The sequence below is a fragment of the Aegilops tauschii genome, chromosome 2 (genome assembly GCF_002575655.3).
Source record: "Aegilops tauschii subsp. strangulata cultivar AL8/78 chromosome 2, Aet v6.0, whole genome shotgun sequence".
Classification (NCBI taxonomy): Eukaryota; Viridiplantae; Streptophyta; class Magnoliopsida; order Poales; family Poaceae; genus Aegilops; species Aegilops tauschii.
Window position 1 is genome coordinate 539,346,974 of NC_053036.3, and position 71,087 is coordinate 539,418,060.

At 45.8% G+C, this 71,087-nt stretch overlaps 4 protein-coding genes, 1 long non-coding RNA gene and 1 pseudogene across 37 annotated transcripts; 1 reads left to right on the forward strand and 5 right to left on the reverse strand.

The window, feature by feature from the left end:
* Positions 1–495: 495 nt before the first annotated feature.
* LOC109773479 (uncharacterized) lies at positions 496–7,609 on the reverse strand (annotated as a pseudogene).
* Positions 7,610–10,772: 3,163 nt separating this feature from the next.
* LOC109773507 (uncharacterized) lies at positions 10,773–11,281 on the reverse strand. The gene has a single exon (XM_020332200.3). The coding sequence runs from the start codon at positions 11,136–11,138 to the stop codon at positions 10,929–10,931; it is 210 nt and encodes a 69-aa protein (XP_020187789.1). The 5' UTR covers positions 11,139–11,281; the 3' UTR covers positions 10,773–10,928.
* A 7,416-nt stretch (positions 11,282–18,697) lies between these two features.
* Positions 18,698–19,750, reverse strand: LOC109773496 (uncharacterized). The gene has a single exon (XM_020332193.4). It carries the CDS (start codon positions 19,681–19,683, stop codon positions 19,474–19,476), a length of 210 nt encoding a protein of 69 aa, XP_020187782.1. The 5' UTR covers positions 19,684–19,750; the 3' UTR covers positions 18,698–19,473.
* A 1,426-nt stretch (positions 19,751–21,176) lies between these two features.
* Positions 21,177–25,216, reverse strand: LOC109773460 (oxygen-dependent coproporphyrinogen-III oxidase, chloroplastic). The gene is made up of 8 exons (XM_020332155.4): positions 24,469–25,216; positions 23,696–23,771; positions 23,218–23,312; positions 22,582–22,665; positions 22,194–22,281; positions 21,838–21,962; positions 21,654–21,752; positions 21,177–21,452 (listed from the first exon to the last, which is right to left on the reverse strand). Exons 1-8 carry the CDS (start codon positions 25,009–25,011, stop codon positions 21,384–21,386), a joined length of 1,179 nt encoding a protein of 392 aa, XP_020187744.1. The 5' UTR covers positions 25,012–25,216; the 3' UTR covers positions 21,177–21,383.
* A 21,605-nt stretch (positions 25,217–46,821) lies between these two features.
* Positions 46,822–53,111, reverse strand: LOC109739106 (uncharacterized). 32 transcript variants are annotated; one of them, XR_012203255.1, is made up of 10 exons: positions 52,768–53,110; positions 52,616–52,681; positions 52,168–52,257; positions 52,041–52,070; positions 51,888–51,923; positions 51,618–51,804; positions 51,354–51,510; positions 50,346–51,117; positions 48,945–49,036; positions 46,822–48,358 (listed from the first exon to the last, which is right to left on the reverse strand). It is a non-coding gene; the product is annotated as an uncharacterized lncRNA (long non-coding RNA). The 32 variants fall into 32 exon arrangements; XR_005768993.3 differs by having other exon boundaries at positions 51,354–51,507; positions 52,041–52,091; positions 52,768–53,108; XR_012203253.1 differs by having other exon boundaries at positions 51,354–51,507; positions 52,168–52,681.
* Positions 53,112–56,935: 3,824 nt separating this feature from the next.
* Positions 56,936–63,394, forward strand: LOC109739105 (probable potassium transporter 15). 2 transcript variants are annotated; one of them, XM_020298189.4, is made up of 10 exons: positions 56,936–57,434; positions 59,082–59,310; positions 59,408–59,662; positions 59,796–59,846; positions 59,942–60,202; positions 60,550–60,602; positions 60,804–60,918; positions 61,052–61,306; positions 61,411–61,933; positions 62,623–63,394. In XM_020298189.4, the coding sequence occupies exons 1-10, from the start codon at positions 57,123–57,125 to the stop codon at positions 63,137–63,139; spliced, it is 2,571 nt and encodes an 856-aa protein (XP_020153778.1). In that variant the 5' UTR covers positions 56,936–57,122; the 3' UTR covers positions 63,140–63,394. The 2 variants fall into 2 exon arrangements, with proteins under 2 accessions (XP_020153778.1, XP_045089180.1); XM_045233245.2 differs by having other exon boundaries at positions 56,969–57,434; positions 59,082–59,342; positions 59,442–59,662.
* The last annotated feature ends 7,693 nt before the right edge of the window (positions 63,395–71,087 follow it).

Consider the following 71,087-nt stretch of genomic DNA (forward strand, 5'->3'; position numbering starts at 1 on the left):
GAACCCTGGTGGGCTGGCTGCGAACTCCCGCGCCATGCCAACTGAGCTATGCTCAGTTCTCGTTTGGTTTGATGTGAAGTTCACCAAAAACGCTAGCTATATGTTTAACACGGGGTAAAGGAATTCCAAGGCGTAAGGTGAACGAGCTATTTGTTGAGAGACTTGAGCGCCCCGAGGAAGCTGGCAAGTCCAGCAATGCCAGACAAGGTCAAGATGATGGCTTTGCGGTAGTTGTAATGGAACTTGTGAAACTTGATCCGCCTCGGCCTCTCCTTCCTGTAGTTCTCGATGAGCACCATGGTCCTCAGATAGTGGGTTCCGGAGCGCAGCCGGTTCTCCACCCTGTTGAGCAGTTCCAGCGCGTCCTTGTTGCTGAGGCCTGCACCTCCCAGCAAGATACCCTTCTTCCGCAGCTGCTGCACGTCCTCCTCGCTGTCCGTCACCATGCCCAGGAGGCAGAGGTAGGAGCAGACAGCTGACTTCTCCTCCACCACTTCAGAAAAGTCGGGTCGTGCATAGCTCCAGAACCGCCATGTTGACGAGGAAGCTCCCGTTTGCATCGTCCAGGGACAGTGGCGCCAGGAAAAGCTCACCGGTGAGGAGCGACCTTTTCTTTTTGACGCCCATATCCTTCAGATCTGCCGTAGGCTTGGTGGCCGTGATCTCGATCCCGATCTCCGCGAGCTCGCTGGCACCGACGGAAATCGATATCTTCTCCGCTTTTTTATGAACATCCGGCTCGGCCGGCGTCTCGGTAGTGCTTCCTACGATGTAGCAGGAGCTCGAGAAGATGCGGCGGCGTGTAGCTGTCGTCCCATGCAAGAGGGTTCTTGTCTACGAGCGGTACGGTGGGCTGCATGGTGGCCTTCCATTCCGTGGTGAACCGCACCAGGTCCGGGGGCGTCGGCATGAAGCGCATCAGCTCTTGGACCACCACCCATGGGAGCTGGTTCTCGAGCAGCGCGATGTCGTAGCTGATGCTGGTGCAGTTGGAGCTGAAAGCATCCTTCAGCAGCGGATCCACCGCCTCGTCCACCCAATGCAGCAGGAACTGCAGCAGGAAGCAGCCGTCGTAGAACATCATGGGGTTGAAGTCGTCGTCGCCGAGAGCCCGCCCCTTGTCCTCGTCGTAGTGGCTGCGGGCCTCGTCCGCCACCGCGCACACCGCCCCGTACACCTCCTCGACCAAGCGGCCCGAGTCGTTGATGAAGTGCCAGGCGGCCACGTGCTTGGTGCTCTCCATCTGCCGGAGGGCCGGGGTCCGGCCGTGGTGGTAAGGGCCGATGGCCACCACCTTGGGGAAGGCGTTTTTTTTTGTTTTTTTTTTTTGCGACTGGAAAGAGAGCTTTATTAATTAAAGAATAATTGTACAATCACCTGCTAGATAGCACTTAAGAGCATCACGAGGCCCCGCAACCACAAGTCGGTGCGTTGCTCCACACTTGACAGATTAGCAAGGCTATCTGCAGTTCTATTCTGCAAACGATCAATGTGCCTAGAGACAAACTCCCTTTCTCTCAACAGCTCCTTAGTCTCATTTACCAGATGACTTACTCCCGACCTATCTGTCTCTGGACTGTCCAAAACCTTTACCAGGGATACACAATCAGTCTGAATAACAAGAGGCAGTGTTGACTGCAAGAGCGCCGTAGTAACGCCTTCCCGAGCGGCCACACACTCCGCTTCGTAAGCACTCGAGCAGTGTGGTATAAACCAACACGCCGACATGATGTATTCTCCTCTACTGTTTCTCGCCACCATAGCTGCTCCCGCCGTGTGTGATTCCGCATCAAAGGAGCCGTCTACGGATACTGCTATCCATCCCTCAGGGGGTGGCGGCCATGGGCCTAGCTCCTGAATACTCTTTCCGCGTTGTGGCCGAGCTTCCGACCCCTCCTGTCTTATGACTTCTTTTCCTTTCAGCATTTCATAGCCTTTACTGAGTTTTATCTGATTTAGTGAGACCATATAGCTTTGCAAAAAATCCCCCATGCTTGGAGGGAACAGGTGGATCTTCGTCTCCGTCTTGTCACGTTCCTCCTGAAGTGATTGTGCTGCTTGCTTGAACACTTGAACCGCGTAGTGATGATCAATACTCTCCTCAACCAGCTTCAGCTGCTGCCGTCCGGTAGAGCCATCCACCGGACCACTGTGGCTGGCAGGAGCAGCAACTGTCATCTCCAAAGGGACGCCGGGAACCCATACATTTGGATCGATGGCCGGCCTCCCCTCCCAATAATAATCAGCCACGGCCAGCTGATAGTCGTAAGGTGCTTCCCTGTTTTAGCAAACTAAGAGTAACTACTAGATGGATGCTATTGCTACAACAAAAATTACACTGCTGGTTTCAGAATAGAAACATGTACAAATGTCCTAGAAGAGACTGAAAAGAGAATACATGAGTTGAGAATCAAGATTACATCGGTTATCGTATGCATGCATGAGAAGATGTCGCTCCTCTTTATATAGACCAACCTATACGCCGACGGCCGAGAAACAGGCAGCCGGCCTTCACATGCATGACTCACATCAACCAAGCAACCATAATGTATGCGTATTGCCATAACAGAGGTAGGGAGCTTTTCAACTTTTCTCAACATGCAACACAACCGGGAAGAAACTTCCAATTTTTTGATGATTATCTCATTTTTAATGTACTTCGCCTTCGTAATGCCACTTGTAAAGTTGCTTTCAACTCCGGTCTACTATGTTACAAGAAACCAACACCTCGATCAAAGCGCTTTTAGGGCATCTCCAACAGCTGTAAGATAGGTGTTGGTAAATTTGCCACTTACTCCCTCCGTCCTTTAAAAAGTGTACTTTCAACTTCTTGGAAAGTCAAACTTTTTTATGTTTGACCGTGTTTATATAATAATACATCAAAATTTATGCCATCAAATTAGTAGCATTAGATTCGTGATAAAATATACTTTCATCATATACCTATTTGATTTCACAAACATTGATATATTTTTGCACAAACTCGGTCAAACTTTGAGATAGTTTGACCCTCCAACAAAGTTGAAAGTACATTCTTTAAAGGACGGAGGGAGTAGGACATAGCGATGATGTGGCATGTAATAAATATGGAGCGAGAGCAAAGTTGTATGTAGAATAACCAACAACCTTTGCACAAGCTCCAATGTGAAATAGAGAACAATCACATTTATTTTCTCATTATCTATTGAATAGCTTAGATACAACCTATTGAAGTATTCGTATGATAGCTCGTTGGTTGATGACATGGACATTTTACCAACAAGACTAACATACAATCTATTGGAGATGCCCTTATACCGCAACGGGCAACGTGTTAGAGCATCTCCAGCCGCTCCCCCAACAAGGCCCCCCAGGCGATTTTTCGGCCGCCGGCGCCAAAAATCGGCCCAGTCACACCCCAGGGGCCCTTTTTTCGCCGGCTCGGGCCGAAATTGGCGCCGGCGGACCCAACCCGAACCCGGCGCGCTGGGGGGGCGCTCGGGGGCGCCGGGCGAATCGTTTTTGGCGCGAAAGCGCCGCGGGCCAGCCGCGTCAGCGACACCGCCCGCCTCGTCTTCTCCCGACGCCTCGGTTTCCCGCGGGAAATCAATGGCAAGGCTGCCGCAGGTCAGCTTTGCCATTGATTCCTCACGGGCGGCGCGTTCACGGGGCGGCGCGCCGACGCCTCCCCTCCCTCACCGATGCCGAGCTCTCCCTCCCCCGGTACGCCGCCGACAACCACGCGGCTTGGGCGGCGTACTTCGAGTGCCGCCAGCAGCGGCGGCTGGCGTCCACCAACGGGGCCCCGGTGGTCGGCGGCGTGAAGAACAGCGAGGGGCGCCACCTGTGGTGGGGCGCCCCCGGCCGCACACTTGAGGGCGTGCTGACGCACCTCGAGGGCGGCAACAACCCGCCGTTGGCGTACCCCCCGGCGAGGGCGGCCGCCCCGGCGCACCGCCGACGCGACGGGCAATGGGCGCCAAGGAGGTTCGGCGCGTCCTCCTCCTCTTCCTCCTCCCGCTCCTCCTCCCACTCCTCCGGCACTCCGACGCTGCTCGGCGTCAAGGCCGAGCCTGGCATCGTCATCAACGAGGGCGGCCGGCGCGCCTCCTCGTCGGCTCCTCCTCCGCGCTTCGTCAAGCCAAAGACGGAGCCGGGGCTCGCGCCGGTGAAGACGGAGCCGGGGCTCGCGCCGGTGAAGACGGAGCACGGCGAGGTCGAGCTCGACGACGACGCGGCCCTTGAATGGGCACGCCAGGACTCCATCAAGATGGCGACGGAGCGCCAGCGCGCCGCCCTGCGGCGCTTCGAGCAGCGCCGCCGAGGCCGCGACGAAGGAGGAGTCGTCATCATCGACGACAGCGACGACGACGACGACGCGCCGCCGCCGCCACCAGCCGGGGAGGGGTCCAGCAGGGGCGCCCGAGTCAAGGAGGAGAAGGCCGACGATGGCGGCGACGACGGCGACTTCTCGGCCTTCAGCAAATTTTTTTATTAGTTTTTATATGTAATGGCGACTACTCGACTTAAATCCGCGAATATAAGCCCAAATTTGCCGAAATTTGGCGTGTTTTAGCCAAACTTTACGTAAATTTGCTACACAATTTTTTTTCCCGCGCCTGGGGCCGGCCCTGGGGCGGCGGCTGGGGGCCAACTCGCCCCAGGCCCATTTTTTTCGCCGGGTCACCCCAGGCGGCGATTTTAGGCGCCCCCGGGGGGGCCAACGGCTGGAGATGCTCTTAGGTTCCAGGTCAGTCTCTGCTGGCACAGTTTAGCCAAGAACACAGCTCATTAGTTAGTGTTATTACATTAATTTGAACACGTGTACTAGCAGACCGACGTTCCGCGAACTCGGCACACAATGAGGACGAGCAACGTGATCTTTTATTTTTGCGAGGTAGGAGCAACGTGATCTATAACTTTGTTAATCGCTTCCAAGTTGGTGGGGTGCTTGTTGCGTCTGAGCTATTCGGCATTTGATCGAGCTGCAATGGATGTATGCTTCATAACTTTTTTTTTCTTAACTTTCCAACAAAGATGAGCCAGCAGTAAGGCCTTCGATGTATTCCAAAATAAAAAGCACGATCTTTATGCATGCTGAGTAGTGTGACTTTCCTTTTGCGCGTTCGTAATTGTGCACTCACGCATTTGCGCACTCGACCTCACGTTTGCACATGCATGCCGCTGAGCCAAAGCGGGTGGCCAACTAGTCTCTGTAAGAGATTTTTTTTTTTAGTATAACTCCAACTTATTTTACAGCATAACTTTGCATATGAAACCGTCCTTGCTAAGTATACTGCCGAGGATGTGAAGAGTGCAGTTGCATAGGAGACCTTAAAGCTCCGGGCCTGGATGGGTTACAGACGTTTTTTTATAAAAAATATTGGCATATTTTTAGAGATGAGATCGCACATGAGGTTCTTCATGCAATCTATTCGGTGGTGTGATCTAATAGCATCTCCAACAGTCGCACAAAAATTCCATGCCCTAAAATAGTTTTAGTGCGCCACTGTAGCACTTTTAGTGTGCCAGACCGAACATTGGTTTAGCAGATGCCCAAAAACGCGCGTCCAAAAAACCACGCAGTGTAAACTGTGAAGCGCGCGCAACCGGCACCTCAAATTTGCAGCTTTTGATAGCGTTTTTCAGCGCGCGCCCAGCCCTTTTTGCGCCCGCATTATTTTACAACTTCTGCTGGAGCTGTACAGCGCCCAAAAAACCCAAATTTTAGCGGGCGGAGCAGTGAGCATCTCCAACAGAGGCGCTATATAAGCCGCGCACTGGAAAAGATGCCTATATAGCACACGTGAGACCAAAAACAGCGCTCCAGTAGAAGCTGTAAAATAGAGCACGCACAAAAATAAAGCTGTAAATTTAGCGCACGCGGGCTGTGGGGCTGCAAATTTGGGGTGCCGGCTTGTGCAGGTGGGCTACTACATGTGGGGCCGCCGGGTTGGGCGCCGTGTTTTTGTGCGTCTGGTAAACCTCCCGCGTGCAAAAACACTATTTCAGCGCTGCAAAACTTTTTTTAGCGCACCGCGCTACCGCGCGTCTGTTGGAGATGCTCTAAAGAGTGGGTCGATGCAACTGCGGTGCTGATCCCGAAGATTGATACACACCAGGAACCACCAAGATGCTACAGCGGAGCACCGCCGCGGTAGGGGGCGATGTACCTGACAGAGAGCAGCAAAGAGGCAAGAGGGTCGGAAGAGGCGCCCCACCGCCACCGCGGGTAGGCCGGCTGCCCACCAATAGCAACCACGAGTGGAGCACAGAGGATGGCGATGTAACTTGTAAGTGGTGGTTAAAAACATCAATTGTTGTTATTCGACATACACTGACCTCGTTTACTCCTTGGTGGTGTCCTCCTCCTCGTCTGAATCCTCGAGGTAGTTGAAGCAGTGGTCCCTGGTATCCTCCTCGGGACGACAAGCGAGGAGGGCGAACTTCCGCTCCTCCTCCTCGTCGCTGGAATAGGAATGACATCACAATCCTATGTTTTTCATATTCCTGTGTTTTTAGATTTTTGTGAATCAGAGAGGCCCTAAACCAAAAATTCTACTCCCATTGACAAGCGGTATTAGTGGATATCAGGATATGGCCCCTTGGATCATTTGGACAGATGGCTTGCAATGTTTAGTATGCATCCTAAAAGATCTTACCGAACATTACACAATTTTGCAACAGCCAAAAGACGCAGCTCACTAAAGACAACTAAGAAGCAAGCGGCAGACGCTCAACCTCCAGTCCTCACCTGCCGGATGACGATCGTAGGTTAGACAACATAATTGAGCTATTACTTGCCCACTGAAATAGAATGGTAGAATAACTCTAGTAAAAAAGACATAAGTACACACAGAAGTAACATTAGAAAGAGAACAGTTGCAAGTACAAATAAAATGGTTGTTTTTTAGACGGAGGGCTCAAAAGGAGCCCGGCTTTGAATTAGCAAAGTCATCAACCAGACAGGAACTACAACGACCAATAACCAACAAGTAGAGAAATAAAATAGCAGATACATGGTGCTTACAGACATCTCATAGGCCACGACCTAACAAGAAAACTAAAGAAAGAGTGAAACACCGCTTGCGTCGTTGACCACACAAGGCTAGGGCGAGACTCAACCGCCCTTGGGACGCGATCAAGGCTACCCTAGAAAGAACACCTAGGCTATAATCAATCTATTTTTGCCGCCCAGAAGGATCTCTGCCTCTCTTCCTGGCTCGAAGGATGCCGCACTGTCTGCAATGACATAAGTTCACCCTAGAACACGGATGAGCGAGCAGGGCGCCCGGGGGGAGCCAACTGGACCGCCACTGCACAAATTGAGCTCCACACTAGACCAAGCTATTGCCCAAGGCATCGCCACAAAGTAGAAGCAAGCTGCCAAGCGAAGACAGCTAATCAAAGAAGACACGACAAAGGAAGAACAACAAACACGTTGCGGAATAAACCTGATATGATCCACTGTAGCCATAGAGGGGAACCACATCCCCTCTCGCCTAGGCTCGACGGCGATGACCTTCTGGCCAATAGGGAAGTAGCAGATATAGAGATGTTTGGCGTGTCGGCTCTGCGGCAGCACATAGTCAATCCAAACAACCAAAGATGTACTACCAACAACCACCATGACCACCTCAACTCGACACCTCTAAAGGTTTACGAGGTGCGCCTCTAGGTAGGGAACGGCGCTGGAGCGTCGCCGTCACCCCAAATAAAACCAAGGTTTTCACCCAATCAGCAAGGGTGGTGGGTGAGGAAGGGGACCTCAACAACACTTCCATGAAGTAGTGCGGGCCCGCGGCATTGTTATCATTGTGGCTGCCATCAACAGCCAAGGGTTTCCCCCGGACTCGAGTTCCCTAGCACCTCCCTCCGACCATCAACCGGTATCTGCGATCCTAGGCACCAGGGTGACCAAATCTGATGAGAAGATGAGAAAAGAAGGTTAGAAGCTGGACTCCTCAGAAAGACGCATGTCTGACGGGGCACCTGGACTTCCCTGACTCCAACCACCGGCTCCTCCCCACCCACGCGGGCCGAAGAGAACTGGTGGAGCACCCGCATCAGCCTCCTGCCGCAGGGACAGCGCTGCCATCTCCCTCTGGATTTCCGCCCCAGCCTCCATATTCCCCCACAGCACCACCAAGATGACAGGAAGACTGTCGATTTAGTCACTCAGCCAGCCACACCACCTTGAACATCACCCCCGAAGGTAAGGTGGATCTGCATCTGCAACGTGAAATGGGATCCGGGGGCACCAGCCAACTCTCAACGAGAACGGCCGCACCTCGTGACGTCCCCCGGGTAGAGCAGCAACCCCTCCCGAGTCAGATCCAAAAGGAACCACCGCCAGGGGTTTTGCTAGAGCACCCCAGGGTTGAGGACCTAGGAAGTGTTGCGCACCAACCGAAGAGTAGCACGCGAAGAACTTTCGGTCACCGTCGTCCTCGTCGCGCGTGAGCTTGCCAGTGCTCACTCTCATGTCGGCGGGTATCTGAGATGGGGACAGGGATCCAGTGACTGGCCTCTGCCAAGTCACGCCGTAACTGACAGGAAGCCGGTCCTTGGATGAAGGTTGGACAGGCCAGATTGAACACTGTAGATAAAATATTGTAGATGACACTGTTGCACGAATCGCTGTAGCGACATACTGTGGACGAGTTTCTGTAGACCGAGTATTGTAGCTTAGTCACTGTTCACAATCTCTGTCCACAGATTCTTGATCGAATGGTGTGAAGAGGAGGGCAAGTCATCGTACTGTTCATTGGTGACTGGTGACTAGCAAATCACTGGATCTCAGTCCCTGAGATGGGGAAGGAGGGCCTGGCAGCGCTAGGTCTCATCTCCTCCCGTGTCACGCCAAGAGGAGTAGCGTTGCGGAAGCGAAGTGTATTTCAAGGCATCCAAGTAGGATGGTTAAGTAGCCTGAATTTGGGAAGGACATGAAGAATTTGGAAAGAGTGTTAGGGCATCTTCAACGCCGGTGCCCAGAACGGACACACTTTTTGACTAGTCCACGGATAGTGATGTGGGAGCCAACCATCCAACCATGTCCGCATATAGTTGAAAGCAAATTTGAACAAAATGAACAGATTTCATGCAATACTGATGATTTTCATTTAAACCAGACCAAATTCATTACATTTTTTACATATTTCAACTAAACCAAAGTGTCTGGCATATTTTAACCTAGTCTAAATCTTCGACAGCGTCCGCGAGCCCCGGAAAGCTTCCGGCCTCCACTGCCTTGTTGTTCCCTTCCTTTGTGTCTATGTGCGGTGACCGTGAGCCCCGGGAAGTGAAGGTGAGGTCACCGAAGAGGAACAATAGGACATGGGACACGAACTGGACCACATGGGACACGAGTCTCGTGGCGCCAATGTGGGCCAGACCGTGTCCCATGAGGCCAATGACACTCAGCTGATGGTGGACACGTCTAAGGCTGCTGTGCAAGCATTGCATGCGGCCGCATGGAGCACCTACTACTCCTCGGCGAAGTTTGGGTTCTCCATCTTCATGGCCACCTCGCTTGCGAACTTGTCGTGTATCTGGCCCTCCGCAAGCCGATGCTCATCGAGAAGACGGGGGTTGTAGTGCTGCTCCACCTCCACTTGCCTGAACGCCCACACCAACTATGGTGCTAGCTGCACCTCCGACGTGATGGTGTTGAAATGTGTCTGCGTCTGCTCCATGGTGAAGCCGGAATGGACCGGCGCGGGCAGTGGCTCTGGCTCATTGTCGGAGGCATCCTCCATCATCAGGTAGTCGTCAGAGACCTCTAGCGAGCTCATCAGTATGTCATCCTCTATCCGTCGTGCCCGGCGGCCCTGCCAGTCGGCCGAAAGGACGGCTATTTCTATCTTTTTCTCCATCATGAGGCTAGCCCATAATGCGCTAGAGCTCGTGGTCATGGCGAAGGTGGTGCAGTGAGGAGGAGCGGGAGCAGTGGTGGTGTGGTGTGGATCGTGTCGGCATGGTCAGGTATAAATAGTGGGCTTCGTCCAGGCCAAGCGATAGTTATTTGAATGAGGGCATCGGAGTGGCTTTCTCGACCGGCACGCCTTTTTAATGACGCGATAGTTATTTGAATGAGGGCGTCGGAGTGGCTTTCTTGACCGACATGCCTTTTTAATGACAGTAGATGAACGGGCAGCCCGTTTGAATGCATAGCTAGTCGTCATGTCCCGTCCAGTCTCGTCGCTATGGCATTGAACAGGCGCGGAGACCGAGATGCGGGCGCCGCGCATGTTCAATGTGGGAGCCATTGAGAGGTCGTGTCTGCTCTGCTCGAGCATGAATGTGGCGTTGGCGCTTTCTGGCAGTGTTGACCGGCATGAATGCGCGGCTACCGCTTCGTGTGGGAGAGGGCTCGGACACGGGAGAGGTTTGTGGGTGGGTTCGGGGTGTCCGTCGTGTACGTGGCAGCGGTCCGGACGCCCGCAAAGCCCCCTTGTTTGCTCTGATTTGCAAGGAAACAGACATCCGGACTGATCCGTGGACGAATGTTGTACTACGTTGGGTGGCAAATAGCGTCTGAACCACCTGTTTCAGACCGATGTGGGTGGCTTAGTGGTCAGCGTTGGAGATGCCCTTAGTACGAGCACTCATCAATGATTGCAGCTGGGAAGTGTACCTACCATATGCTTTCTAAGATGAGATTCCTAAACAAACTTCAGTTTGCTATTGATCGCAAAAAAAAGTTCAGTTTGTGATCAGGAGTGACTATGCTAATGAATGCTCAATTGCTAGTAAACCTCTTACTAAGAGACATCAAAGATCACACACCGTGGACCATCAGAAGCAGTGTACATGAAAACTCAAACTATACATTCTTTAGAAAATAGCAAATCATCAACTAAATGGCCCACTGAACATCAAACTGGGCGCCAGTGCCCCTCTACAAGCAAAATCAGGAGGCTTGAAAGTGATAAGGAAGCAGTTGCTGGTCAACCAAGGAAGACTTGAACGCGGACGGCGAGGAGCAAGATGGTGATGAGGGCGAAGTAGATGACGGCGTGGATGAGCATGGAGATGCCGCTGGTCTGGAAGCCGCCGAAGTCCATGATCCTGCCCTTGCCGGGGATCTGGAACAGCAGCCCCGGCGAGAGGAGGATGAATAGGGCCAGCCCGACGAACACCGGGGCCCAGTCCGCCATGTTCTGGCTATCTACCACCTCTCTGATTGATACTCCTGATCTGTGACTGTGATAGTTGGACCAGTGGGGAGTGGAAGGAGTGTGAGGCCACGAGGTGGTGAGGCCGTGTATATGTCGCCTTTAGGTGATGGACATGACTGGGACACGAAGCAATTGGGGAGGTGGGTGGGTGGGAAGCACATGCTGATCTCATGTGATGGTGCTGATGATGATCATGGTGCGGGGGGTTTTCTCTCTGAAAATAGGCTTTCGCCCCATTTTATAAATAAAGCACAAACAAAAATACACGTCCGAACAATACAATGTAGCGTAGAGGCCCTCTTACAAAGCAGATCCTGGAATAACTGGTGAAACTATGCCACTACACACCCTAGAACACCTATAAGATCCACGACAATGCCCTCGGGAGGAGGAACAGCGCTAAGCGTCGCTGTTGTCGAGTCCGAGATGAACAAGGGCTTTCACCCGGAACCCTGGCATGGAGAAGAGAACTGCAACGACATCCTCGAGAAGAAAGCGACACCACGGGTGCCACCGCCGTCGGCGCCAAAGTGTGGAGCTTTCGCTCAGCGGCTCACCCGTTCCGCCATGAGGTACCTAGGACAACGGCAATGAGTACAGGCCTCCAAATTCGGATCTGGGTGTCGCTACTGCCAATGACAGAGAGCGAGTTCAAGCCGCCCGCCATTATACCCCTCGCCGCCCAGGTGCCGGCGGCCAAGAGGCCTAACCACCACCGCCGACATGATGACCGCTAAAGAGCAAACCATGCAGACCGCCATACCCAAGGCCGTGGAGGGTTTTCTCTAGTGTGCTGCCATTGATATCACACAAATGTTTGTGTGGTTTGTTACTTTATTCCAAGTTTAGCTGCTCGTTATGTGGTTCATATACAAAGTTGGTCGTGTGACTAATCTGTACTCGGATATATTGAGACATGTTGTGCAGCAATGGATACTTCCCAGCTTTTGGTCTCAACTTCCCAACAAAACAGTGCCGATATGGCCTTTGATATACTCCATGTCAAGAAAAATAAGAAGCTCTATGCATGTTGGGGTGTGCTGTGTGCATCCATGCATGCCTTCTCGAATGAAAAAGGTTTCTTCTATGCTTCATTTGTAGTTGGTTACTTTAGCAGCTAGCTAACTAATATCCTTGCATGTTTCACCGACAAAAAAAACATTTCAAGATAAGTGTAAAACAAGTAGCAATAGTTGTATTGATCAACCGGTAATTCAATAACTTTCCTTTGCATTTAAATAATGCTTTAGAATCTATCAACGAAATTGCGTTAATAATGTTCTAATTTAGGGCTCTTTGATTCAAAGGAATTTCATTGGATTTTCATAGGAATTTTTTCTATGTTAGTCATTTGATTCATAGGATTGAATCTCATAGGAATTGTTCCTAAGGATTCATGTGTAGTACATTTCATAGGAAATTTAGCATCCACTCCTACCTCTTTTTACATTATTCCTTTGTTTTTTTCTGTGGCATCAAACACTCTCTACTAATCTTGCAGGATTCAAGTGGTCATGCCATTCCAATCCTGTATTTTTCCTATTCCTACGTTTTGAGAATACTACAAATCGAAGAGGGCCTTAATCTTAATGAAATGATCAGGCCTCGGTTGTATTCCTGTTATGGCAAGTATTCCTTATAGATTTTCCAAGAATTTATGTATGTATTCTATGCAAAAAGTTGGTGTTTTCCCTTCTTTTGCAAGTCTTATAGAAAACTTTGACATGTGATGTCCAATGGAAGATTTGAAAACAATGAGTGAAATGCAGCTCAAATTCAGCAAAATTAATCTTTCAGCAGCAAAAGAACTCACTAAGGATAATCTTCTGAGGCGAAGATGGGTCGGCAGCCCTCGATGTTGTTTTTGTGTCCGGGATGAAACAATACAACATCTCTTCATTTACTGCCCCCTAGCCAAGATCCTATAGCGCATGATTCATATAGCCTTTAACATTAGACCTCCAACTAGCATTGCCATGTTGTTTGGGACATGGCTAACTGGTGTGGACCCAATTACTGTGGGACGTATTCGGATAGGAATATGCGCATTACTATGGGCTATATGGAACTGCAGAAATGATATGATCTTTAATAGAAAAAACTTCATTAATTTTTTGCAGGTTATCTTCTGAGCTACTGCTTGGATCCGTACATGGTCGTTACTCACTCATACGGACTGCAGGGAGCTTTTGGTTACTGGGTGCAACCGGTGGGAGATGGTAGCACGGGATATCTTCAACCGGTTTGGATGGCGGTCCACTAATAGGATAGGTGTTCAGTCATTGAGTCCTATGAATTGTCAGTTGTGGCTTGCTGTTATTTTCAGTTTTTTCAGGTTGATTTTCGCTCCTTTTGCGAGCTGTACTGGATTGCAGACTTGGTTTTACTTTGTTTCGTATTTATAAAATGGCTGCATGCATCATTCTGATGCAGAGGCCGGGGATGTCCTCCTTTTCCAAAAAAAAAAAGAATAAATGGCACTCTGTGAAGCACCACTTCCCATCTCCTTCGGTTTGTCATTGTTTCTGTTATCCCTGATATTTAATACGTAGATGAGCAATAAAGATCTAGAGTGGGGCAATGGTCTGCGTCTTGCAATTTTCATGACATGTAGATACTATGTTTTGTTTCTTTCTCATTCCCTTAGTAGAGTATATGCTCTTCCTAGGAGCATGTGAAGGCACGTAGTTTTTACATGAGGTAACTCCTTTATGTGTCTCTGGGTCACTGATAATGACACCAAAATTCATTGGACATGCAAACAAGAACATAACCAATAATCTAGAGACCTCCTCCAGAATTTTTGGTGCTTCATTTGAAAGTGTAGCGGGAGGGAGAGTCAACTGTTAAGAGCAACTCCAAGAGCTCCCCTATCTCTAAAATAACCGTTGTTTCCGGGAAGTTACGGCAAAAAATATTAGCCACCGCTACTTCATCTACAACCAATCAGTATGTGTGCCGTGATCTGATCCAATCTTTTATTATGGCTGTTGTTGCATGTGCAATATTGTTGCTCTTGTTGTTCGACTCATCTGGTATGCTAGAGTTATGCATGCTAAAAATTGTTTTAATCATGATTTATGTTGTAGAATTAATCATGAAATTGCCAAATTTTCCAACACATTGTGCATTGTACTATCATGTCTTGTTGTTTGCCTTCCGCGCCAATCTATCATCTATAACTGATGTTGTGTTTGTGTCGAATATTTTGTACTAGTTGGGTTACGCTTGGACTTGATGTTGTAGTGTGGGTAGGATACTTGTAGTGTCGGAGTCGGACACGTTGTATCCTTGGCCTCTTATATATGAGGAGGCACCCCACGTTGTAACCCATGACGACTAGATAGCGACAGGCTCGCAAGGGGGTGCTGGCGGCTTGTGCCGGCGCCCGGGTGGCCGGTGTTGCGGTATCTCGGGGAGGAGCGTCCGTAGTCATTGCCCCGGGGAGTAGGCGAGTTCGCCGAACCTCGTTAACAAATCTCGGTGTCGTCATTGTGCTGTGATTGCTTGTTCCTCGGTGGATCAACCGCATACCTCGGATTTATTCTAACAAATGGTATCAGAGCTAGGTTACGAGGTGGTTCGTTCGGTTGATGCAGAGGAGATTGATCTTGCGGCTGGATGCCGTCGACGATGCAATCGGAAAGCATCACACGCGGAGGCAGCAGGAGCGGCTCGGACCGGAAGAGCGGGCAGCCGTGCAGCGATGGAAAGGCTTAGACGCGCGTGGGGCCAGCTGCGCGAGGCGAGCCGACCGAGTCGGGCGCGGGCGTGCGGCCGAAGGTGCGTTGGCAAATCAAGTCTGAGCTGTAGCGACCAAGTTTTTTTGGAATCAAAAACAGGATCGAGTCCTGGCAGGGCCGGCTCTGGCCCTAGGCGAACATGGGCGACGCCCAAGGGCCCATGTTTGGGGAGGGGGGGGGCATCACCGCATATGTGTATGTATACCTCATGCTTTTATACGGGCTGAAAAAAAGGTTTGTGCTAAAGGGCCCAGCGGAAAAGGCCCCTGATCGGGAGAGGAAAAGGCACAGTATCGATCGACCATGCACGCAGGACGTCTCGCCTCCTGGTTCGCTTGTCTGTTCGACTTCGACGCCTCGCCTCGGCCGCCTGCCTGCGTCGCTGCGCGGTTGCGCCTCCGGCCCTGACCCCCGAGATCCTGCAGTGGAGATCGCCCAGGCCGTGAATCCGTCTCCCTAATCGCCCATTCGCCCTGCTATGCTTTGCTCAAGGAGTCAAGGTAATCTGAACTTCTGAAGTTCTGAACACTGCGTACGTACATATTTGCCTAGTGCCCTAGTCCTCTTAGACCAGCTGATCTGATTATTCTTTAAAATCTTAGGTGTTACAATGCCGCCAAGACAAAAGTCCGGTGCTGAGAAAAGAAAACAAAAAAAACGAGAGAATCAACTCATTGAAAAACAAAGAGGTTCTTTAAATAGGTTCTTTCCGGTGGTAACTAGTGTTGATAATCAAAGGCAAGAATCTGAACCGGGACAAGATGATGATCATAATTCAAATGATGATCCTGAAGTCAATGAACATTCCTTGGATGACAGTAAGTAACTAACTAGCGTCGATTTTAGTAGAAGTGAGTAAGTAAGTAACAACATATTGTTGTATTTAAATGCAGATATTGATGTTGATGTTAATGAGGACAATATGGGAGAGGAAAATTCACAGCCTTCACCTGATGCTCGGAATGGTGATGAACAAGATGATTCTCCTTTATCTATATATGATCCTAGGACATGGGATAATCTTGATAATCGAAAAAGGGACATTTTAATTGAAAAGGGGCCGGTGAGAGAATTGGGCCTGGAGTTCCCTGCCCGCCCTGATGATGTCGAAGGTAGACGTTTTTCATATGCTTACTATTCCAGAAAATTAGCTAATAAAGAGGTTATGGACAGAAAGTGGTTGGTTTACTCTAAAGAGTTGGACAAAGTTTTTTGTTTTGCCTGCAAGTTGTTCAAATCAAACCAGAGCAGGTCTTTGCTAGCGTCTGATGGATTAAAGGACTGGAAGCGTCTCAGTGGAAGACTCCAAGAACATGAGAGCAGTGTTGAGCATTTAACAAACATGAACACATGGAATGATCTAAGGTTGAGGTTAAGCAAAAATCAAACAATTGATGATGACATGCAGCGGGAGATTGCAAAGGAAAAGGAGCGGTGGAGACAAGTTTTGCTAAGAATAATTTCTGCAGTGAAGTTTCTTGCAAAACGTAATTTGGCATTTCGAGGAACAAAGGAGAAGTTGTATGAAGATAATAATGGTAATTTTTTTGGCACGGTTGAAATGATTGCTGAATTCGATCATGTGATGCAAGAACATATTAGGCGCATTCAAAGTAATGAAATACATCATCATTATCTTGGCCACACTATTCCGAATGAGTTGATTTCTCTCCTTGCTGACGCAGTGAAAAAAGTTATCTTACGCACCATCAAGGATGCCAAGTATTTCTCTGTTATATTGGACTGTATCCCGGATGTGAGCCATGAATAGCAAATGACGCTAATTGTGCGTTGTTTCAATATGTCAAGTAACATTCCGAGAGTGGAGGAGTTTTTCCTAGAGTTCTTAAAGGTTGATGACACATCAGGATTGGGTCTTTTATTCCTTCTGCCATGATATGATATAACTTAAGCGCTTATCAGTTACTTATAGACGTCTCTAAATAAGAATGTGTGGTTAGATGTAAACTTTAATATTTTGCACCTATATATCTATAGATGTGTACATATATTATCAGTGTAGGGGCCTATTTTTCAACTTCGCCCCTAGGGCCCCGCAAAATATAGAGCCGGCCCTGAGTCCTGGGAAGTCCTCGTGTTCGACACGGATACCTGGTGGTGCGCTAGTATTATATACAGCAGCAAGGGCCAGGTATTGCATAGTACGAGACAGAGGCAAGCAACAGATCCAATCAGCGAAGAGAAAAATCCATCAGATCGTACAGGGGTTGCGCATCCATCAGGGAGAACTACTAGCGTAGGGCTTGAGGCAGAAGACAATTGCTAGCATAGGAGATTGAGCCAGGAGCAGAACACGTGAAGACCGGAAGGAATTTTTGGTTGGTTTTGCTATTAGTATGCGGAGATCTTGTTCGTGTACTTGGGGCATCGCGTGCAAAGCTCAGATATTTTTTGCGGGGTCAGCCGTACAAAGAATCATGGCACCATCGGGTACCAAGTTTGAGGTGGGGAAGTTCAACAGAACTGGAAGCTTTGGGCTATGGCAGACAAGGGTGAAAGATTTGTTGGCACAACAGGGATGCTTGAAGGCGTTGTTGCAGGAAGCCAAGCCAGCTAAGATGAAGGTTGATGACTGCGAGGAGTTACAGTTGAAAGCAGCCGGGACTATACGGTTGTGTCTGTCGGACCAGGTTATTTATCATGTGATGGATGAGAATTCGCCGAAGAAGATCTAGGAGAAGCTGGAAAGTCAGTTTATGTCCAAGACTGCGACGACCAAGGTGTATCTGAAGCAAAAGTTGTATGGGATGAGGATGCAGGAGGGGTCAGATCTTGTGGAGTATATGAACGCCTTTAATAAAGTCGTGACGGATCTAGCAAGCTTGGGTGCGACGGTTGACGACGAGGATAGGGCAATTCTGCTTCTTTGTTCATTGCCATCATCCTATGACCATTTGATCACTACTTTGACGCATGGCAAGGAGACCGTCAAAAATGAGGATATTACTGCGCCATTGCTAAACGTGGTGGAAGCCTCTCATGGTGAAGGTTTGCTAGTCAAGGGAGAGGAGTGGCGGAAGGGATATGAGGCAGGGAAGAACAAGAAAAAGAAAAAGAATATACAGTGTCACAAGTGTAAGCAGTGGGGACATATGAGAAAGGACTGTCCAGAACTCAATGGTGGGGCAAGTACTAATGTGGCAACTCATGGTGATGACTCAGACAGCAGTAGTGATGTCCTCATAGTATCAGACAGGCGGTCAACCAAAAGTGAAGCATGGATGTTGGATTCAGCTTGCTCTTTTCGTGCGACACCCAACAGGGAGTGGTTCTCTTCGTACAAGTCTGGTGAGTTTGGTTTAGCCTATGTGGGCGATGACACAGGTTATCGTGTTGCTGGAGTAGGTGACATCAAAATCAAGATGTTTGACGGAGTTGAGCGGATGCTTCGGGGAGTCAGGCATGTGCCAGGGCTAAGGAGGAATCTAATTTCGCTTGGAGTTCTTCATGATGGTGGTATGGTATTCCGTTGTGATCGGGATAAGAAGACCATGAGAATCATGGAAGATGAGGTGACCGTGATGATTGGAGAGAGGACGGCTTCGCATCTTTACAAGTTGCAAGGGAGCACTATTGCAGGTGGAGTCACGGAGACTGGAGTTGCGGGAGTAGCAGCGGGGTCTCACGGCGGCGGCGGGTCTGGGGCAGACTCGTCGAGTAGCTCTCGGTAAGCTACGAAGAAGACAACACAAGTCCGGAGTACATGGAAGTTTGACGCATGGACAAATTCAAGGTGGTGGAGAATATTCGCCAAGGTGGAGTTTGTTGTGTTTGTGTCGAATATTTTGTACTAGTTGGGTTACGCTTGGACTTGGTGTTGTAGTGTGGGTAGGATACTTGTAGTGTCGGAGTCGGACACGTTGTACCCTTGGCCTCTTATATATGAGGAGGCACCCCACGTTGTAACCCATGGCGACTAGATAGCGACAGGCTCGCAAGGGGATGTTGGCGGCTTGTGCCGGCGCCCGGGTGGCCGGTGTTGCAGTATCTCGGGGAGGAGCGCCCGTAGTCATTGCCCCAGGGAGTAGGCGAGTTCGCCGAACCTCGTTAACAAATCTCGGTGTCATCATGCTTGTTCCTCGATGGATCGACCGCGTACCTTGGATTTATTCTAACAACTGAAACAATGAGTCTACAAGGTTTGAAATACATGGCATGACATACAGTATCACACTAGATTTATTTATTTTTGCTTGGAAATATCGAACTGGACTAGGTGTCAGATGGCACATACAGAAAATGGGTGCTCCGGATTGCAACATTGTAATATCAATTAGGCACAAGTCACCCCTCGCAAAAAAAAAAATTGGGCACAAGTCACACAAATGATGTTGCAATATCAATTACTACGCCATTACAAGCAAGGATGCTTCTTGCATTTGACAACATACCCCTGCAACAAGAAAAGGCCAAACAAAGCTATAACCGGGCCACGACTGTTCCTCTAGTTCGTGTTAAGAGACATTAAAGATCGCACACAGCGGATCATCACAAGTAGTAGTAGTGTACATGAAAATTCAAACTGTGGTTTCCGGCGTCTGCCATGCCTGTCAACCAAGGATGACGTGGACGCGGACGGCGAGGGTGAAGATGGCGATGAGGGCGAAGTAGATGACGGCGTGGAAGAGCACGGAGACGCCGCTGGTCTGCTTGTTGCCGAACTCCAGGAACCTGTTCTTGCCCGGGACCTGGAAGAGCAGCCCCGGCGAGAGGAGGACGAAGAGCACCAGCGCGATGAACACCGGGGCCCAGTCCGCCATGTCTCCTCCCCGGCCGGCACACTTGCTCTGAGTCTGAGATCGTACTACGTAGGAGGACCGACCAGTGGAGAGTGGCAGGAGTGTGAGGCCACGAGAGGGTGTGGCCGTGTATATATGGCCTCTGGGGTTTTCTCTAATGTGAGTGTGACACTACTGGTACACATGTGCTGCCAGCTCACGCATGTTTGTCCCAAGTTTAGCTACTTGTTGTTCATGTAGTATATATAAAGCTGATCGTGACTAATCTGTACTCAGATATGTTGCTACTTGTGGTGCAGCAATGGATACTTAGGAGTAGTTTCTTATCTTAACTTCCCAACAAAGCTGTTCCGGTATGGCCTTTGATATACTTTGTCAAGAAAAAAATCATAAGCTTTATGCATGTTGGGTTGTACCGTCTCTTTTTGATGTATAAATTCCGAGTGAAGGAAGGGAACGCATTTTCGTAACTGTGAACCCATACTGCTGCATTCACGCCTTTGCGCACTCGGCCTCACGTTTGCACATGCACGTTAAGTCTTGATGACATGCGCACCACTGGTCTCTACAGGATCAGTTTTCTTAGTGAAATTTATACAGTAATTAAACAAAAGTACTCCCTCCGTTCACTTTTGTAAGACCTTTTAGACATTTAACATAGCATCTAAAACAGTTTAATCTTAGCTGTCCTAAACTACTTATATAAAAGTGAACAGAGGGAATATAATTTTTCATGTGAAATTTTTCTTCACGCCTCCCCTTTCCCGGAAGCACCGAGATAGTTATTGGGAGGTGCTCAGCGTCGGTCGACCAATCAGAGCGTGTGGGTAAGGAGGGGTCGCCAAACTGCAGAGAGGGTCAGAGAGAGTGGGTACAACAGAGTTGTGACTTAGAGAGAGTTGGGTTCAGTTTCAGAGAAAGTTGGATTCAGAGAGAGTTGGGATTGCATTTTTTGGAAGGGTCGCAGCACGGCTCATGTTCCAAACGGCTGGGCGTTGTCAATTAAAGCAGTGGAGATCACACGGCTCATGTTCTATCTGCGGTGAAGGCGGCCGATCAAATTCAAACATCACCCGGTCGACGCATAGCGTTATCTAACCTAATTCTACTGCATGACTGGAGACTGATCTAGTGGATGAGGAGTAGGGAGTCCTCCAACCAACAGTCTCCTTACAAAAGAAGATCAGAACCAATGCTGATGGACCTGGTAAGACTTTCACGTTTGTGGGGGGCCTTCATTCGGCTGTACTCTGCTCGTCACAGCTCCGGCGGCATGTCGAACCTCTAGGGGAGAGCTGCTCTTCCTGTTGGACAATTGATCCTTGTGACTTGTGAGCTTTCCAGATTATCCATCAGGAAAAATTGCATGTTGGATAGTAGCACCAGAATGCCCAAATTGAAGAACAGCTCCTCTGTTTGGACAGAAGGTTGAAGAAAAGCTCTAGTAATATCATTAACAGAAGTAGGAGTATGTTGGAGAGCCAAAATTTCAGTACAAAGAGTACCAAGGACAATTACAACTGCACGGTTTATCCTTCATTCATCTCAGAAGGAAACATGTACAGCAGGTACAAATCTTGATGGAACTAAACCGTTACACCTTCATGTGCTTATCAAAAACTCTACACAACAAAAAAGTAACTAGACATGGCCAGGCATCTCAAGGCTACAGAGTGAGAAATACTAACAAAAAGACTGAAAGAACAAACAACCTCAGCTAATCACAGCCACTCCTTCGGGTTTATGCACGCGTCGAGAAGTTTCCACTCTTCGCTCCCTTCTTCAGGTTTCTGCAACCGAAATGACATGTTAGCCAACTTGCAGGACCTTGAGATCAATGATTGAAATTTCAACAATTCAGACAGTACAGTATCACTATCTGAAAACAAACGTTCTACTGTTCTAACGCAGAAAAAAATAAAAATGAAACAGTTTTGATGCTACATATTGAGCTTGTAAGTGGAAAAGAAAACAGGGAAATTTTAGCTTACATGGTCATACTCCCACCGTGCAGTGAGTGGTAGAGAGACGAGTATACTCTCGATCCTTCCCCCAGTCTTGAGTCCAAATGTGGTGCCACGATCGTAAACCTTCAGAGGAAACATTTATCAAAACCAAAGAAAGAAACCGCAGCAAGACTACCACTTCTGATTGTGTTCACGTAAGCTTGCTTACAAGGTTGAACTCCACGTAGCGACCTCTCCGCACTTGCTGCCATGCCTTCTGCTCCTCATTAAATGGAGTGTCTTTGCGACGTTCTATGATGGGTAAGTATGCAGGAATTACAGAACCGGCACACTCTGCAGAAAGGAAAGGCAAATAAGTCTTGTTATTATAGCTCATAGCTATAGGCCTACAATTCAGAGCAGTTTCTCCTTTTGTTCGCCGGACTAATTTAAAAAAGGAGGAACAAAGTCCAAAGTTATGGAGCCCTACAAGTTGAACTTATCCCAACTAGAGTGACTCAGGAACCAGCGCACCAGGCTAATACACTCCATTTTTGCTCATCATACAAGGAATAGGGAGTTTACCTGTAGCGAAGTTCAGAAGCATGTCTTGGTCATAATCATTAAGATCATCAAAAAATATTCCGCCAAGCCCACGTCTCTCATTACGGTGCTGCATTGTAAGACAAACTATGAGCACTGGAACCTTCAAGCATTAATAGTTTACCAAGAGTCTACCGGGCTGATAACAAACAAAATCTCAATTCCAGGATTACCAATTACCCGATACAATCACAAAGTCAACATTATCAATATTTGATTTTTTTTACAGGAAAAACTGTAGGTGTTCATACCAAGTCATCAAACGATAGATACTTTTGTAATAAACACGGGTGATTGCAGAAGAAGATCCATCAAATTCTCTACATTATAAAATTGAAGAATATCACACCAAGTAAAAAACTCATCATACCTTAATATAGAAATAATCATCGCACCATTTTTTGAATCTTGGGTAAAAACTTGGATCAAACTTATCACAAGCTTGTTTTTGAACCTGAAATCAGACGGCAAAACATCAAAATGAGTTATATTCCACACACAGGTTCGCCATCTGAAGTGTATCACTGTCAAGAGTGCCTAAATTAACATTAATTAGCATGCACTCTCTTCAGGTTCTGCTATTCTAATTCTTCCCAAGGTTAACAACATCATACAAGATTCTTGCCCATTAAGGCATCACTCCTATCAAGCCAGCAATCACATACACAATTGTGCAAATATGGATTCAAGAAGATCAAGGTGGTCTGTCTTATGCCTAATAGGTTGGATTGCCAACTATAGGACTGTAAGGTGTTTCTCTCTGTGAGTGAATAAAAAACTAATTATGCCATAGCAAGTCAAAAACAACCCGTTTGATTTATTAAGCATGTGTAATACAGGGCTTAAGATAGAAAAAACAGCAATTAATTCAGAAATAGGTATAGCATTAGAAATAATAACTAGAAAGGAGCCCAGATAGCATGATACTACTAATATGATCAGAAGTGGGTTGGGGCCCTATGAGTAGGATGCATAGATTTGAAAGGTGTAGGAAGTGTTGACATACAGAATGAAAATGCTTCACATCCTCTTCAATGAGATAGGAAGGAGTCAAATCAGTACCACCTCCAAACCACCATGACCTTGGTGCACCAGGTACATCTACAGTTGGAAATTATAGCCTATTGATATTAAATATCACAGTTCCTAACAATGAAGAACATTTGAGTGACTTAAACTAAATGCCAATTAATTCTAAAAATTTAACAGCGATGGCCATGCTTAAAATTTGAATTTAGACACTAGTAATTTTGCTGAGTTCCAATAGAGGTATTTGGGGAGCCAAATCTTGTACATTATCATAAAGCAAAAGTAGAAGAGTGTAATTGCTGTGTATTATGGGCCTTTATACATGAACTGGTGTACATATCAAAAGTTGCAGACAGAAAATTAGATGATGACCTTGGATAATGATTAAAAATATAGGATGAAATGACGCTACATAAATTACAAAACGATATTTCGAAATTTGCTAGCATAAATACCTTTTGGTGCATCCGTTTCAAAATAACGATAGTTGAAATGCAATGTTGGAGCAAACGGGTTCTTGGGATGAAGAACCTGAAAGTATAAACAATCAACCATTAATACACCCCCAAATATGGTATAATACTAAAAAGTGTTGAACTAACAGACAATCTTAGCAAAAGAAATTGATAGGAGATAAACATAAGCAGTAGAACAAAAGTAAATGATTAACGGGCCAGTGCTTGGAATCCAAAAATGATAAGATGGCGCAAACACAACCCTAATTCAGGGTACCTCTGCCTAAATGCGACAGTTACCACTAAACTTCTAAAATGATCAGATCCATTTGATATCAACAAGAATCATCTCTGAGAAGCAAATACTGTTCTGGACTTATGTTTGTAAAGTAGTAGCAGCAAATAGATCAGCCCCATAACTGCAGTTCACTCACCGCACACAAGATTAACTCTGCAGATTAGATGAAATATTTGAGTGCTACGGACACGATGAAGATAAAATAGGTTCATAGGATCAGAAATGTGAAGAGTCTAGACTCTTGTTGTCAAGCTGCAGAGAACAGGCTTCGACGATCTGCTGACAGTTTGCACACACCCTATTGTCTAAAGGCCAAATAAGTTACATGCAACTACAATGTACCACAAATAAACACACTTCTGGTCACACATCCTAAAAATTGCAAGGCATTACAATGTCCAAAACCGGGACATTACATCCTAATTCAAAGCAGATCCAACTTTTCATGTCAATGCACAAGGAAACAAGCTCTTACCGAGCTGATGCCAGCGGCAAAGAAGGGCACAGGCCCAGCCTTGTGGCCATCGGCCGCCCCGTTCTTCGCGGCCCCCTTGGCCGCGCGGTAGGCGTCCGGGGGCATGACCCCGTACACGACCGACACGTTCACCCCGGCCTTCTCGAACACGTTCCCGTCCTGGAGCACCCGGCTGATGCCCCCGCCGCCCCCGGGGCGCGACCAGACGTCCTCCACGAACCGCTTCCCGCTGCCGTCGGCCTCCTCGAGCGCGGCGCAGATCTCGCCCTGCACCCGCCGGATCATGCCCTCGAACCGCTCGCGCACGGACCCGGACCCGGCCCCGGAGCCGTCCTCCCGCAGGAACGTCGTCGGCGCCTCGTTTTCCGGCACCTCCTTCTCGATCGCGACCGACGCGCGCACGCGCAGCGCGCGGCGGGCAGGGAGGCGGGGCGAGGAGAAGGACACCTGGGCCGCCGCCGGCGGGGAGGACCCGCGGGCGCGCGCCGCGGAGGGCGTGGGGGCGAGGGTCTGGGACGGGGTGGTGAGGAGAGAGGACGCCATCGCTTGGTGGGGGTTGGTGTGCGCCGGTCGCGGCGGTTTATTAAGCGGCGGTGGCTCTGCCGCCGGTGGGCGGCGCGGGATGCGGCCCGCGGTTTTGGTGGTGGGAGGAGTCAAAGGAAGGGAAAGCGGGCGAGGAGGGGTGCGGGGAGCTGGTTTATGCCGCCGCTGGATTCCAGGGGATAAGGAAATGGATCATGTTTTGGCCGGATTTCATGAAAGAGATGCAAGCACAGTACATGCAACAATCAATGGTTTTCCAGTGAAAAAATAGATGTCATGAACCTCATGATATGATTCTTTGTAGATTGAAAACATAATAGAAGTTGTTTGGTCATACAAAGGGTATAAACACAAGACTAATTTTGAGTGAATAGAGGTTTGCCATAGTCATCATATATACAAAAAATCCAGAATGTAAACTCAAATGTATCTTTTCCTTTTTTTTATATAATTACATGCACAGTACTCTATGTAAGAAAACGGAAACGATAAATTGGCAAAGCTGACTTTTTTCATGGCAAATTATATTGATGGGGTGATGGCAATTTTAGTTTGCAAGCATGGCAAAAAATTTGACCAAAAAATAAACTAAGATGGATTTGTCATGCTCGCCGACTAAACTTGGCATCCTTGTCGAATATAATTTGCCATGAAAAACATTCGATTTGTCATAGGATCCTTACACAAAATATTTCGATAGGAAAAATCCACAAGGAATAAGAATCTTAATGGTTCTTAATAAGAATCTTAATGGTTCTTTTGAATCAAAGGGGCCATGCAAAGATGAAATGACTCTGTTGATTTGTACTAAACAAATAAAGTGGTGCAAATTTCATAACTTTGACTCTTCTTGTGTATTGTACATGAAAACTAGGCGGTTCATTGCAGTTTAACACGGCTAATTTCATTACATAGTCATTGGTGTTGGTTTGTACAACGAATGTTTGGGATTACTGTTAAGAATAATTCGATAGGAAATATCGCTCTCAAACATTATTATTTTTCCTCCTTTACTCAGAAAGATTGCAATATAGGATCTACTCCCCGTCCTATGTTGCTCATGTAATAACATCTTTTTCACCGACAAGACTGCCATTCTACTTCGGGGTCCCAAGAAATTGGATTAACCTAAAAAAAGGACTAAGAAAAGGACGGCTCCCTTTTCCCTTTCTCTTCATCATAGTTGCGGACCTTCTACAACAATTAATCAGAAGAAAAAAAAACACTCGTAATGCACCATCCAACTGCAGCCATGTTCCACCCACTACGCTATAATACATCGATGACACCCTTATCATTGTCGAGGCCTCCACTGTTGTAGTTTCTTTACTAAAAAGCATTCTCAGGGACTTTGCGCTTGCCATCAACTTCTAAAAAAACACATTTGCACCGCTACACTAACCCATGGATCAGGCAACCACCAAAGCTACCATTGTACAGTGCCTGTGCCCGATCTCCTCCCTTCACTCCCCCCCCCCCCCCCAAAAAAATTTACCTAGGGATACCATTATCGCCAGTAAGACTACCACCTAATGCCTTCCTTCCTATCATGGTAAGATGTCATAAGTTCCTAGTAGGTTGGCGGGCCAAGGTCCTATCCAAGGGTGGCGGGCTCATTTTCCTATCTTTGATCACCGATTCCCTAGCTATCACCTTTATCTTTGTCTTCAAGACCCTACAAAAGTGTTAAAAACTATCAATGCCTTTCGTCACACCTTCTTTTGAGTGGTTTAAGAGCATGCACCGGTGCTGAGTGACTAATTTCTTGGAACAATGTTTGCAAACTGAAAAGGTTTGGTTGTTTGGGTATTGAAAAAACTTGCATCAACAAACAATTACATGTTAACGAAGTTTGTCGTTAAATCGCTCTTGCCTACCAGCTCCCCTGACTGGACCAGGTAAACCTACAACATCTTAACGTCTTCATTTCACCGCTCACGAACAACTCATTTTTATGCAAAATTATCAACCGACAAGCTCCTCCACTACAGAAAATCTCCTTTGTCCTCGCTAATAATGCCAGAACGCTTACTTTTAGCTCAACACCTGGTTGGTTCGTTACATCACACCCCCTCGCAGTTGCCTTCCCCATATGTACTCACACTCCACCAAACAACGCGTCAGGGTGGCCTCATTTTTGTGTGTCGTTGTAGAATCTAACTTGTGGAATCACCTAACCTCGTCTGTCACGCAAGAATCAGTTTCCTTGTTGTCTTTGTTGCACGACTTCATGTCGTCAACCAAACCCAACCAGCGGTTCCTCAACGGGGGGAGGTTTCTGAAGGAAATATGAACTAGAGGCAATAATAAAGTTATTATTTATTTCCTTATTTCATGATAAATGTTTATTATTCATGCTAGAATTGTATTAACCGGAAACATAATACTTGTGTGAATACATGGACAAACAGAGTGTCACTAGTATGCCTCTACTTGACTAGCTCGTTGATCAAAGATGGTTATGTTTCCTAGCCGTAGACATGAGTTGTCATTTGATTAACGGGATCACTTCATTAGGAGAATGATGTGATTGACTTGACCCATTTCGTTAGCTTAGCACTTGATCGTTTAGTATGTTGCTATTGCTTTCTTCATGACTTATACATGTTCCTATGACTATGAGATTATGCAACTCCCGTTTACCGGAGGAACACTTTGTGTGCTACCAAACGTCACAACGTAACTGGGTGATTATAAAGGTGCTCTACAGGTGTCTCCGAAGGTACTTGTTGGGTTGGCGTATTTCGAGATTAGGATTTGTCACTCCGATTGTCGGAGAGGTATCTCTGGGCCCTCTCGGTAATGCACATCACTTAAGCCTTGCAAGCATTGCAACTAATGAGTTAGTTGTGGGATGATGTATTACGGAACGAGTAAAGAGACTTGCCGGTAACGAGATTGAACTAGGTATTGAGATACCGACGATCGAATCTCGGGCAAGTAACATACTGATGACAAAGGGAACAACGTATGTTGTTATGCGGTCTGACCAATAAAGATCTTCGTAGAATATGTGGGAGCCAATATGAGCATCCAGGTTCCGCTATTGGTTATTGACTGGAGACGTGTCTCGGTCATGTCTACATAGTTCTCGAACCCGTAGGGTCCGCACGCTTAACGTTTCGATGACAGTTATATTATGAGTTTATATGTTTTGATGTACCGAAGGTTGTTCGGGGTCCCGGATGTGATCACGGACATGACGAGGAGTCTCGAAATGGTCGAGACATGAAGATTGATATATTGGAAGCCTATATTTGGATATCGAAAGTGTTTCGGGTGAAATCGGGATTTTACCGGAGTACCGAGGGGTTATCGGAACCCCCCGGGGGCTTAATGGGCCATAGTGGGCCTTTGTGGAGAAGAGGAGAGGCGGCCAGGGCAGGGCCGCGCGCCCCTCCCCCCTAGTCCGAATAGGACAAGGAGAGGGGGGCGGTGCCCCCCCTTTCCTTCCTCTCTCCCTCCTCTTTCCCCTCCACTCCTAATCCAACTAGGAAAAGGGAGGGAGTCCTACTCCCGGTGGGAGTAGGACTCCACCTGGCGCGCCCCTCCTGGCCGGCCGCACCATCCCCCTTGCTCCTTTATATACCGGGGCAGGGGGGCACCCTAGATACACAACAATTGATCATTTGATCTTTTAGCCGTGTGCGGTGCCCCCCTCCACCATAGTCCACCTCGATAATAGCGGTGCTTAGGCGAGGCCCTGCGTCGGTAGAACATCATCATCGTCACCACGCCGTCGTGCTGACGAAACTCTCCCTCAACACTCGGCTGGATCGGAGTTCGAGGGACGTCATCGGGCTGAACTCGGAGGTGCCGTGCGTTCGGTACTTGATCGGTGGGATCGTGAAGACGTACGACTACATCAACCGCGTTGTGCTAATGCTTCCGCTTTCGGTCTACGAGGGTACGTGGACAACATTCTCCCCTCTCGTTGCTATGCATCACCATGATCCTGCGTGTGCGTAGGAAATTTTTTGAAATTACTGCGTTCCCCAACAGTGGCATCCGAGCCAGGTTTTATGCGTTGATGTTATGTGCACGAGTAGAACGCAAGTGAGTTGTGGGCGATGCAAGTCATATTGCTTACCAGCATGTCATACTTTGGTTCAGCGGTATTGTTGGATGAAGCGGCCCGGGCCGACATTACGCGTACGCTTACGCGAGACTGGTTCTACCGACGTGCTTTGCACACAGGTGGCTGGCGGGTGTCAGTTTCTCCAACTTTAGTTGAACCGAGTGTGGCTACGCCCGGTCCTTGCGAAGGTTAAAACAGCACCAACTTGACAAACTATCGTTGTGGTGTTGATGCGTAGGTAAGAACGGTTCTTGCTAAGCCCGTAGCAGCCACATAAAATTTGCAACAACAAAGTAGAGGACGTCTAACTTGTTTTTGCAGGGCATGTTGTGATGTGATATGGTCCAGACGTGATGAGATATAAGTTGTTGTATGAGATGATCATGTTTTGTTGAAGTTATCGGCAACTGGCAAAAGCTTTATGGTTGTCTCTTTATTGCATAAGATGCAAGCGCCAAATAATTGCTTTACTTTATCGCTATGCGATAGCAATAGTTGCAAGAGCAATAGTTGGCGAGACGACCATGTGACGACACATTGATATAGATCAAGATGATGGAGATCATGGTGTCATGCCGGTGACGATGGCGATCATGACCATGCTTTGGAGATGGAGATCAAAGGCACAAGATGATGATGGCCATATCATGTCACATATTATGATTGCATGTGATGTTTATCTTTTATACATCTTATTTTGCTTAGTTCGGCGGTAGCTTTATAAGATGATATCTCACTAAATTTCAAGGTATAAGTGTTCTCCCTGAGTATGCACCGTTGCGAAAGTTCTTCGTGCTGAGACACCACGTGATGATCGGGTGTGATAGGCTCTACGTTCAAATACAACGGGTGCAAAACAGTTGCACACGCGGAATACTCAGGTTAAACTTGACGAGCCTAGCATATAACAGATATGGCCTCGGAACACTGAGACCGAAAGGTCGAGCGTGAATCATATAGTAGATTTGATCAACATAAATGATGTTCACTATTGAAACTACTCCATCTCACGTGATGATCGGACATGGTTTAGTTGATATGGATCACGTGATCACTTAGAGGATTAGAGGGATGTCTATCTAAGTGGGAGTTCTTAAGTAATATGATTAATTGAACTTTAATTTATCATGAACTTAGTCCTGGTAGTATTAGCATATCTATGTTGTAGATCAATAGCTCGCGATGTTGCTCCCCGTTTAAATTTTATATGTTCCTAGAGAAAACTAAGTTGAAAGATGTTAGTAGCAATGATGCGGATTGGATCCGTGATCTCAGGTTTATCCTCATTGCTGCACAGAAGAATTATGTCCTTGATGCACCGCTAGGTGACAGACCTATTGCAGGAGCAGATGCAGACGTTATGAACGTTTGGCTAGCTCAATATGATGACTACTACTTGATAGTTTAGTGCACCATGCTTAACGGCTTAGAATCGGTGTTGGGGATCGTAGCAGAAATTTAAAATTTTCTACGCATCACCAAGATCAATCTATGGAGTCATCTAGCAACGAGAGAGATGAGTGCATCTACATACCCTTGTAGATCGCGAGCGGAAGCGTTCAAGTGAACGGGGTTGATGGAGTCGTACTCGTCGTGATCCAAATCACCGATGGCCGAGCGCCGAACGGACGGCACCTCCGCGTTCAACACACGTACAGAGCAACGACGTCTCCTCCTTCTTGATCCAGCAAGGGGGAAGGAGAGGTTGATGGAGATCCAGCAGCACGACGGCGTGGTGGTGGAAGTAGCGGGATTCCGACAGGGCTTCGCCGAGCACTGCGGGAGGAGGGAGATGTGTCATGGGAGGGAGAGGGAGGCGCCAGGGGCTGTGGTGCGGCTGCCCTCCCTCCCCTCCACTATATATAGGGGCCCTGGGGGGCACCGGCCCCTGGGAGATCTGATCTCCAGGGGGGCGGCGGCCAAGGGGTGGCTTCCCCCCCAAGCCAAGTGGGGGGCGCCCCCACCCCTAGGGTTTCCAACCCTAGGCGCAGGGGGAGGCCCAAGGGGGGCGCACCAGCCCACCAGGGGCTGGTTCCCCTCCCACTTCAGCCCATGGGGCCCTCCGGGATAGGTGGCCCCACCCGATGGACCCCCGGGACCCTTCCGGTGGTCCCAGTACAATACCGGTAACCCCCAAAACTTTCCCGGTGGCCGAAACTGGACTTCCTATATATAATTCTTCACCTCCGGACCATTCCGGAACTCCTCGTGACGTCCGGGATCTCATCCGGGACTCGGAACAACTTTCGGGTTACCGCCTACTAATATCTCTACAACCCTAGCGTCACCGAACCTTAAGTGTGTAGACCCTACGGGTTCGGGAGACACGCAGACATGACCGAGACGACTCTCCGGTCAATAACCAACAGCGGGATTTGGATACCCATGTTGGCTCCCACATGTTCCACGATGATCTCATCGGATGAACCACGATGTCGAGGATTCAATCAATCCCGTATACAATTCCCTTTGTCAATCGGTACGTTACTTGCCCGAGATTCGATCGTCGGTATCCCAATACCTTGTTCAATCTCGTTACCGGCAAGTCACTTACTCGTACCGTAATGCATGATCCCGTGACCAACCACTTGGTCACTTTGAGCTCATTATGATGATGCATTACCGAGTGGGCCCAGAGATACCTCTCCGTCATACGGAGTGACAAATCCCAGTCTCGATCCGTGTCAACCCAACAGACACTTTCAGAGATACCTATAGTGTACCTTTATAGTCACCCAGTTATGTTGTGACGTTTGGTACACCCAAAGCACTCCTACGGCATCCGGGAGTTACACGATCTCATGGTCTAAGGAAATGATACTTGACATTGGAAAAGCTCTAGCAAACGAACTACACGATCTTTGTGCTATGCTTAGGATTGGGTCTTGTCCATCACATCATTCTCCTAATGATGTGATCCCGTTATCAATGACATCCAATGTCCATAGTCAGGAAACCATGACTATCTGTTGATCAACGAGCTAGTCAACTAGAGGCTCACTAGGGACATGTTGTGGTCTATGTATTTTCACATGTATTACGATTTCCGGATAACACAATTATAGCATGAACAATAGACAATTATCATGAACAAGGAAATATAATAATAACCATTTTATTATTGCCTCTAGGGCATATTTCCAACAGTCTCCCACTTGCACTAGAGTCAATAATCTAGTTACATTGTGATGAATCGAACACCCATAGAGTTCTGGTGTTGATCCTGTTTTGCTCTAGGGAGAGGTTTAGTCAACGAATCTGCTACATTCAGGTCCGTATGTACTTTACAAATATCTATGTCTCCATTTTGAACACTTTCATGAATGGAGTTGAAGCGACGCTTGATATGCCTGGTCTTCCTGAGAAACCTGGGCTCCTTGGCAAGGCCAATAGCTCTAGTGTTGTCACAGAAGAGAGTCATCGGGCCCGACGCATTGGGAATCACCCCTAGGTCAGTAATGAACTCCTTCATCCAGATTGCTTCTTGCGCTGCCTCTGAGGCCGCCATGTACTACGCTTCACAAGTAGATCCCGCCACGACGCTTTGCTTGCAACTGCACCAGCTTACTGCCCCTCCATTCAAAATATACATGTATCCGGTTTGTGACTTCGAGTCATCCAGATCTGTGTCGAAGCTAGCGTCGACGTAACCCTTTACGACGAGCTCTTCGTCACCTCCATATACGAGAAACATATCCTTAGTCCTTTTCAGGTACTTCAGTATATTCTTGACCGCTGTCCAGTGTTCCATGCCGGGATTACTTTGGTACCTTCCTACCAAACTTACGGCAAGGTTTACATCAGTTCTGGTACATAGCATGGCATACATAATAGACCCTATGGCCGAGGCATAGGGGATGACACTCATCTTTTCTCTATCTTCGCCGTGGTCGGGCATTGAGCCGTGCTCAATTGCACACCTTGCAATACAGGCAAGAACCCCTTCTTGGGCTGATCCATATTGAACTTCTTCAATATCTTGTCAAGGTACGTACTTTGTGAAAGACCAATGAGGCGTCTTGATCTATCTCTATAGATCTTGATGCCTAATATATAAGCAGCTTCTCTAAGGTCCTTCATTGAAAAACACTTATTCAAATAGGCCTTTATACTTTCCAAGAATTCTATATCATTTCCCATCAATAGTATGTCATCCACATATAATAAGAGAAATGCTACAGAGCTCCCACTCACTTTCTTGTAAACACAGGCTTCTCCATAAGTCTGTGTAAACCCAAATGCTTTGATCATCTCATCAAATCGAATGTTCCAACTCCGAGATGCTTGCACCAGCCCATAGATGGAGCGCTGGAGCTTGCATACCTTGTTAGCATTCTTAGGATCGACAAAACCTTCCGGCTGCATCATATACAATTCTTCCTTAAGAAAGCCGTTAAGGAATGCCGTTTTGACGTCCATTTGCCATATCTCATAATCATAGAATGCGGCAATTGCTAACATGATTCGGACGGACTTCAGCTTCGCTATAGGTGAGAAAGTCTCATCGTAGTCAACCCCTTGAACTTGTCGATAACCCTTAGCGACAAGTCGAGCCTTATAGATGGTCACGTTACCATCCGCGTCTGTCTTCTTCTTAAAGATCCATTTATTTTCTATGGCTCGCCGATCATCGGGCAAGTCAGTCAAAGTCCATACTTCGTTTTCATACATGGATCCTATCTCGGATTGCATGGCTTCAAGCCATTTGTTGGAATCCGGGCCCGCCATCGCTTCTTCATAGTTCGAAGGTTCACCGTTGTCTAACAACATGATTTCCATGACAGGGTTGCCGTACCACTCTGGTGCGGAACGTGTCCTTGTGGACCTACGAAGTTCAGCAGTAACTTGATCTGAAGCTTCATGATCATCATCATTAACTTCCTCCCCAGTTGGTGCAGGCACCACAGGAACATCTTCCCGCGCTGTGCTACTTTCCGGTTCGGAAGGGGTGACTATCACCTCATCAAGTTCCACTTTCCTCCCACTCACTTCTTTCGAGAGAAACTCTTTCTCCAGAAAGGACCCGTTCTTGGCAACAAAGATTTTGCCTTCGGATCTGAGGTAGAAGGTATACCCAATGGTTTCCTTAGGGTATCCTATGAAGACGCATTTTTCCGACTTGGGTTCGAGCTTTTCAGGTTGAAGTTTCATGACATAAGCATCGCATCCCCAAACTTTTAGAAACGACAGCTTAGGTTTCTTCCCAAACCATAATTCATACGGTGTCGTCTCAACGGATTTCGACGGAGCCCTATTTAAAGTGAATGCGGCAGTCTCTAAAGCATAGCCCCAAAATGAGAGCGGTAGATCGGTAAGAGACATCATAGATCGCACCATATCCAATAGAGTGCGATTACGACGTTCGGACACACCATTTCGCTGAGGTGTTCCAGGCGGCATGAGTTGTGAAACTATTCCACATGTCCTTAAGTGTGTGCCAAATTCGTGACTCAAATATTCTCCTCCACGATCTAATCGTAAGAACTTTATTTTCCTGTCACGTTGATTCTCAACCTCACTCTGAAATTCCTTGAACTTTTCAAAGGTTTCAGACTTGTGTTTCATTAGGTAAACATACCCATATCTACTCAAGTCATCAGTGAGAGTGAGAACATAACGGTAGCCACCGCGAGCCTCAACACTCATTGGACCGCACACATCAGTATGTATGATTTCCAATAAGTTGGTTGCTCGCTCCATTGTTCCGGAGAACAGAGTCTTGGTCATCTTACCCATGAGGCATGGTTCGCACGTGTCAAATGATTCGTAATCAAGAGACTCCAAAAGTCCATCTGCATGGAGCTTCTTCATGCGTTTGACACCAATGTGACCAAGACGGCAGTGCCACAAGTATGTGGGACTATCATTATCAACCTTACATCTTTTGGTATTCACACTATGAATATGTGTAACATTACGTTCGAGATTCATAAACCATTAACCAGCGGGGCATGACCATAAAACATATCTCTCATATAAATAGAACAACCATTATTCTCAGATTTAAATGAGTAGCCATCTCGAACTAAACGAGATCCTGATACAATGTTTATGCTCAAAGCTGGCACTAAATAACAATTATTGAGGTTTAAAACTAATCCCGTAGGTAAATGTAGAGGTAGCGTGCCGACGGCGATCACATCGACCTTGGAACCATTCCCGACACGCATCGTCACCTCGTCCTTCGCCAGTCTCCGCTTATTCCGCAGCTCCTGTTTTGAGTTACAAATATGAGCAACCGCACCGGTATCAAATACCCAGGAGCTACTACGAGTACTGGTAAGGTACACATCAATTACATGTATATCACATATACCTTTGGTGTTGCCGGCCTTCTTGTCCGCTAAGTATTTGGGGCAGTTCCGCTTCCAGTGACCACTTCCCTTGCAATAAAAGCACTCAGTCTCAGGCTTGGGTCCATTCTTTGGCTTCTTCGGCAACCGGCTTACCGGGCGTGGCAACTCCCTTGCCGTCCTTCTTACCCTTGCCTTTCTTGAACTTAGTGGTTTTATTCACCATCAACACTTGATGTTCCTTTCTGATCTCCACCTCCGCTGATTTCAGCATTGAATATACCTCAGGAATGGTCTTTTCCATCCCCTGCATATTGAAGTTCATCACAAAGCTCTTGTAGCTTGGTGGAAGCGACTGAAGGATTCTGTCAATGACCGCGTCATCCGGGAGATTAACTCCCAGCTGAGTCAAGCGGTTGTGCAACCCAGACATTTTGAGTATGTGCTCACTGACAGAACTGTTTTCCTCCATCTTACAACTGAAGAACTTGTCGGAGACTTCATATCTCTCGACCCGGGCATGAGCTTGGAAAACCATTTTCAGCTCTTCGAACATCTCATATGCTCCGTGTTGCTCAAAACGCTTTTGGAGCCCCGGTTCTAAGCTGTAAAGCATGCCGCACTGAACGAGGGAGTAATCATCAGCACGTGACTGCCAAGCGTTCATAACGTCCTGGTTCTCTGGGATGGGTGCTTCACCTAGCGGTGCTTCTAGGACATAATCTTTCTTGGCAGCTATGAGGATGATCCTCAGGTTCCGGACCCAGTCCGTATAGTTGCTGCCATCATCTTTCAGCTTGGTTTTCTCTAGGAACGCGTTGAAGTTGAGGGCAACGTGGGCCATTTGATCTACAAGACATATTGTAAAGATTTTAGACTAAGTTCATGATAATTAAGTTCATCTAATCAAATTATTCAATGAACTCCCACTCAGATAGACATCCCTCCAGTCATCTAAGTGAAACATGATCCGAGTCAACTAGGCCGTGTCCGATCATCACGTGAGACGGACTAGTCAACATCGGTGAACATCTTCATGTTGATCGTATCTTCTATACGACTCATGCTCGACCTTTCGGTCTTCCGTGTTCCGAGGCCATGTCTGTACATGCTAGGCTCGTCAAGTCAACCTAAGTGTATTGCGTGTGTAAATCTGGCTTACACCCGTTGTATTCGAACGTTAGAATCTATCACACCCGATCATCACGTGGTGCTTCGAAACAACGAACCTTCGCAACGGTGCACAGTTAGGGGGAACACTTTCTTGAAATTATTGCGAGGGATCATCTTATTTAAGCTACCGTCGTTCTAAGCAAATAAGATGTAAAACATGATAAACATCACATGCAATCAAATAGTGACATGATATGGCCAATATCATTTTGCTCCTTTTGATCTCCATCTTCGGGGCGCCATGATCATCTTCGTCACCGGCATGACACCATGATCTCCATCATCGTGTCTTCATGAAGTTGTCACGCCAACGATTACTTCTACTTCTATGGCTAACGTGTTTAGCAATAAAGTAAAGTAATTTACATGGCATTATTCAATGACTCGCAGGTCATACAAAAAATAAAGACAACTCCTATGGCTCCTACCGGTTGTCATACTCATCGACATGCAAGTCGTGATTCCTATTACAAGAACATGATCAATCTCATACATCACATATATCTCATTCATCACATCCTTTTGGCCATATCACATCACAAGGCATATGCTGCAAAAACAAGTTAGACGTCCTCTAATTGTTGTTGCATGTTTTTACGTGGCTTCTATAGGTTTCTAGCAAGAACGTTTCTTACCTACGTAAAACCACAACGTGATATGCCAATTTCTATTTACCCTTCATAAGGACCCTTTTCATCGAATCCGTTCCGACTAAAGTGGGAGAGACAGACACCCGCTAGCCACCTTATGCAACTAGTGCATGTCAGTCGGTGGAACCTGTCTCACATAAGCGTACGTGTAAGGTCGGTCCGGGCCGCTTCATCCCACAATGCCGCCGAAACAAGATAAGACTAGTAGTGGCAAGAAAATTGACAACATCTACGCCCACAACAAGTTTGTGTTCTACTCGTGCATAGAAACTACGCATAGGCCTGGCTCATGATGCCACTGTTGGGGATCATAGCAGAAATTTAAAATTTTCTACGCATCACCAAGATCAATCGATGGAGTCATCTAGCAACGAGAGAGATGAGTGCATCTACATACCCTTGTAGATCACGAGCGGAAGCGTTCAAGTGAACGGGGTTGATGGAGTCGTACTCGTCGTGATCCAAATCACCGATGACCGAGCGCCGAACGGACGGCATCTCCGCATTCAACACACGTACGGAGCAGCGACGTCTCCTCCTTCTTGATCCAGCAAGGGGGAAGGAGAGGTTGATGGAGATCCAGCAGCACGACGGCGTGGTGGTGGAAGTAGCGGGATTCCTACAGGGCTTCGCCGAGCGCTGCGGGAGGAGGGAGATGTGTCACGGGAGGGAGAGGGAGGCGCCAGGGGCTGTGGTGCGGCTGCCCTCCCTCCCCTCCACTATATATAGGGGCCTTGGGGGGGCGCCGGCCCCTGGGAGATCTGATCTCCAGGGGGCGGCGGCCAAGGGGTGGCTTCCCCCCCAAGCCAAGTGGGGGGCGCCCCCACCCCTAGGGTTTCCAACCCTAGGCGCAGGGGGAGGCCCAGGGGGCGCACCAGCCCACCAGGGGTTGGTTCCCCTCCCACTTCAGCCCATGGGGCCCTCCGGGATAGGTGGCCCCACCCGGTGGACCCCCGGGACCCTTCCGGTGGTCCCGGTACAATACCGGTAACCCCCGAAACTTTCCCGGTGGCCGAAACTGGACTTCCTATATATAATTCTTCACCTCCGGACCATTCCGGAACTCCTCGTGACGTCCGGGATCTAATCCGGGACTTCGAACAACTTTCAGGTTACCGCATACTAATATCTCTACAACCCTAGCGTCACCGAACCTTAAGTGTGTAGACCCTACGGGTTCGGGAGACACGCAGACATGACCGAGACGACTCTCCGGTCAATAACCAACAGCGGGATCTGGATACCCATGTTGGCTCCCACATGTTCCACGATGATCTCATCGGATGAACCACGATGTCGAGGATTCAATCAATCCCGTATACAATTCCCTTTGTCAATCGGTACGTTACTTGCCCGAGATTCGATCGTCGGTATCCCAATACCTTGTTCAATCTCGTTACCGGCAAGTCACTTTACTCGTACCGTAATGCATGATCCCATGACCAACCACTTGGTCACTTTGAGCTCATTATGATGATGCATTACCGAGTGGGCCCAGAGATACCTCTCCGTCATACGGAGTGACAAATCCCAGTCTCGATCCGTGTCAACCCAACAGACACTTTCAGAGATACCTGTAGTGTACCTTTATAGTCACCCAGTTATGTTGTGACGTTTGGTACACCCAAAGCACTCCTACGGCATCCGGGAGTTACACAATTGTTGGGAATCGTAGCATAATTTAAAATTTTCCTACGTTCACCAAGATGCATGTATGGAGTCTACTAGCAACGAGGGTAAAGGAGTGCATCTACATACCCTTGTAGATCGCGAGCGGAAGCGTTCCAATGAACGTGGATGACGGAGTCGTACTCGCCGTGATCCAAATCACCGATGACCGAGTGCCGAACGGACGGCACCTCCGCGTTCAACACACGTACGGTGCAGCGATGTCTCCTCCTTCTTGATCCAGCAAGGGGGAAGGAGAGGTTGATGGAGATCCAGCAGCACGATGGCGTGGTGGTGGATGTAGCGGGTCTCCGGCAGGGCTTCGCCAAGCTTCTGCGAGAGAGAGAGAGAGGTGTTGCAGGGGAGGAGGGAGGCGCCCAAGGCTGTGTGTTGCTGCCCTCCCTCCCCCCCACTATTTATAGGACCCCTGGGGGGGCGCCAGCCCTTGGGAGATCAGATCTCCAAGGGGGGGCGGCGGCCAAGTGGGGAAAAGGGGTGCCTTGCCCCCCAAGGCAAGGGGGAAGCTCCCCCCCTAGGGTTCCCAACCCTAGGCGCATGGGGGGAGGCCCAAGGGGGGCGCCCCAGCCCACTAAGGGCTGGTTCCCTTCCACTTTCAGCCCACGGGGCCCTCCGGGATAGGTGGCCCCACCCGATGGACCCCCGGGACCCTTCCGGTGGTCCCGGTACAATACCGGTAACCCCCGAAACTTTCCCGGTGGCCGAAACTTGACTTCCTATATATAATTCTTCACCTCCGGACCATTCCGGAACCTCTCGTGACGTCCGGGATCTCATCCGGGACTCCGAACAACTTTCGGGTTTCCGCATACATATATCTCTACAACCCTAGCGTCACCGGACCTTAAGTGTGTAGACCCTACGGGTTCGGGAGACATGCAGACATGACCGAGACGCCTCTCCGGTCAATAACCAACAGCGGGATCTGGATACCCATGTTGGCTCCCACATGCTCCACGATGATCTCATCGGATGAACCACGGTGTCGAGGATTCAATCAATCCGTATGCAATTCCCTTTGTCAATCGGTATGTTACTTGCCCGAGATTCGATCGTCGGTATCCCAATACCTTGTTCAATCTCGTTACCGGCAAGTCTCTTTACTCGTACCGCAATGCATGATCCCGTGACTAACGCCTTAGTCACATTGAGCTCATTATGATGATGCATTACCGAGTGGGCCCAGAGATACCTCTCCGTCACACGGAGTGACAAATCCCAGTCTCGATCCGTGTCAACCCAACAGACACTTTCGGAGATACCCGTAGTGCACCTTTATAGTCACCCAGTTACGTTGTGACGTTTGGCACACCCAAAGCACTCCTACGGTATCCGGGAGTTGCACGATCTCATGGTCTAAGGAAAAGATACTTGACATTGGAAAAGCTCTAGCAAACGAAACTACACGATCTTTTATGCTATGCTTAGGATTGGGTCTTGTCCATCACATCATTCTCCTAATGATGTGATCCCGTTATCAATGACATCCAATGTCCATAGTCAGGAAACCATGACTATCTGTTGATCAACGAGCTAGTCAACTAGAGGCTTACTAGGGACAGGTTGTGGTCTATGTATTCACACATGTATTACGATTTCCGGACAATACAATTATAGCATGAATAATAGACAATTACCATGAACAAAGAAATATAATAATAACCATTTATTATTGCCTCTAGGGCATATTTCCAACAACAATCTCATGGTCTAAGGAAATGATACTTGACATTGGAAAAGCTCTAGCAAACGAACTACACGATCTTTGTGCTATGCTTAGGATTGGGTCTTGTCCATCACATCATTCTCCTAATGATGTGATCCCGTTATCAATGACATCCAATGTCCATAGTCAGGAAACCATGACTATCTGTTGATCAACGAGCTAGTCAACTAGAGGCTCACTAGGGACATGTTGTGGTCTATGTATTCACACATGTATTACGATTTCCGGATAACACAATTATAGCATGAACAATAGACAATTATCATGAACAAGGAAATATAATAATAACCATTTTATTATTGCCTCTAGGGCATATTTCCAACAATCGGGACTTTAAAGATGTTTTGAACATCATGGACCACATGAGATGTTCCAGGAGTTGAAGTTAATATTTCAAGCAAATACCCGAGTTGAGAGATATGAAGTCTCCAGCAAGTTCTATAGCTAAAAGATGGAGGAGAATAGCTCAAGCAATGAGCATGTGCTCAGATTGTCTGGGTACTACAATCGATTGAATCAAGTGGGAGTTAATCTTCCAGATAAGATAGTGATTGACAGAATTCTCTAGTCACCATCACCAAGTTAGTAGAACTTTGTGATGAACTATAGTATGCAAGGGATAACGTAGATGATTCCCGAGCTTTTCATGATGATGAAATCAGAAATCAAGAAAGAGCATCAAGTGTTGATGATTAACAAGATCACTAGTTTCAAGAAAAGGGCAAAGGGAAAGAAAGGGAACTTCATGTAGAACAGCAAGCAAGTTGCTGCTGAAGTGAAGAAGCCCAAGTTTGGACCTAAGCCTGAGACTGAGTGCTTCTACTGCAAAAGGACTGGTCACTGGAAGCAGAACTACCCCAAATAATTGGCGGATAAGAAGGATGGCAAAGTGAACAAAAGTATATTTGATATACATGTTATTGATGTGTACTTTACTAGTGTTTATAGCAACCCCTCAGTATTTGATACTGGTTTAGTTGCTAAGAGTAGTAACTTAAAACAGGAGTTGCAAAATGAACAGAGACTAGTTAAGGATGAAGTGACGATGTGTGTTGGAAGTAGTTCCAAGATTGATGTGATCATCATCGCACAATCCATATAACTTTCGGGATTAGTGTTGAACCTAAATAAGTGTTATTTGGTGTTTACGTTGAGCATGAATATGATTGGATCATGTTTATTGCAAAACGGTTATTCATGTAAGTTGGAGAATAATTGTTGTTCTGTTTACATGAATAAAACCTTCTACGGTCATACACCCAATGAAAATGGTTTGTTGGATCTCGATCGTGGTGATACACATTTTCATAATATTGAAGCCAAAAGATGCAAAGTTAATAATGATAGTGCAACTTATTTGTGGCACTGCCGTTTAGGTCATATTGGTGTAAAGCGCATGAAGAAACTCCATGCTGATGGACTTTTGGAATCACTTGATTATGAATCACTTGATGCTTGCGAACCATGCCTCATGGGCAAGATGACTAAGACTCCGTTCTCCGGAACAACGGAACGAGCAACTGACTTATTGGAAATAATACATACTGATGTATGCGGTCCGATGAGTGTTAAGGCTCGCGGCAAGTATCGTTATTTTCTGACCTTCACAGATGATTTGAGCAGATATGGGTATATCTACTTGATGAAACACAAGTCTGAAACATTTGAAAAGTTCAAAGAATTTCAGAGTGAAGTGGAGAATCATCGTAACAAGAAAATAAAAGTTTCTACGATAAGATCGCAGAGATGAAATATTTGAGTTATGAGTTTGGCCTTCAGTTAAAACAATGTGAAATAGTTTCACTACTCACGCCACCTGGAACACCTCAGTGTAATGGTGTGTCCGAACGTCATAACCGTACTTTATTAGATATGGTGCGATCTATGATGTCTCTTACCAATCTACCACTATCGTTTGGGGTTATGCATTAGAGACAGCTGCATTCATGTTAAATAGGGCACCATCTAAATCCGTTGAGACGACACCGTATGAACTATGGTTTGGCAAGAAACCTAAGCTGTCGTTTCTTAAAGATTGAGGTTGCAATGCTTATGTGAAAAAGTTTCAACCTGATAAGCTCAAATCCAAATCGGAGAAGTGCGTCTTCATAGGATACCCAAAAGAAAATGTTGGGTACACCTTCTATCACAAATCCGAAGGCAAGATATTCGTTGCTGAGAATGGATCCTTTCTAGAGAAGGAGTTTTTCTCGAAAGAAGTGAGTGGGAGGAAAGTAGAACTTGATGAGGTAACTGTACCTGCTCCCTTATTGGAAAGTAGTTCATCACAGAAATCTGTTCCTGTGACTCCTACACCAATTAGTGAGGAAGCTAATGATGATGGTCATGTAACTTCAGATCAAGTTACTACCGAACCTCGTAGGTCAACCAGAGTGAGATCCGCACCAGAGTGGTACGGTAATCCTATTCTGGAGGTCATGTTACCTGACCATGACGAACCTACGAACTATGAGGAAGCGATGATGAGCCCAGATTCCGCGAAATGGTTTGAGGCCATGAAATCTGAGATGGGATCCATGTATGAGAACAAAGTATGGACTTTGATTGACTTGCCCAAATGATCGGCGAGCCATTGAGATTAAATGGATCTTCAAGAGGAAGACGGACGCTGATAGTAATGTTACTATCTACAAAGCTATAATTGTCGTAAAAGGTTTTCGACAAGTTCATGGTGTTGACTACGATGAGAGTTTCTCACTCGTATCTATGCTTAAGTCTGTCCGAATCATGTTAGCAGTTGCCGCATTTTATGAAATCTGGCAAATGGATAAACAAAACTGCATTCCTTAATGGATTTATTAAAGAAGAGTTGTATATGATGCAACCAGAAGTTTTTGTCGATCCTAAAGGTGTTAACAAAATGTGCAAGCTCCAGCAATCCATCTATGGACTGGTGCAGGCATCTCGGAGTTGGAATATATGCTTTGATGAGTTGATCAAAGCATATAGTTTTATACAGACTTGCGGTGAAGCCTGTATTTACAAGAAAGTGAGTGGGAGCACTACAACATTTCTGATAAGTATATGTGAATGACATATTGTTGATCGGAAATAATGTAGAATTATTCTGCAAAGCATAAAGGAGTGTTTGAAAGGAGTTTTTCAAAGAAAGACCTCGGTGAAGCTGCTTACATATTGAGCATCAAGATCTATAGAGATAGATCAAAACGCTTGATAAGTTTTTTCAATGAGTACATACCTTGACAATATTTTGAAGTTGTTCAAAATGGAACAGTCAAAGAAAGAGTTCTTGCCTGTGTTACAAGGTGTGAAATTGAGTAAGACTCAAAGCCCGACCACGGTAGAAGATAGAAAGAAAATGAAAGTCATTCCCTATGCCTCAGCCATAGGTTCTATAAAGTATGCCATGCTATGTACCTCTATTGTATACCCTACACTGATTTTGAAAAGGGAGTACAATAGTGATCTAGGAGTAGATCACTGGACAGCGGTCAAAATTATCCTTAGTGCAATAAGGATATGTTTCTCGATTATGGAGGTGACAAAAGGTTCGGCGTAAAAGGGTTACGTCGATACAAGTTTTGGCACTGATCCAGATAACTCTAAGTCTTCATCTGGATACATATTGAAAGTGGGAGCAATTAGCTAAAGTAGCTCCGTGCAGAGCATTGTAGACATAGAAATTTGCAAAATACATACGGAACTGAATATGGGAGACCCGTTGACTAAACTTCTCTCACAAGCAAAACATGATCACACCTTAGTACTCTTTGGGTGTTAATCACATAGTGATGTGAACTAGATTATTGACTCTAGTAAACCCTTTGGGTGTTGGTCACATGACGATGTGAACTATGGGTGTTAATCACATGGTGATGTGAACTATTGATGTTAAATCACATGGCGATGTGATCTAGATAATTGACTCTAGTGCAAGTGGGAGACTGAAGGAAATATGCCCTAGAGGCAATAATAAAGTTATTATTTATTTCCTTATTTCATGATAAATGTTTATTATTCATGCTAGAATTGTATTAACCGGAAACATAATACTTGTGTGAATACATAGACAAACAGAGTGTCACTAGTATGCCTCTACTTGACTAGCTCGTTGATCAAAGATGGTTATGTTTCCTAGCCATAGACATGAGTTGTCATTTGATTAACGGGATCACATCATTAGGAGAATGATGTGATTGACTTGACTCATTTCGTTAGCTTAGCACTTGATCGTTTAGTATGTTGCTATTGCTTTCTTCATGACTTATACATGTTCCTATGACTATGAGATTATGCAACTCCCGTTTACCGGAGGAACACTTTGTGTGCTACCAAACGTCACAACGTAACTGGGTGATTATAAAGGTGCTCTACAGGTGTCTCCGAAGGTACTTGTTGGGTTGGCGTATTTCGAGATTAGGATTTGTCACTCCGATTGTCGGAGAGGTATCTCTGGGCCCTCTCGGTAATGCACATCACTTAAGCCTTGCAAGCATTGCAACTAATGAGTTAGTTGTGGGATGATGTATTACGGAACGAGTAAAGAGACTTGCCGGTAACGAGATTGAACTAGGTATTGAGATACCGACGATCGAATCTCGGGCAAGTAACATACCGATGACAAAGGGAACAACATATGTTGTTATGCGGTCTGACCGATAAAGATCTTCGTAGAATATGTGGGAGCCAATATGAGCATCCAGGTTCCGCTATTGGTTATTGACCGGAGACGTGTCTCGGTCATGTCTACATAGTTCTCGAACCCGTAGGGTCCGCACGCTTAACGTTTCGATGACAGTTATATTATGAGTTTATATGTTTTGATGTACCGAAGGTTGTTCGGAGTCCCGGATGTGATCACGGACATGACGAGGAGTCTCGAAATGGTTGAGACATGAAGATTGATATATTGGAAGCCTATATTTGGATATCGGAAGTGTTCCGGGTGAAGTCGGGATTTTACCGGAGTACCGAGGGGTTACCGGAACCCCCGGGGGGGCTTAATGGGCCATAGTGGGCCTTTGTGGAGAAGAGGAGAGGCGGCCAGGGCAGGGCCGCGCGCCCCTCCCCCCTAGTCCGAATAGGACAAGGAGAGGGGGGCGGCGCCCCTCTTTCCTTCCTCTCTCCCTCCTCTTTCCCCTCCACTCCTAATCCAACTAGGAAAAGGGTGGGAGTAGGACTCCACCTGGCGCGCCCCTCCTGGCCGGCCGCACCTCCCCCCCTTGCTCCTTTATATACGGGGGCAGGGGCACCCTAGAGACACAACAATTGATCGTTTGATCTTTTAGCCGTGTGCGGTGCCCCCTCCACCATAGTCCACCTCGATAATACTGTAGCGGTGCTTAGGCGAAGCCCTGCGTCGGTAGAACATCATCATCGTCACCACGCCGTCGTGCTGACGAAAATCTCCCTCAACGCTCGGCTGGATCGGAGTTCGAGGGACGTCATCGGGCTGAACGTGTGCTGAACTCGGAGGTGCCGTGCGTTCGGTACTTGATTGGTGGGATCGTGAATACGTACGACTACATCAACCGCGTTGTGCTAACGCTTTCGGTCTACGAGGGTACGTGGACAACACTCTCCCCTCTCGTTGCTATGCATCACCATGATCCTGCGTGTGCGTAGGAATTTTTTTGAAATTACTGCGTTCCCCCAACAATTTCTCCTCCAAAGGCGCCTAAAATCTACTCATGCTCGAAGACGGTGATGACCTACATGCCAAATACATCTAGAAGACAATAGTTCTAAACAAGGTCAAGATTTTGGACTAGCTGCTCTTTGGTCGACGCCTAAATTGCCGGCCAACATCCATCAAGCATATCTCCATCACCTCCGCCCACCCTCAGTGTGACCACGACAGTGAAGAAACCAACCACCTATTTCTACACCACCACCACCCCTCGCGCTCTTCGGCAAGACTGGGTAAAAACTTAGACATTCTTCAACTCGGCAGGAGCTACTTCTTGAGCTTGCGTTGATTTTTTCCTTAAAGAGGAAAGGGTGATGCAACAAAGTAGCGATAAATATTTCCCTCGGTTAAGAATCAAGGTATCAATCCAGTAGGAGGCACAAGTAAGTCTCCAATATATGCACCTGCACAAACTAACAAACACTTGCACACAACGCAAAAAAGGGGTTGTCAATCTCACGAACAAGAGTGAGATCTAATAGAGACTAGTAGAATGCCCGTGCGTTGCTACGGGCCTTTGAGGCCTCCTTTGGTTTGAAGAAATTTTGTATGATTTCTATAGAAAAAAATGTTCCTTTGGTTTGTAGGAATAGAATCATATTCCTATGGAACAAATTCTTTCTATCCTTCACATTTCATATGAAAATAATATTTACCTAGACTCAATAGAAAAATCAAATGATATGAATGAAAGGACATCTCTTTTTCTATTACTATTCATAGGATTTGAGATACATGACATCTCATTTCCTACAAGTTTTATATTCCTATGAACCAAAGTGGGTCTTAGCCTTTTTTTTCTGCTTGCATATCCAATATTGTTGTATAAAGCTCGGAAATTTTTTGGCCCCTTCCAATGACATTGCCTTGGGACTCTTTTGAACATCGACATAATACCTCTCCATCTCTTTGATACTCTGCAAAAATAAACATACATAGAAATAAACCTTTTGTATTATCATGTGCAACATATGTACAAGGAAGAACAATTATGTGTATGCATCTTATTGTGTAAAACTCGACGAGTTTTGAGTCCCGTCCATCATAGTTATGTCAGTGACTTTGTCAATGGACACTTTCAAAGCATCATCCGAAGCCACCAATTTTATCTCAGACCAACAAAAGTTAACATATAAACATATATTAAAAAATATACATGTATGCTGAATGCTGCTAGCTAAGTGCTCGTGCCTTGGCACAGCATAACTGAAAAATATAAGCACTCGTAATTCAGAAAATATATGTCAAACATGACGCCTGTAATATCTATTCATATAGCTACAAATATCAATTCTCTCCCCCACTTATTTCCTTGAGAGTCCATATGCCTCCTTAACCACCCACTCTTGAAAAAGACAAAGCAGCATGTAGCATTGTCGTCTCTTCAAAGGTATAGAGTAGAAAAGGACTTGAAACTACGGTAGTTAAACAAACATTCTCTCAAGACCTCGATGCCACACTGAGATAACCTTTCTCTCTGCCAGATGCCTCCCCTCCTCTCGACCTAGCGCATGACTTTGACTTCCCGACAAACTTCCATTCGGAAATGGTGGTGAAGTTGCGAGTCCGAGTTCATCTCTAGCCATGCTATATAATGCGATCCTCCCTTCAGTGAGTTTTTCTCATGAAGGAAAAAAAAAAGAGAAATGGCATGAACATAGAATTTCATTACTTTCTAATAAATTAAAATAGACATAATTATCTCTATGACTATTTACACTAAGGTCTTCAGGAGCAGCAAAGGTACAACATAACACAAGACTATTTACATACAAATAATTTCAAAGAGACATGATTATCTACACGAGCGTTTACCCCAAATGGTATTGAAGATTGATCAAGATACATCATAGCATATACTTTTTCAGTGCGATGATAACATATTCACCATCATGCCAAATTTATCGACTCATGTACCATTGAAATTTTGGCAGTTCATACTGTACTTACCAAGAGCAGGTTGACATAATAAGATATCCATGGTGGGGAAAACATCCTTCGCTTTACCTAGCTGACATTGGCATTTTTCACCATCGCAAATCTTCAGTAACCTATTAAATGTTGTGCCTCCTACACAAGTCGAAGAAAAATAGATAGATTCATATATTGACATGGTGGACGAATAAATCATCAAGCATATTACTTTGCAACAATTAGTGTACAAAACAGTACATGCAAATCTTAATTATATGCCTTTTTTAGAATCATGGTAGACTGATGTTTTAAGCATGAATAGTATTTTAGCCTTGTGCTCAGCCTGCCATATCCAACTATAAGGCAGCCAACACAGCAGTGAAAATGATTTAAGTTGCATTTGATTAGAATGCACTGGACAACAAGGTAAGCATGAATACTCTTGTATGCGCAATTTATTTTGTTGGGAAATCATATTTATTAGAAGCTTATTAATAATATACATCAAGAAATTATTCACTATTTAGTTGACTAAAGGATAACCTCAGTCCTCAGAATACAACAATCCCATTCTACACATCTGGATGTATTGTTCAAGTGTTCACAATAACACTAAATTTATATATTACAAAAAATTCAGCGGTGATATGCACGTCTTCGAGAAAAATTTAAAATAATGTCAAGATAAATTCTTGGACCTAAGTACATGGGAGTACAGAACTCGGAACATGTAAGATTGTACCTTATCCCAGTCCCAAGTAAGAGGATCAGGATACCACATATCCGACAATGCTTTCTTCAAATGTCTTCAGCTTTCTTGCACACTGCTCAGACCTGCACAACAAATATTTATAAGATGGTGATAATGCAACATGGCTACCTGAGACTCAAGTGATTTTTTGTCTGCGCCGAGGATAATAAACAATGAAAAACATTACACTATTCTCTAAAATTGGTTTGGACCAGAAAAGGAAGTCAAGGCCAACTACACCATCATCTCGCAAGTATTGGCAACATCTTGCTTGCGCTTGGTCATTTCACCAAAGGATAGAAAATAGTAATCAATGTGCAGACTAATAATTCTCACACAACAGTAAAGTAAGATTGGTCCTTTCCATCTCCAGTTCAGCGACAAGCACCGTAACAATAAGCATATTTATGCATCAATAAAAATCAGCAAGCAGTTGTCGTCTTGCCGCCCTTCTCGTCAGGGTGGGTGAGGGGGCTTGTAATGTGTCCCATGGCATGAGCATCAAGCATGGCCCCGAGACATCATGTAGACAACCAGCGAAGTTCCCCATCAATTGACACCATATGATTTCTATTACCATGTGGACAAATATTTAGCTGATAAGCACTTAAAGAAAGAAAAACAATCCTTCAATCCTATGAGCCAATAAGTAGATCATCATATCTTTCTTTTTGCACATGCACGCCCTCTTATTGTAGAGATGGTGTGGGTAACAAAGAAGTTTTTCCTATCGGTGTCGTGCATTGCGAAGAACCTCCAGCAAGAGCGATTCTTGATCAGAATCCTTCCCTGGAGGGGCCATCGAGGATGATGATTCATATGGGGGGTAATATGAACAGGTTAAGTGATACTGCTCGTCCTTGACTGGGATTGCCAGGTTATGCCAGAAATGAGTTCTGTTTTTCTAAACTGAGAAGAAGCTTGTTTAGGTCTCAGCTTGAAATAGTAACGTGTAAATATGTTTTTTTCACTCTCAGCTTGGAATCGGCAAACCAAGAGAATCTATAGGTTTTCTTCTTTAACCTTTTGGCCAAGCGTTGTCATTATTGACAGATTTTTGCGATGCCTATTTTTGAGATCCTCAATTACTACCATTTACATTGGATCCTGACTGTTGAACTTCTAGGTGGTAGGTATCGGTTCGCATAATCAGGCAAACACAAAGCTCTAATAGTAACATATCCTTCCTTAGTAGAACCAAAATTCTATCATTTATCTCTAAAATTCTCAAGGAAATATTTTCTCCTAAAGCCTAACTCGTGATGAATTTCAGACAGCAATTATGCAGTTGCAGACACAAAGGGCACATGCAGTTGACCATGAGGCTCTTGAAGGCAATTCATCTAACGCTTCGTGCACACCCAAATAAATTTACAGGGAAACAATACTCACAGTTTGGAGAAATGAGGTGAGGTCTTCTGTCTGGTATGCACTTGATGTCCCCATCTTCACATCCTTGCGCCAGTGTGTGGGTCGCTACTGATGCCCCATGCGATGTCACATGATGTGGCGAATGATCGAACCAAAAAATACTGGTTTGAGAAAGATAGCTGACATGGGCAGCTGTTTGATGCTAGTTATTAGTCGATGATGTAGGTCCTGGGGACTCTTGGTCATATGTTTCGCCAGGGATCAGTTCTCTTTCTTTGAGAACAAACTCCAATCCGCAGAACAAGCATCAAGCAAATGATCAACAAAAGGAAAATGTATCAACTATGTACGCTTACATATCTCCACATGCCCAATCTGCTTTTTATGATGTTCATGGTATAAGAAATGATTTAAATGTCCTTATTCACCCTTAAATATATATTTGCCAAATCATTAAGTCTAGTAGCTGCCCTCAAACTCTATAAGGATCAGGCACATGCTAAGGCATGCAACCCACATTAGGCTGTGGCGGGAAGGATTACATGGTCTTTTTTCCCAACAAGAAAATGAAAAGATCTATTTATTCACAGAAATATATGTGAGCATCTGATTAAAGGAAAAATACTCGTAAGGCAAGTATAACAGTTCATGATGCTCACCTAGCATGCACAAAACAGAGACTGGCCATGCAATCTTCACTGCCTGATGAGGTTATCAATTTTATTTTTCCTTCTTCGGCGAAGATAATGAAGATTAACAAGATGGGTCTGGTATGTCACTTGAGCAAAGTCACCTGTAAAAATACAGTACAACACTCATATCAGCTTTTGACAATATTGGCAAATATCACTTTTAGCTATAGGGTGCAGTCACCATATTTTAGTTAGATGAACATAGATTAATGCCAAACGTTTTCATTAGTAGAATATAATGGAACAATTCCATTCTCAAAATGTTAGAACATAATGCATCAAGTCCAATGAGATACACTACCAGAAACAAATGATTATAATTCCCTAAACACGTAACTGTACCGTTAAACAACTATCTTCTTCTCCTTTACCGCCCCTGTTGATGGGGCATCTGGCTCGCAATCCAGCCTCCACAACTATCTTCTTCTCCTTTACCGCCCCTGTTGATGGGGCATCTGGCTCGCAATCCAGCCTCCACCCCCATTCAAGGTCTTCTGATCGAGATATGGAAGTCAATTAAAAGATGAAATTTGAATTAAAGATGATTTCAATTCTGTAATGAAGACAAGGCTAATTAATTTATAGAGTGTGTCGGCCCTACCAAGATTAACCATAGGAAGCGCATCTAAAACCAGAATGAGCAGCTCACATTCACTATGTTGAGTAGGTGCATGAGCTACTCATTCTGGTTCTGGAGGCGCCTCCTATGGTTTTAATTGTAGTCTCAGATCTCTGTATTAGCTGTGTTTTCCAAGCACCTTTGGCTTCAATAGCAGCAGTCTGCTCTTCTGCATCATCATATGAAGAGGACTCCAGATATGGATGCACGGGTAGATTAGCATAGGAGTGCTAAAAAGACAGTGACGCAGACCTTGCTACCACCATATATTTTCCGGCGTTATTCAACCTTCGGTAAAAACAGTTCTGTTAGCATGGTATCAAGTATCATACTGCAAGGCATCCTCACTACTGCTGGAGCAGCCTGCAGTTTTCAACAGCATGTACAGTGGCATTAGGGGTATACCTTAGACTCAAAACTTATAACCTGTTTATACTGATCAAAGGAATAAACAACCTATCAATTAAATCAAAGTCACATGATGTGGCGAATGATTGAACCAAAAAATACTGGTTTGAGAAAGATAGCTGACCTGGGCAAGTGATTGAGGCTGGTTATTACTCGATGATGTAGGTCCCGGGGACTCTTGGTCATATGTTTCGCCAGCGATCAGTGTCTCTTTCTTTGAGAACAAATTCCAATCCACAGAACAAGCATCAAGCAAATGATCAACAAAAGGAAAATGTATCAACTATGCTGTTCATGGTATATGAAATGATTAAATGTCCTTATTCACCCTTAAATATATACTCCCTCCGTCCCATAATATAAGAGCGTTTACTCTTATATTATGGGACGGAGGGAGTATTTGCCAAATCATGAAGTCTAGTAGCTGCCCTCAAACTCTGTAAAGATCAGGCACATGCTAAGGCATGCAGCCCACATTAGGCTGTGGCGGGAAGGGTTACAGCGCCTCCATCAGGAATAAAATTGAGAAAAAACGAGAGGTGGGCGGAGAAAGGGGGTTGAGAGATTCACACATTGCCGGTGCTCTTCTCAAGGAGGCCGGAGAGGATCGCCCGGGTCTGCGCGTCCTGCCATATGGCCTGCAGACGAATCAATGGGAGATCAGAGGTGTTGAGCAGAGGAGATATCTGGGAAGGAGAGGGAGGGAGGGAGGGCGTGAGCGTACCGGCTGGCGATGTACACCCAGGCGAGGAAGGCCATGACGAGGGGGACCCTGCCGGCAGGGGCGGTGGTGAAGGAGAGGCCGGCGTCGGAGGCGACGACGCGGGCGGAGTCACGCGATCCTCCCCGGCGTTGGATGCGAGGCGCACGTGGAGTGACGAGGACTCGCCGGCGTCGGTCAGGGCATGGGGCACAGAGGAGTCGCAGAGAAGAAGAGGACGGTGGCGCGAGGACGTCGGGAGGATCGCGAGGAGGGCAGGCGATGGGAGGAGGGATCTGGCGGCGAAGGGATCTGGGGGCCTCCCCTCGAGGGCAGTCTCGCTCGTGCGTGCGAGTCCTGGATTTTTTTCGTAGGTTTTTTTTGGTAGGTTTTTTCGGGACGAAAATAAACCAGAGGAGGTGGGACGAAATTTAACAGGCGGAGACTACCAACTGAGACATTAGGAGTAGAGATAGGTATAAAATATAAATAAAAGAGCAAACTAAAGTAAATATAAATAAATTGCAGCAAGGTATTTTTGGGTTTTTTTATTTATAGATCTGAAAATATATGATGAAAAATAGACCCGGGGGCCATAGGTTTCACTAGAGGCTTCTCTCTTGAAAGAAAACATACGATGGGTGAACAAATTGCCGCTGAGCAATTGATAGAAAAGCGCATAGTTATGACGATATCTAAGGCAATGATCATGAATATAGGCATCACGTCCGTGACAAGTAGACTGAAATGATTCTACATCTACTACTATTACTCCACACATCGGCCGACTCCTGCCTGCATCTAGAGTATTAAGTTCAAGAGAACAGAGTAACGCCTTAAGCAAGATGACCTGATGTAGAGGGATAAACTCAAGCAATAACCCCATATTTTTATCCTTAATGGCAACAATAAAATATGTGCCTCACTACCCCTACTATGTCACTGCGTGAGGACACCGCAAGATTGAACACATCAGAAAGCACCTCTCCCATTGCAAGATAGATCAATCTAGTTGGCCAAACCAAATCAATAGATCGAAGAGAAATACAGAGCTATTTAAATCATGCATAAAAAAGTTCAGAGGAGACTCAAATAATATTCATAGATAATCTGATCATAAACCCACAATTCATCGGATCTCAACAAATACACCGCAAAAGAAGATTACATCAGATAGAACTCCAAGAACATTGAGGAGAACATTGTATTAAAGATCAAAGACAGAAAGAAGTCATCTAGCTACTAGCTATGGACCCTTAGGTCTGTGGTAAACTACTCACGCTTCATCGGAAGGGCGGCAGGGTTGATGTAGAGGCCCTCCGTGATCAAATCCCCCTCCGGCAGATCGCCGGAAAAGGGCCTAAGATGGGATCTCACGGGAACAAAAGCTTGCGGCGGCGGAAAAGTATTTTTGTGGACGCTTCTGATGTTCGGGAAATATTTGAGAATATATAGAGCTGGAATTAGGGTTAGGGGACCCTCGAGGGGCCCACAAGCCAGGGGCGCACCCCGCCTGGGGCGCGCCCTGGAGGCTTGTGGCCTCCTCGGGACTCCTCCAGCCCTCTCCCCAGGTCTGCTGGGTGTCTTCTGGTCCAAGAAAAATCATTGTAAAGTTTTATTTCGTTTGGGCTCCGTTTGATATTCCTTTTCTGAAAAAGTCAAAAACAAGAAAAAAACAGAAACTGGCACTGGGCGCTGGGTTAATAAGTTAGTCCAAAAAATAATATAAAATGGCATATTAATGCATATAAAACATACAAAACAGATAATATAATAGCATGGAACAATAATAAATTATAGATGCATTGGAGACGTATCAGCAGGATTGATGACATATGGGGTTCTGCTCTTCCTGCAGGTCTTGATCACACGTGTGTCATTCATCCTCAGAAAGATTTGGGGTACCAGGAATGCAAAAGCTTCATAGGGCAACACACCCACTCCAACAATTCTCTCAAAGTGCACTTATGCCTTTAACCGTGTTTTAGTATTGATGACACACATTTATCGAGGACTAATATGTTTGCTAAGTAAATATGCAACTTTTAATCCTCCGGGGCACATTGTATGTGGAACATATCCCCCTTTCCCAAAAAAAGATTATGACTCAAGACATGTGCGACAATGGAGAGAAGCATAGCTTTTCTTAATTGTTCTTGAGTTGTAGGGACCCCGCACTATTAAGAAGGGATCAAAGAGGTTGCAAAGAATTTGCTCAAGCCACAAAGAACATATCATGCCTATTCTCCTATAAATCCACAACCAAAAAGCCACTATAAAAGCCCATGTAAAAAATAGTTAAATGTGTAAGTCTTCATATGGCCGGACAGTCTAGGTTGGCATGGGATGGTACCTGAGATCCAAAGGCTCAAGTCATATGATGGCTGGGCCATCCATGCAATGTTCGGGCATGGCTGGACTGCCAAACCAGTTTGGCAAGACTGTCTGGGTTGGCGTGCGGTGATACCCGAGAGCCAAAAAGTGTGCACGAACAATGGGTGACCTATATGGGCTACGTCCTGCTGGCTAGACTATCCGTCCTTGATTTTGTACATAGCTTGGTTGTTGACTGTCTACATAGTCCAACTAGACTATCCGAGCCAATATGAGTCGGAATGTCCGACCATGTTATTTCAGCCCTAAAACAACCAGTCCCTCCACATGTATAAATACCTAATAGGTCTCAGACGTATCTATAATTTATGATTGTTTCATGCTATAGCTCCACACGGACTTGGCAATGTAGTAGGAGAAATTATGTGATTTACGTCTTCGAAATCACCATGAATGGCATGCTTGCCATCACAAGGCCACACCTTTGCCGAATTTGATTTTCTGGAGAAAGTCTATCCGGATTGAGCTGCCACATAAAGATGTTGATTATGAGTTGAATCAACCAGTTTCAAACACCATAAAAGTAGAGAAGCAACACTCTCTAACACAGTTGGATGTAGTCGATTCGATATAGGAATAGCCACTTAGAGATGGCACTCGAGAGTTGGACCAGTCCAGACAGTGGCAGACCTAGCCCACGGGCCAGGGGTGGGCCAGTAGTGCTATTTTTTTAAGCTTTTCTCCTATGGTATAAAAGTTGTTTCCAAATCTCAGGGTGGGCCACGACCACCCTCTACCTCCGCCACTGGTCCAGAGTTGGACGTATGACTTCCTCCACTTTTATTATAAAAGTGTGCGTAAATTTTAACACTCCTATGGTTTAAAAAATTTCACATACTAACATTTGTTAGAACAAGCATTTGACCATAGTTACTCTGTTAGTATATACTTATGTGACATACAATTGATGTCCTTGAATCCGGATTCCAAATTGCTTATCTGGTGATTACAATTTTGTATCACAAATTCTACAACAGTGTAATTGACTGCCAAAGGCTTGTCCCAACTAAAGCTAATATGTGAAATACTATTTTGAAATGGATCCTCAGAAGGAGAGGTAATTGCACAAATCATCAACTATTGTTCTTGATTTTGCAGAGAACCTATTGTATTGGTTTGCTGTACAAAACACCAGATATTGGTGTTATCTGTTGCAGCTAAGTCTAATCCAGCATTTAGGTAGGTTTACATAATTTTTGACAAGTGGATCTCATTGGTAAGTGCATGCATGGGTGGCAAAAAAAAAATAGGCCACATCAGCAGTCTAACTAAAAAACCTTTTGTCCAATTCCGTTGAATTTTTTCAAGATTAGTATTGGGTACAGTATGATTTACTGTCCTTTTTTCCCTTTTACTAAAAATGTTAAATTAGAAAAACCGAGCCATCTAACATTCCCATGCTAACCTGGTCGATTGATGGTCGGTTTTCTTTTTCATGCATGCATTTATAAGCGGGATCCTCCTATAAAAATTGAATTAGACCTAGCTGCAACGGATTACACCATTATACGATGTTTTGTACAACAAACCTATTGTTCTGTGTAAATCATCACCAATAGATAGTGGTTTGTGTAATTTCATTTCGGAAAGAATTTAGTTTATGTAACCCATGTGTCCCAAACATGACCCTAAATGCGGTACACTTTCAATAATAAGAATCTAAAATACTTTCAATAAGAATCTAAAAATCATCGACGAAAAGAGAGAGAGAGGGAGAGGGAGATTGGATCTGGTCATGTGGTCCGCACGTGGTGCCACCTCACCACTCCCCCCTCCGCGAGCCAAACCGCTCGCTCCACTCCACCACCATTCGCACCCGCCTCCCGGTTTTGACGCTCTCTCCTCTCCCCATTCCACTACGCCCCGAACATCCCACCCCCCGACACGCAACGACGGAACGGAGCCAATTTTCTTCCCCGCCTCCGGATTTCCCTGCCCCCCGTCCTCTCGTCTCTCGATCTGATCGAGGCCACGGCCCGGCGGGAATGGCGGCCGAGTCGTCGGCGGCGGCCGGCATGCGCAAGGCGCCCTCCATGGAGTGGCGCTGGGTGTCCGCGGGGGAGGAGGAGGACGACGAGCTGGAGGGCCGCGGGGCGGGGGGCCCCGCGGCCGTCGGCGCGGCGGGCCGGGGCGGCAGCTTCGAGTCCGAGGACGAGGAGGACAACGGCGAGTACGAGGACGAGGACGAGGAGCAGAGGGAGGCCCGGCAGCGCCTGATCCGCACCGTGCCCACCGTCGACTGGTTCGACGTCGAGGGCAACGAGGTCTCCGGCGCGCAGCCGCTCGAGGACCCCGAGGTGAGCGCCCGCTCTGCTCCCGGTTCGCCCTGCCTGTTTTCCCCTCCCGGCGTCCTTTGGTTGCGTGTGCGGCGAGGTGTTCGACGCGCGCTGTTCATGCCGCGCGCGTGGAATGATGTCACGAGAGTGGCGATCACCGACCGCTGCCGATTTTGATTAGCTTCAGCGTTTGCCCATTGGATTGGAGAAACAAGAATTTGCAGATCGTTGCTCGGGAAAGGGGATTAAACACATAATGTGTTCGATCAGAAACATCAATTGTTTTGTTCCTTCATCCATGTTTCGTTTCCGTAACATTGTGACTGGTAATCAGGACGCGGCGGGAATGGTGATTACGTGCGCGCATGTTATTTGTGACCGTTTTCTTGTGCATGAATGGGAACAATAGTTATTTAATGAGTTAATTTCGTATCACTTACATGCACTGTTGATATTCCTGCGACCCATTACCCACCCCAATCTGCTCATACATGACATAACTTCTACATAAAAGTGAACCAGTAAACTGCTACTAATCTCGCTGCTGACAATGTTTGCCTCCATCTGTTATGTAAATCAGACCACTTTTCTTCCATAAAAGTTTAGATTCTTTCGGTGTAATTTCAATGCAGGAACCTCTTCCAGCTCCGTGAGTGGTTAAAGCGAGAATACGGGCAATCATCAAACTTCAAATGTCATAATTAAAGATACCTTGTCCAATGCAAGTACCTCTTTCTAGGTGGCCTAAGAATACTTGTATAGGCACCTGTAGTCTCTCCAATGCAAAAGTCCAATCCTAGTAAAAAATTGTCTATGCTTGCTATGGAAGATTTAAAGCAGGTATTGAACAAATCTGCCCAACTATAAACTTCCGACATGAAAACGAGATTCCAATTCAACGCCAAAGACCTCGAAGAGTCACGTTTTCTCCCTTTCAAATTAGAGAACTGGATTTCTCCTTGAACATAATTTTTGCTGGCAAGCTATCAGACCTCGGAGAGTCACATTTTATCCCTTGTTTCAAATTAGAGAATTGGATTTCTCCTTGAACATAATATTTTGGTGACAAGCTACACCCAGATGCATGCAAAGTTCCCTAGTAAAAAGGATGAATTCAAAGTGCTTAGTGATGCCATCTCAAGGCCCCCCTCCCCCTTCCGCCCTAATATTACCACCCTGCTGTCCTGCATAGCAAACAAAATCTTTTACATTTTACCTTCATCATTCCAAGCAACCGCATTGGGGATAGTGCAGGGCATTTTCGATGCAGTAGTAAAATAGATGGGTGTTAGTACGAAAGCTAAAATTATAGGCTACTGTTATGGTTTTCAACAATTTATCAGGTCGGTGTGCAAATAACTTCACCTTTTTTTTTGAGTGACTTCATCTATTGAGTAACCATAACTGAAGTCATATCATCAAAAGAAATGTATATTTTCCAAGGAGGGAGATGTGTTTAATTATGAGATGAACCATAAGAGTTGAAAATTTCATCAGCAGAATACCTTTGTGGAGAGCGTCTATGGGATAGTCATTGTTGACAGTTGTACGAAATTAAATGCATGTAGATAGTAATGTCCTCACCGTTTTAATAAAGAATATATATTTTCTTATCATGTTTCCTTCATTATCTGTCGCATGGTTCAGTTATTTCATTTACATGTGCAGGAGTTTGATTTTGGCAGGACAGTATTTCTTGCTCTTCAGACTCTTGCTGTGGTTTTCGGAGATATTGGAATAAGTCCACTGTATACATTTGATGTCATGTTCAACAAGTACCCTATTCTTGAGGAGGAGGATGTTCTGGGAGCACTCTCACTAGTTCTGTATACTCTGATTTTGATGCCATTGGTGAAGTATGTCTTGGTTGTCCTTTGGGCTAATGATGATGGTGAAGGTATATTCGAGGTTGTGAATTGAGTTAATAAGGTAAAAAAATTATACAGGGATATGTTACAGGCTTAACATCCTTCAGTTATTTTATGACTCCACAGGCGGTATATTTGCCATGTATTCTTTAATTTGTAGAAATGCAAAAGTGAGTCTCATTCCAAACCAAGTACAAGCTCAGCCTGAGAAGAGGATGTCAAGTTTCCGTCTCAAGCTTCCCACAGATGAGCTTGAGAGGTCCATAAAAGTAAAGGAGAAACTTGAATCTTCACTCATGATGAAGAAGTTACTTTTAGGCTTAGTACTATTTGGGACTGCCATGTTTATATCCAATGGAGTTATCACACCAGCAATGTCAGGTTTGTTTCTTCTTCTTGACACACGTTCAGTGGTACATCATAAAGAATTGAAGAACAAAACATGTTTATTTTCTTTACAACTGTAGTTTATGCGGACTATTTTCTCCACTAATTTTTTTTTATCATTGAATAGTGCTGTCTGCTGTCAGCGGCTTGAAAGTTGGGATACCAAAGGCCTCACAAGGTGAAGTTCCTTTTATTTAATGGAACAAAAGTAAGCTATTTATTTTATAATTTATGCTAGTTTCTCTTCCTAATTCCATCAAACATTATTTGCAGATGTTGTGGTGATGATTTCAATTGCACTTCTTGTTGTGCTGTATAGTCTACAGAGATATGCCACTAGCAAAATAGGATTTATAGTTGGCCCTTGTTTGCTGATATGGTTTTGCTGCCTTGGAGGAATTGGCATATGCAATCTCAGTAGATATGGATCGGGAGCTTTTAAGGCGTTTAATCCTCTATACATTTTTTATTATTTTGGGAGGAATCCCTTTCAGGCCTGGCTCTCCCTTGCTGGTTGTCTTTTGTGTGCAACAGGTAAAAGTCAGTTTACCTCTAATCAGTTAGTACCATTTGATTTGCTACACAACCTTATGTTCTTACTGTCAAAGTGCACCTCTTTCTTTTGATTTCCGTTGTGTACATTGCTGGTGCGCTTTAACTTTGAGACAATTTTTACGATGTATTTCTGGAAGGGGAGCCTTGGCGCAGCGGTAAAGCTGTTGCCTTCCCCGGACCCTGCGCAAGCGGGCGCTACATGCACCCGGCTGCCCTTTTTTATTTAGATTGTCTGTTGTCTCACAGTGCAGTCTGTTGGTTCAGAACTTTTTTTTAAGTGTCTTGGTAAAAAAAGGAAACTGATTTGTTTACCAACTATACTGCAGGATCTGAGGCTATCTTTTCAAATCTTTGCCACTTTCCTGTACGATTTGTTCAGGTATTATCATTAGTTTATGGAAGTGTTACTTCTATTTTGAACTTTATGCAGATGATGTTCTATATATACCTAACATTTCTTATAAACTCTTAGTCATTCAAACTCAGCATTATTTTTATATAAAATTTCGGATCTGCTTAATGTATCCACTACTCACCTACTCTTGATTATATTTATATCCAGCATGTTTTTCCTTTGCAGTTTATGTTTGTTCTTCTTGTTCTTCCTTGCCTTGTCTTGGCCTATTTAGGACAAGCTGCTTTCCTCATTGCAAACGAAAAGACTCCTGAACATATCTTCTTTGCATCTATTCCAGGTAAGTTGGATGTGGCTGAATATGCCTGTGCTTTTCATTTTCTTATGAATGAACCCCATCAGCAGTTCTTCCATATGTGATGTGAATATTCTATTTACGATTACTGACTTGTTACACTGTATTCTCTATGCAGGGAATGCTTTCTGGCCTGTTTTCTTGCTTGCTAATTTAGCTGCACTGATTGCCAGTAGGACAATGACGATTGCTATATTCCAATGCCTAAAGCAGTCCATATCACTTGGTTGCTTTCCTCGGCTCAAAATTGTCCATACATCTCGAAAATTTATGGCTAAGATATACATTCCAGTCGTAAACTGGTTTCTGCTGGCTTCCTGTTTGGGCTTTATTCTGCTCTTCCGAAGCACATCTGATGTTGGGAATGCATATGGTAATAGTATTGCACTGGATATGCTATTATGTTTAACTCCTGTTTAAGCAATATGCTGTAATGCTTCAGTATTCTGCACTCTTACACTGTTCCATCTTGAACAGCCATAGCTGAACTTGGGGTGATGATAATGGCCACGGTCTATGTTACACTCATAATGCTTCTAATATGGGAAACCAATATTATTAAGGTCATCTCATTCCTTATCACATTCCTATCCTTGGAGCTGATTTTCTTCTCATCAGCTCTGAGTAGTGTTGGGGATGGAGGTTGGGCACTGTTGGTCTTTGCATCTGGTCTTGTCATGATTATGTTCATCTGGAACTACGGAACCAAACTGAAGTATGACAGTGAACTCAAACAGAAGCTTTCAAAAGATCTAATGAGAAAACTGGGGCCCAACCTTGGCACAATGAGAGCGCCTGGACTAGGCTTGGTGTACAGTGAGATAGTGACAGGAGTTCCTGCAATTTTTGGTCATTTTCTGACCGCCCTCCCTGCTATCCACTCAATAATCGTATTCGTGTGCGTCAGGAATGTGCCAGTGCCTGCGGTTCCCCAAAGTGAAAGGTTTCTTTTCCAGCGTGTTTGTACAAGGGGCTATCACATGTTTCGCTGTATTGCCAGGTATGTACATGGACTCTAGTTTAGGTCTATCTGAATTACAGGCACTGTTGTTTATTGCTATGCCTTTAATCCCCCCCTCCAATAGTGGTAATAGGTTTTAGCACTACCAAATGCAGGGTATGAATGCGATTTTCTCCATTCATGCCATTTTCGCCCATTACTACTGAAAATATCACACAGCCAGTTAGTGGTCCTACTAGCTCGAAATGGTAGGTTCCATATTATGCTCAACTCTCGTACAACCGCAAATAATACAGAAAATGTATAAACCAAAATGAAATAAGAAATGCCAAATCAGAATAGTCCAATAACTGGTCGGTAAGCGCCTGGTTACCACAGTCTTGCTCCGTTTAAAAAAAATTGATTTGCTTTGATCCATGATTATTCCTACACTAATACATTTGTTACCAATGGGTTTGACATTACTTCTTTTGCTTGGGAGAATTACAAATTTCGGTAGAACGCCAAGAGTACTGTGATTTTAATGAATTAGTCGAATAGTTTGTTGCGCCACCATATCTTGTATCTTCATGTACATTGACGAGCAATGATTGATTGTTTTTTAATTGTCATGCAAAGTTGGTGTACATACCATTAAGTATAAACTGTTGGTGAGATTCTGAGAGCTTTCTTCAGTCCATGGAATCAACTCTAAAATTTTCTTATGATGCTAACTTGATAATGCACAGATACGGATACAAAGACAAGAAACAGGAGCACCATAACACATTTGAGCGCCTTCTGATAGAAGGCCTTGAAAAGTTCATACAGCGGGAGGCTGTAGAGTTGTCCCTACAGAGTGAAGATGATGTCGACTCCGATGAGGAGCCTTCAACCCCTGGACAGATAATCACTGCACCAAACGGCAGCCTCTACTCACTCGATGCCCCTCTCCTGGTGGACTTTACGCCTTCAGTAGACACGATTCCTGAAACACCCAGTTGCTCAACGCCTCAAGATCCCTCGTTGGATTACACACAGAACCTTGAGCTGGAGCTCGCATTCATCAAGCAGGCGAAGGAATCTGGAGCCGTGTATCTCATCGACAACCCCATCGTCAAAGCCAGGAAGGACTCGTGGTTCTTCAAGAAGTTGATCATAAACTATTTTTTCGCGTTCCTGAGGAACAACTGCCGCAGGGCGATTGTGTCGATGAGCATCCCACACTCGAACCTGCTGCAGGTGCGCTTGACCTCTTATGTCTGAATGCGGAACCTACTGCTTCAGCACAGTTGTTTTGTTCATGGCAATCTACTTATCCAGTAGAGATCACACTAACCATATATAAAGGAACAACAATGGTGATTGTCGGAAGGCAAATGCTTAACTTTCCTGGCTTTATTCAGAAGGTGATGGCTAGGACAATAGGAGCCCATGTCTCCTGTAAGTTTTGTACCGCGTCGAAACGCAGCAGGCAGGCACATCACACGATGATGTATTTAACCTGTATATTTCCCTTGTGCAGCAGATTGTTGTGTGCTCCTTCGACTCTGTGGGGCCAGTTTTGTTGTTTGCAAAATGCAGAGTGCTAGCTGAAAAGGATCATTAGGTCATATATATTACATATACATATGTACATTTTTACGGCCATCGAGCAGTGCTGTTGCTTTATCCTTACCTTTTCTTATCTGCACTTATTGGGACTTTTACAGTCTGGCTTCAGTTTCTGTACCCAAATGCAGCCCCGCAAGGACTGAATGAATTTTACTACTTACTCCCTCCCATCCATATTAATTGTTGCAGACTTGGCACAATTTCGTTACAACCTTGTACTAAATCCGCGACAATTAATGTGGATTGGAGCTTTCGTGTTTTAAATTAGTGATGAGTGTGTGAATATGTGTTCTGTCCTTTTCGTCAAAAAAAAAATGTGTTCTGTCCTTGCCCCTGGTGATGGTGTCATCCTTGTGGCGTGTGGAGTTTTTCCTTTCTTCGTGGCACCTTTTTTTAACTTGAAATATTTCATTCCATTAATCAATGTGTTGAGCAGAATCGTCGGCAGAGAAGGTAAGAGCATCTCTAGCCGTTCGCCCCCCCCCCCCCCCCCCCCGGCTTGAGATAGCGCCGCCTACGGGCGGACCGGCGATAATTTCGGTGTGGGGGCGATTGTGTTCCCAGGTCGCCCCTAGACGCTGTTTTTTGAAACATAAAATCGGCCAAACACGACACAAATTCGTCCAAACTAGGGGCGATTTCATTGATATTTGTACAAAAAACTTAAAAACACAAATTAAAAACACAAACTAAAAACGACTATGCCCAGCCACCGCCGTCTCTCGCCATCTACATGCCGAGGAGCCTGTAGAACCGGGTGTAGTCGCCGCCGTCGCCGTCATCATCGTCGCCGTGATGGGTGCCGCCGCCGTCCTTGCTCCAACCCTGACCAGCGTCGCCGATGCGCGGGGGGTTGGACGGCTCGGGCGCATCCTCGTCGTCGCTGTCGAGGACGACCACGCCGCCCTCCTCGCGTCTGCTGCGCCGAGCAGCGATCTCCTCGAAGGCCCGGCGCTGGCGCTCCATCTGCTCGCGAACGTAGTCTCCCTTCGCCCACTTGAGGGCAGTCTCGTCGGCGGCGGCCATGGCGTCGTGCTCCTTCTTCATGGGGAGCAAACCCGGCTCGGTCTTCGGCCGGACGAGGCGGTAGGAAGAAGGAGAGGGGCGGCCGCCCTCGTTGATGACAAGGGCGCCGCCGCGGGTGCGGCGCCCCAGTGGCGTCTCCTACGGCTCCGGCTTGACAGGGCGAAGCGCCGGCGAGCCGGAGGACACAGAGCCAGAGCCCGACGACGAGGATGTCGTCGTCTCCATTCGCCGCGGCGTCCAGGAGCTGCCATGGCGGCGAGAGAAGGAGGGGGGGGGGCGCCGGGTACTCCAGGCGCGGCGTGTTGCCTGCCTCGATGTGCTCAAGGACAGCCTCGAGGGTTCGGCCTGGGACGCCCCACAATCGTCACCTCCCCTCGGAGATGTGGCGGCCGCGGGGCTCGACGCCGTTGGTGGCGGCGATCTGCTCCTCGTGGCGCCGCTCGAAGTACGCCGTCCACAGCGCGTTGCTGTCGGGGGCGAACCTCGGCTGGTTCCGCTGTGGCTCCGGCAGTGAAGACCGGATGCGCGCGATTTCGGTTCGCCAGGCCGCTCCGGTCGGCGCGGGTGGCACCGGGACGCCGCCGGCGCTGAGCCTCCAGGTGCCCGGCACCCGCATGTCCGGGGGCGCCGGGTAGTCGGCCTCGTAGAGGAGGCACGCCTCATCCTCATGCAGATGGCGGCGGCCGAAGCGCTGTAGCCTAGGAAGCGCTCGACCATAGAGCGGGAGAGAGAGGCGTCGGCGGTGAGAGGTAGAGAGAAGGGCGCCGGTGGCGAGAGCTTGTGTGTGCATTCACCGGCGAGGGAAGACGGCTTTTATAGCCGCTGATGGGCGGTGGGAGAGCTGCCGCCGTGTGCCGCGTGGCGGGAGCGGGCGGGATGCACGTCGCCGCGCCTTCACTGCGCCGCCCGTGAGGCATCAATGGAAGGTTGACCGGCGCGGCAGCGCGACAGCCTTGGCATTGATTCCCGCGGGAACCGAGACGACGAGGACGACGAAGGCGGTGAGTCACTGACTCCGCGGACCCACTCCTTTTCGTGCCAAAAAATGTTTCGCACGGCGTCCCCGGGCGCCCCCAGTGCGCCGGGTTCGGCCTGGGTCCGCCGGCGCCAAAATCGGCCCTAACCAGCGAAAATTGGGCTTCCGAGGGCGCGATTGGACCGAATTTTCTCCGCCGGCGACATGGGGGGGGGCATGTTGGGGGCGCCGGTGGAGATGCTCTAAGGGCAAAGACCTGGCCATACGGCTGAAGGTGTTATGCTCGCTGCATATCTCTCTTCCTCGCCCCAATTTTTCAACTGATGTCCAACATTAATTTTTTGGGTCCGTTTATGTTACATCTAGATGTGAGATAATACCTCACATATAAGTATGATGTCAACATCATCTTTTTTTATTGTTTGTCCTGTTTGTTTGATTTTAATTTGTCAAAACCCAAAACTAAAGGACAACGCTAACGCCCACACGTGTGGTGGGAGCCAAACCGGCCCACACGCTCTATAGCACACATACTACGCCATGTCACCGCATGCATGCATGTGGAAATCTTTTTAGATTTTCTGTTTTTAAAATATTTTATCTCTTAAATAAAAAATCTGATTGAAGATCCATTTTCACCATTAAGTCCCTCGCGACGAGATCTTCGAAACTAGATCTCATATCAATATATTTCGACGAACTTTTTTTTGTTTAAAAGTTGCTGTGTCTATTGCACATGAATTGCCATGATGTTTACACTGAAGTTGCCATGATATGTTTCAGTTATTTTCTTCTACATTTAAAAGTAAATTTTGACATATTATAAAATGGGGAATTAAGAAATTAGACTTGCCATGCACCATAAATTAAAATTGCCATGATACATGCACTTAAAATTACCATGATTCATACAAAAAAATATTTTCATGGTCAAAGTACTGGAATTACCATCATCGAAAAACTAAAATTGCCATGATCTACAAACTAAAATTGCCACATGGCAATTTTAGTTTAAGCACTATGGCAACTATAGTGTAAACATCATGATAACTTTTGGGTAAAAGAAAATTCGTCGAAACATATCAATATGGGGTCTAGTTTTGAAGATCTTGTCGAGACGGATTTAATGGTGAAAACGGATTTTTAATTCGCTTTTTTAATTAGGAGATAAAACATTTTTAAGCCGAAAACCAAAAAGATTTCTGCTTATGTCATCTGTTCATCCGTGGTAAAATGAGTGGTGATGGAGGCGTGTGGGCGATGTGCAAACACCCACACGTGTGGGCGTTAGTTTTTCCGAAACTAAAAACCACCTCATCGTGGGTCCGCCTTGGTGACCGGCCTATACGCAAATCTGGTCACTAGCTCCCCTCATAAAAAAATCTGGTTGCTACCTACCCGTACAAGAAAATTGATCGCAAGTTTTTTCTGGAAAAAAAATTGATCGCCAGTGCTAAATCGATTTGTTAGCTTTTGGGTCTGATCATTATACATTTACAAGTACATCTCCCATCGCTAGCTTCTAGGCTACCAATGATTTATTTTATTTTTTGCCTTTTGGTTTTTTGCGTTCACTATTATATTTTATAATTAATTTTCAGTAAAGAACAAAAATTCGTCAACACATATTTCAAAAAACATGTCCATGGATTTACATAAGTATTTTCAAATTATTAAAAATGTTAATGAATAACAAAAATGTTCTAATATATGGTGAACAATGCTTTAATATATTATGATCATTTTCTGAATACACACTAATTTTTTTTCCAATACACAGTGAGCATTGTTTTTCATATACATGAACCTTTTTATATACCATGAACTAAAAGCAAACTTTTTTATATACACTGAATAAAAGCAAACAGGAAAAAACAAAAATAGAGAAAATAGATAAATAAGAAGAGAGCAAAAAATGAACACATTTTGATTTGCTTTAAAAAATGATCAACATGAACAATTTTATAGAAATGAACTAATTTACAAATTTTGAAACATTGATTGAAACTTGTGAATTTATGAAAAAAACAAAAAATTATCAGAATATGAAAAAATGAGATCAACTTCTGAAAAATAGAAAAGTTAAAAGGAGAGGAAAAACAATGATGAAAAATGATAAATAAAAAAGCAGAAAAACATGAAGAAAACGAAACAAAAAAATGTATCCTAGCTACTTGGGTCGGCTCATCTGCAGTTTGTTCGCCGACGAGGGTGGACTTGAAACTTGGACAAAAAAAATTCGGACCCGCAATGGCAAGTCGAGGGTGGACTCTCAATTGGGAATAAAAAAGGTTGGGCCCTAGTTGCGAGTCGAGTTTGGACTTGCAACTGGGACAAAAATGGTTGGACCCTAGTTGCGAGTCGAGCGTGGACTTGCAACTGGGAGAAGGAAAGGTCGAGCCCTAGTTGCGAGTCGATGGTGGACTTGTAACTAGGAAAAAAGGTCGGCCCCAGTTGCGAATCGAGGGTGGACTCGTAATTGGGACTAAAAAATGTTGGGCCCTAGTTGTGAGTCGAGGGTGAACTTGCAACTCACACAAAAAAGGTTGCCGTAGTTGCGAGTCAAGGGTGGACTTGCAACTCGGACAAAAAAGGTTGGGCCCCAGCTGCGAGTCGAGGACGAACTTGCAACTCGAACAACAAAGGTTGGGCCCTAGTTGTGAGTCGAGGGTGGACTTGCAACTCGGACAAAAAAGGTCGGGCTCCAGCTGCGAGTCGAGGACGAACTTGCAACTAGGGCAAAAAAAGTTGGCCCTAGTTGCGAGTCGAGGATGGACTTGCAACTCGAACAAAAAGGTTGTGCCCCAGTTGCGAGTCGAGGAAGAACTTGCAACTCGGACAAAAAAGGTTGGGCCCTAGTTACAAGTCGGGGGTGGACTTGCAACTCGGACAAAAAAGATTGGCCCCAGTTGCGAGTCGAGGGTGGACTTGTAACTTGGAAAAAAAGTCTAGCCCCATTTTTGTGTCGAGAGTGGACTTGCAACTAGGACAAAAATGGTTTGGCCATAGTTGCGAATTGAGGGTGGATTTTCAACTGGAAAGAAAAGGTCGAACCCAGTTGCGTGTCAAGGGTGGACATGCAATTAGGACAAAAAATATTGAGACCCAATTGCGAGTCAACAGTGCAATTGCAACTAAGAAAAAATAGGTCGGGCCCAGCTTGACTCAAGGGTGGACTTGCAACTGGGACAAAAAAGGGTCAGGTCCGAGTTACAAGTCGAGGGGGGTATTGCAACTGGGACAAAAAAGTTTGGTCAACTAGAAAAAAAAGTTAGGCCTCAGTTACGAGTCGGCGATGGACTTGCAACTAAGATAAAAAAGGTCGGGTCCCAGAGTCAAGAACGGACTTGCAACTAGGACAAAAAAACATCAAGCCTGAGTTGCAGGTCGAGGACGGACTTGCAACTGGAACAAAAAAAGACCGGGTCCCAGTTGCGAGTCAAGGGTGGACTTGCAACTAGGACAAAAAAATGGTCAAGCCCCAGTTGCGAGCCAAGGGCAGACTTGCAAATGGGACAAAACAAACCGGGTCCAGTTACGAGTCGAGGGTGGACTTACAATTAGGACAAAAAAAGGTCAGACTCCAATTGCGAGTCGAGGGCCAACAAAAGCGGAGTCGAACAGACCTAGGCCAACAACAAGATAGACAATAAACAAACAAAAACAATGAAGGCGGAAGGTAGAGCTTGCATGAAAATTACGGAAAACCAAATCAAACGATGAATTTAAAAAATACTTATAAAATTTTAAAAATCATGGATTTAAAAAGACTAAAAAAGAGAAAAACAAAAGTTTAAAAAGATGAGACCTCTATTGCATGTCAGTATGTGATCGGACTTGCACCTAGAACAAAAAATGGATTAGGCCTTAGTTACGGGATAAGTAGACAAAACATAACAAGGAGACATGGGAATACATCATCCAATGTTGGGAGATCAAAAGTTTACGCGAAAATTACAACAACAAGATTCAACGGACAACAACTTAAGGAGACACTACTAAATCTCATCTTGATGATGAAGGGCGGAAGAAATGTAAGACAATGTCAAAATGAACTAGGAAGACAACGACCGCAATAAAGATCTTATTTTCTTATCTCTTTCCATTCTAGCCACGGTCTAGAAACAACGCAACGAAACGGGCTGCCAGCATGTGCGATAATGGGCTGATAAAAAGTGTAGACAAACAGGCCAACGAAACGGTATACGACAAACAAGCAATGACCAACGAGTTGGGGGATCCAATGCTCGCACGAAAATGGCGAACTAAGTCGCAGTAGCAAACATTGAAGAGACATCGCCAAAAAATCATTTAGACACGATATCGTAATTATGTATAAAAATCATTCACAAATTCAGAAGGTCTTAAAAAAATTAAAAAGTATTTCCAAAATTTACAAAAATATTCAAAAAAAGTCACATTCGCAAATTTGAAAAAAAAGGAAAATACAAAATAAAAAACAAAATTAAAATAAACAGAAAATGACCAAAAAGAAAAATCAGATATAGAGAAAATAAAGGAAGTTGAAGAAAAAACGTCACGGAAGATCGATCTTCACGGCCCCATGTTGTCCATCTCAAAAACACTCTACGACTCCTCTGAACAATAAAAACAAATAAAAATGCAAAATCACTAATTAAGGAGTAGTCGTTGCAAAGAACACTTCACTTTTCCAGACCGCGACAAGTGGTGCACATGCAGCGCGCCACTTGTCGCAACCTGAGAGTTTTTCCTTTTTTCATAGATCTGTTTTTCAAAACGTTTTATCTCTTAAACCGTGCGTCCAAATCTCGAACCGTTTTCACCATTGGATTCCTCGCGTCGAGATCTTCAAAACTAGATCCCATGTTGATAGGTTTTGACGAAAACAAATTCACGAAAAAACCGGACGAAAAAAACCGGGCGAAAAAACCGAACCGGGAGCACGGTTTTTTCCCTTCCGAAAGAGGCACGCCCGTGCCTCTCGCGAAATCACAACCGTGCCTCTCATGGAAGCAAAATCGTGACTCTCGTGGAAGGAAAAAAAAACAGAAAACACGTTTTTTTGTTTACGAGAGGCACGGCTGTGACTCTCGCGAAAGCACAACCATGCCTCTCGCGAAAGCAAAACCGTGACTCTTGCAAAAAAAAACCAGAAAACGCGTATTTTTTGCCTTTCCGAGAGGTACGGCCATGACTTTCGCGAAAGCACAACCGTGCCTCTCGCGGAAGCAAAACCGTGACTCTTATGAAAGAAAAAAATAGAAAACACGTTTTGTTTTTCCCTTTCCGGCGAAAACACAACCGTGCCTCTCGCGGAAGCAAAACCGTGACTCTCGCGGAAAAAAAAACAAAAAACGCGTTTTTTCTCCGTTTCCGAAAGGCACGGCCGTGACTCTCGCTAAAGCACAACCGTGCCTCTCACGAAAGAAAAACCGTGACTTTCGCGAAAGAAAAAAAAACACGTTTTTTTCGCGCAATTTTTTTTTTCGAATTTTTTGATCGAAAAGCTAAGAAAGACCGGGGAAAAACCAAATCGTCGAAAAACCCCGAAAAAAACCGTTTAATAAGCCGAAAACGCGTGCGGAAAAATAAAAAAAATAAAATCCGAAAGGAGCG

Bases quoted from the DNA above. Each gene is read 5' to 3' on its own strand.
- LOC109773507 (XM_020332200.3), bottom strand. From the start codon at position 11,138: ATGGCGGACTGGGCCCCGGTGTTCGTCGGGCTGGCCCTATTCATCCTC.
- LOC109773460 (XM_020332155.4), bottom strand. From the start codon at position 25,011: ATGGCGTCCTCTCTCCTCACCACCCCGTCCCAGACCCTCGCCCCCACG. The intron at 23,772-24,468 runs GTAAGAGCTTGT...TTATACTTTCAG, and splicing joins TTGCCGCTGGCATCAGCTCG to GTTCTTCATCCCAAGAACCC. The intron at 21,963-22,193 runs GTAAACTCCCTA...TCCTTTCTGCAG, and splicing joins GCTTCTGAACTTCGCTACAG to AGTGTGCCGGTTCTGTAATT.
- LOC109739105 (XM_020298189.4), top strand. From the start codon at position 57,123: ATGGCGGCCGAGTCGTCGGCGGCGGCCGGCATGCGCAAGGCGCCCTCC. The intron at 59,663-59,795 runs GTTTGTTTCTTC...ATCATTGAATAG, and splicing joins TATCACACCAGCAATGTCAG to TGCTGTCTGCTGTCAGCGGC. The intron at 60,919-61,051 runs GTAAGTTGGATG...TTCTCTATGCAG, and splicing joins CTTCTTTGCATCTATTCCAG to GGAATGCTTTCTGGCCTGTT.
- LOC109773496 (XM_020332193.4), bottom strand. From the start codon at position 19,683: ATGGCGGACTGGGCCCCGGTGTTCATCGCGCTGGTGCTCTTCGTCCTC.